The sequence below is a fragment of the Neoarius graeffei genome, chromosome 18 (assembly GCF_027579695.1).
Source record: "Neoarius graeffei isolate fNeoGra1 chromosome 18, fNeoGra1.pri, whole genome shotgun sequence".
NCBI lineage: Eukaryota > Metazoa > Chordata > Actinopteri > Siluriformes > Ariidae > Neoarius > Neoarius graeffei.
Window position 1 is genome coordinate 30939528 of NC_083586.1, and position 72089 is coordinate 31011616.

At 41.9% G+C, this 72089-nt stretch overlaps 3 protein-coding genes across 4 annotated transcripts in view; 1 reads left to right on the forward strand and 2 right to left on the reverse strand.

The window, feature by feature from the left end:
* Positions 1 to 259: 259 nt before the first annotated feature.
* f7 (coagulation factor VII) lies at positions 260 to 19441 on the reverse strand. Its single transcript, XM_060898276.1, has 8 exons — positions 19381 to 19441; positions 19057 to 19220; positions 18358 to 18382; positions 18150 to 18263; positions 17690 to 17833; positions 17444 to 17568; positions 927 to 1047; positions 260 to 852 (listed from the first exon to the last, which is right to left on the reverse strand). Exons 1-8 carry the CDS (start codon positions 19439 to 19441, stop codon positions 260 to 262), a joined length of 1347 nt encoding a protein of 448 aa, XP_060754259.1.
* An 847-nt stretch (positions 19442 to 20288) lies between these two features.
* On the reverse strand, positions 20289 to 26294 carry f7l (coagulation factor VII, like). Its single transcript, XM_060899485.1, has 8 exons — positions 26213 to 26294; positions 22133 to 22326; positions 21891 to 21915; positions 21680 to 21793; positions 21452 to 21598; positions 21233 to 21324; positions 20979 to 21099; positions 20289 to 20836 (listed from the first exon to the last, which is right to left on the reverse strand). Exons 1-8 carry the CDS (start codon positions 26292 to 26294, stop codon positions 20289 to 20291), a joined length of 1323 nt encoding a protein of 440 aa, XP_060755468.1.
* A 22650-nt stretch (positions 26295 to 48944) lies between these two features.
* Positions 48945 to 72089, forward strand: part of setdb2 (SET domain bifurcated histone lysine methyltransferase 2) — a 30571-nt gene continuing 7426 nt past the window's right edge. Inside the window, exons 1-8 of one of the 2 annotated variants that reach the window (XM_060898678.1) lie at positions 48945 to 49043; positions 49327 to 49400; positions 54332 to 54445; positions 58168 to 58263; positions 62620 to 62716; positions 62853 to 63641; positions 69972 to 70141; positions 70235 to 70476. In XM_060898678.1, coding sequence (XP_060754661.1) covers positions 49382 to 49400; positions 54332 to 54445; positions 58168 to 58263; positions 62620 to 62716; positions 62853 to 63641; positions 69972 to 70141; positions 70235 to 70476 — 1527 coding nt within the window. In that variant the 5' untranslated portion in view covers positions 48945 to 49043; positions 49327 to 49381. Of the gene's footprint in view, positions 49044 to 49326; positions 49401 to 54331; positions 54446 to 58167; positions 58264 to 61725; positions 62420 to 62619; positions 62717 to 62852; positions 63642 to 69971; positions 70142 to 70234; positions 70477 to 72089 lie in introns of those variants that run through there. The other variant, XM_060898679.1, reaches the window with a different exon arrangement.

A 72089-nucleotide genomic window follows, 5' to 3' on the forward strand; every position in this document is an offset into this window, starting at 1 on the left:
TGTGAGTGACCTACTTTGCACATCTGTTCATGTTTAACTCCACTCTGTCAATCTCATTGTAAACAAAAATAAATCAAGGGCATGTGGCGCAAGATGTGTCAGGCACCAAGCATCACTAGATAATGTAAGAATTCATGTTTTCTAGGTGTGCCTTGCTTATAGTTGATCTTGCCAAGCTACCATCTGAACATTTACTGTAATAAGTTTTTATTATAACAGTAAGATTCATGAATTAACATTGACAACAACACACATTTGGTTAGACAGTCTTTTCCACTGACCCCGCTACCACGCTTCCATTTGCTGACTTGAGAGCTGATGTGTGTTTGTGGATCCAATCCACGTAATTGGACACACGTGTGTATATGCCGTACTGACCCGGGCGGGCGCATCCTTTGCCCCAGCTCACAATGCCCAGGAGAAATGTGGTGTTCCCGAAAGAGGTGACGAGAGGTCCACCGCTGTCCCCTTTACACGAGTCCTCCTTGCCCTTGAAGTAGCCAGCACAGAACATGTTCAAGGTTAGCGAGACATTGCTTTCCTTCTTACAGTTTTCAGTGTAGATACGGGGCACATTGAGCCTCCGGAGATATCGTGATGTCGGACCATTCTCAGAGCGTTGTCCCCATCCACTCACGGTGTGTAAGCGGACTCTCCACAGCTCTTGTTCTGCCATTAATTTTTGAGGGAGGCACACAGGTACTGCGTACGTATTGTAGACGATAGGACGGCGGAGACGGAGGAGGGCAATGTCATTATCTGTTGTTGATACGTCGTATTTGGGGTGCATAATCATCTCCTCCACTTCTATAACTTGTTCCGAACCTTCGATCATGTCAAGGTCATGTTCACCTGGATTAAAAAAAGGCTGTTAATCAGTCCCTTGACTACAGATGCACATACATGCCGTCATGCACAAAACTCACCTGCAACTATCTTGAGAAACTTGATTTCAAGATTTTCTAAACAATGAGAGGCTGTGAGGATCCATGTAGGCTTATAGATCACACCACCACAGAAGCCCTTTTCACCATACTTTAGCAAGACCTGATGAAGACACTTGTTTCAAAATCAGTGTGACTTTAATCTCTTCTGTTCTGTTCAGTCTTAACAACTAATGTTTCATGGACCCTAATAATGGACTTGGCATCCCATTCGGGTGGCTTCCCATGTTTTCGGAACAGGCTCTGGATTCACAATGCTAAACATGAATGAATGATCACAATATATTACGTAAACAGACACATGAAACGGACCTAGTTAAAAAGTGGTATTTACGTATGTACAGTACTGTGCAAAAGTCTTAGGCACATGTAAAGAAATACTGAAGACCAAAAATGGCTTAAAAATAATGAAATGAAATTTTTCAACATAAAAAAACACTATAAACAATAAGAAGTAAGCCATAATAAATGAAACAAAGTCAATATTTGGTGTGAGACGACCCTTTGCTTTAAAAAAAAATAGTAGTCTCAGGTACAATGAGTGCAGTTTTATAAGGAAATGAGCTGTAGGTTTTACTGAGTATCTTGTAGATCCAGCCACTTTGTCACACTTGTGTCTTCATTTTGCAGCAAAACTCAGTGGCCTTCATTATGTTTTCTTTTTTAATCTGAAAAGTGCTCTCTTATGTAATATGCTGCTCAGATACAAACATTATGTGCTGGCAAACGAATGTTTGGAACTCTAAAATGTTTTTGTACTGACTCAGTAATGTAGACGTGATAAAATAGAAATGTATAACAAAGTTTGTATGAAAAAAATAGGGTGCCTCAGACTTTTGCACAGTACTGTATGTCAATTTGGGTGCAAGAGCATTAAATACAGATGTGAACAGGGTTAACTGTGTCTCAGACGCTCTTTGTAATCCATAATTGGTTGATAAACTACTTTGGAGGTAGTCAGGGATGCATATGCCTACAGAACATTTGTATTGTGAACAGTAATTCAGAGAATGATCATTCATGTGATTTTTTTTTTTTTTTTTAGTGTTGTGCTTTTATTTCTAGCAAAAGAATAAAACAGCACAAAAGATAAGTTTTACCAGGCAGGTGACAAGTAAAGGAAAAACTGATATAAATTGTCTTAGTAAGGTGTTGCAAATGCTCCTAGACATACAGTTGTGATCAGAAGTTTACATACAGTGACATGAATATCATCTTGGATATGAATGTCATGGCAATATTTGAGCTTTCAGTAATTTCTTTGAACTGTTCTTTTTTGTGGCAGAATATACAGCATACATCTTTAATAAAAAAAAACCACTCGAATTTGGTGCACAAGTTTTAATTTTCTTTGGGTTTTCTGAAATCAACACAGGGTCAAAATTATACATACACGGTAAAAAATTTACATACACGCACTTAGATTATTAATTCAGAGGTCCTGAAACTTCCAAAATGTCTCTTATCTTGCCACAGTCGAGGTCTCTTAACTCCCTGTTAGTAATCATGATTGACTACAGCTGGTAGCTTCTCTGTGCCTTCATAAAAAGGGTTTGTTTACAGCACTCATTGGACTGACCAACACACAATACAATGAGAGAGTCCAAGGGGCTCAGTGCAGATCTGAGAAAGAGGATCGCAGATGTACACAACTCCAGAATGTCTCTTGGAGCCATTTCTAAACAACTGCAAATTCCAAGATCAGTTCAGACAATTGTATCCAAAGTTATTGTGAGGTGTAGGTCACTTTGCCAAGCCACTTTGCTTCAAGAAAACCCAAACTGTCACCCTCAGCTGAAAGGAAATTGGTTTGGATGGTCAGGAACAACCTGGGAACCACCATGGCACAGCCCTGCCATGAACTGGAAGCTGATGGATCACATATGGCCCTTTTCCACTACCCTTTTTCAGCTCACTTCAGCTCGCTTCAGCTCACTTCAGCCCGACACGGCTCGCGTTTCGACTACCAAAAACCAGCACGACTCAGCTCGCTTCAGCCCTGCTTAGCCCCTAAAACTCGCACCGTTTTGGAGTGGGGCTGAAGCGAGCCAAAGCAAGCCGAGTGAGGCTGGGGGCGTGAGCAGACACTCCCCTGTGCACTGATTGGTGAGGAGGAGTGTCCTCACATGCCCACACACGCCCCGCGAGCGCGCTGGGATCTGTAAACACCGCAAACCCGGAAGAAGAATTACAAATTACGAGAATTTCTGAAGCCTTATGCGCCTCGCCTCATCTATACGCTCTTGCCAGTATCTGTCCGCGTTGTCGGTGACAACAAGCCACAGCACCAAGACCAGCAACACTAACGACTCCATGTCCTCCATGTTTATTGTTTACTATCCGGGTCGTGAGACTACCGCTTAAAAGCTCACTGATGTCACTGTTTGCGCTGCTTAACGACATCACCTGACGTCCACCCACTTTCGCTAACTCCACCCAATGTGTCCACCCACTTCCAGCCAGCACGGTTCAGCACAGTTGTAGTCGAAATGCAACTCCAACAGCCCCGCTCAGCCCGACTCAGCACGGCACGGCTCAGCCCGACTCAGCCGCGTTTGTAGTGGAAAAGCGGCAATACTTGCCAACCCTCCCGATTTCGGCGGGAGGCTCCCGATTTTAGCCTCCGTCTCCCGCCTCCCGATCGTATTTTGTTAAAAACCGGATAATCTCCCGGTATGGGAAATTCCCTACCGCCAAGTTAAAAATACTCCCGATCATGGCCGTAGCCAGCTATGAGGCCACCGAGGTCCGGACCTCGGTCATTTTTAAGAGCTGAAAATACATTTGTAGGCTAAATAGTCAACTGGATAAAAAAAAGAATAACATTAAAACGTCTCCGTAAAAAGTGCATTGTTAATTAGGTTAAACGTTGATTCTGTCTTCTGTGTCTGTTTTGTGCGTGCAGCTCTGAGACCAAGAACACAAAACCGAATGAGTGCGTGACTTGGGGGAGGAACGCAGTGCAGTAGACACGGGTTTTTCATGGTAACCATCAGCACACTTTCATGAAGCTGTTAAATTTACATTTTTGAAGCAGCGCAGTTTTGTCCTCATTGCTTGGGCCAGATCAAACCATTAAACAAGCTTAAATTATTCTTACTCTTGCCACATACATGATTTTCTTTTCAAAACTCATGATATTCAGTTCAAACACCATTAAAAGTAATTTCAGGAATAGATCTCTTGTGTGACATGTAATTCACCCCTCTCATTTAAATATGTCGAAAATTTTTCGGCGTGCGCTTTGCACATCACGGACCTCGGTGATTTTAAAATGCTGCTACGGCCCTGAATGTCCATTATATTCTGATTTAAGGTATCTTTACCTTAAAATGTGTAACTGGCTGGTTGAACATTTGCTTATCCATGGAAATTCATTCTCCCATGCAACCTGGTATTTGCATTCATATTTTTGCCGTTTGGTATTTAGTTTAGTGGCCATGATGAATGACTGCTTGTAAAAAATGTCGGACAGCCTGGGTGAATCCTATATTACAGAAGTGACTGTCGTTCTGTTTGTTGATTGGTTAAAAATCAGTTGACGTCAACAGTGTTTCTCATACAATTCTGATTGGACATAATCGGGAGTGTTTTTAACTTGGTGGTAGGGATTTCCCAAAACCGGGAGATTATCCAGTTTTTAACAAATACGATCGGGAGGTGGGAGATGGAGGCTAAAATTGGGAGCCTCCCGCCGAAATCGGGAGGGTTGGCAAGTATGCATATGTTATTTCATTGTTTTGAGGTCTTCATTATTGTTCTACACTGTAGAAAATAGTCAAAATACAAAAAAACCTGAATAGGGGTGTCCAAACTTTTGACTGGTACTGTATTTTGAATATATGGCACCATAGAGTGGGACCAAAAGTCTGAGACCACTGAAACTGGGATTTTTCACTAGAAGATTAAAACAAAGAAAGGAAATGATCAATATTCAGGAGTCTCCACTATTTTAAAATCACTTTTTTAAATGTAAGCAAATATGTGATTATTTAGAGTGTTAACTTCTTTATACAAAAGGTGACATTTTCCTTCAGTCTTATCCCTCCCATTGAAGCACAGGTTATTCTTCTACAATGTAAAAAAAAATAGTCTAGTCAAACTACAGAAAAACCAATGATTGAGTAGGAGTATCCAGGCTCTTCACTGGTACTGTATTCTATCCATATTCATTGGATATGAGCAATTGCACACTCTGATTGGCTACTGTACTACTAGGCTATTAGCTCATATACCATGAGTAGAGGAAAACAAAATCAGTTGGTGTTGAAAAAAAAATCATGTATGTGGCAAGAGTAAGAATAATTTAAGCTTGTTTAATGGTTTGATCTGGCCCAAGCAATGAGGACAAAACTGTGCTGCTTTGAAAATGTAAATTTAACAGCTTCATGAAAGTGCGCTGATGGTTACCATGAAAAACCCATGTCTCCTGCACTGCGTTCCTCCCCCGAGTCACGCACTCATTCGGTTTTGTGTTCTTGGTCTCAGAGCCGTGCTCACAAAAGAGACACAGAAGACAGAATCAACATTTAACATAATTAACAATGCACTTTTTACGGAGACGTTTTAATGTTATTCTTTATTTTTTTATCCAGTTGACTATTTAGCCTACAAATGTATTTTCAGCTCTTAAAAATGACCGAGGTCCGGACCTCGGTGGCCTCATAGCTGGCTACGGCCATGGTGACATTTGAGTGTGAAATTAAACTAGTCTTCCATACCATTTCAGAAACAAAAACTGTACTAAAGTGTTTAGTGAAATTTTGCATGACAGAGAATTTGTTTGGTGAGTGTATTTGAATAGTGTGGTAGTGTCTTAGTGCTATTTTGAATTTATGTTTGAAAGTTTTAAGTGAAAGTTTACAAGTGAATTATCTGGAAAGTGACTGATTTTGATAGAGTTTTGAGGTTTTAAGTGAAAGATTACTAGTGAGTGTATTTTGGTAGTACTAAAATTTTGCATTCAAGTGAATTTCTTTGTGGAGTATATTTTGATAGTATGGTAGTATTTATAGTGCCATTTTTAAATTTTGTTTGAAAACTTTCAGTCAAAGTTTGCAAATGAGCAAATTCCTTTGATGCATTCCGATAGGATTTGGATAGGATTTCTCGTGCTTTTTAAAAATTCTGTTGGAAAGTGTTTAGTGAGAGAGATGCATTTTAGTAGTACTAAGACAGTGCAGTATTTGAGTTGTTACTATTTTGGTTAAATCTTATTAAAATTTAATTTATATATGATTATATTTCTCTGTATTTTTACATGAGCTTACAGAAGGAAAACACATTTGATGCAATCCAATAATACTTTCATTCACTGTGACTATTTATTTAAAGGCCTGGTCCCACTGGCCGATGGACACAAAACGTATGCAAAAAGGACACAGCGGACGAGCAAAATTTTGGGGGTGGCTCTATCCGTTTTCATCCGCTCCAGAAATGGACAAAATTGGCGAAAATTTGCGAAAACAGAACGGAAAAGAACGGACGTGGGTAGTATATAGCGGGGATGTTAAACGCATGTTCATAGGAAGCCTAGCAGATGAAAGCGGATGGAAGTGGATGACAGCTCCGAAGGGGTTACCGGTGATAACTGAGAAGCGGACGCATAGCAGAAAGAGTGGATGCATAGCGGATGAAGGGGATGCATCACGTACGCCTAACGGAAACAAAGGGGATGTTGCGCGGATGTATATCGGATGCAGACCGTTCACTGCGCATGCGGGGGGTATGAATTGCGTCTGCTCCGTGGATATAAAGGGATGCAGCACGCACGCCGTCAGCATAAAGCGGAAAGACGTGCTGGCGGCTACATCGATACATCTACTACATCTCGTTTTAGAAGAAGACTACATTGATACATCTCTACTACATCTTGTATCAACACCATGGTGCGTCAGTCAGGCAAGAAAAGGAAGTCCGTGCCTTCTCGTTCAAACCCTGAACTAGGTGTCCTTCTACATACTCTAGACATACTCCAGACATGCTAAATATACGAGATACATCCCAGATATAAACGCTTTGTCTGTTTTGAATACTTTATATACGAGATGCATACGCTTACATCCTTTCTATTTCCGTGCTACTAACGATGAATAGACGTTTCATGTACCTTATCTTTCCTCCCTCTTTCCGTTTTCAGCTGCAGTGGATGTGAGTTGCGAGGATGCCCAGAGGATGCAGAGAGGATACAGCAGACGTTTAATGGATGATAACGGACATAGAACGTTTGTTGCTCGTATATGTCGCGGATTTACATCGTACACGGCGGAAAGTTCATCCGTTCTAAAAGTTTTGTGCAGCTCAAAACTTTTTGCGCGGATGAAATCACAGTGGACGGATGCTCGATGGATAGAGCGTATGAAGCACGTATGCAATGAGTACACAACGGATGCATAGCGTTTTCCAACGGATGGCAAAGATTTTTTTACGTTTTACATCCTCTTTGCATCCATAAGTGCAGTGGGACCGGGCCTTTAAGAAATGATAAACATTCTTCTAAAGCATCACTTGTGTTATTTTCTGTGTATGTATACAATATTCAGGCATGAGATTTTTCAGCTCAAAATCTGATTTAAGACTTCCCTTTCATTGTTATTATATTAAAATCCAAGACAAGAGTACTATTAAAGATTTTTCACTCTGAGCTCTCTCATGCCTGATGCATGAATCCCATAACCTAGAGTAATTGATAGAACAATATGAACAATTCAAAAACTCTTTAATTGTATACATTTCAAATGGTTTGCAATTAATTGGGATCCACTGTTTTTATCATTTCAACCACACATCATATCCTCGTCCAATTGAAAATGTTGTTCACGCACTTTTCTCCCCCATGAGAATTTTGAAAAGTTGGCAAGTATGGGATCACTGTCTACAGTTCAGATCACCATAGATTAAGAGGCCGCTATCCAAGAAATAACCCCCTGCTCCAAAATTGACACCGTCAAGTTTAACTAAAGTTTGAAGCTGACCACATGGACAAAGAAAAAGCCTTCTGGAGGATAGCTGTATGGTCAGATGAGACAAAGATTGAGTTGTTTGGCCACAGTGACCACCATGTATAGAGGGACACTGTACCAGCTGGTGGTGGTAGGATCATCATGCTCTGGGGCTGTTTCGCTGCCAGTGGAACTGGCACAAAGTAGATGGAATAATGAAGGAGGACTACCTCAGAATTCTTCAGCATAAACCATCAGAAACTTGAACATGACTTGGGACTTACAACAGAACAATGAACCCAAACACACATCAGAGCTGGTTGTAGAGGATAAAGCAGGCTAACTGTCAGAATGCAGGCACTTATGGATGTATGTGCAGAAGAGAGTGGGATGCAAACAGTCAACAAAGCCAAGACGAGAGACTGAAATCAAGGTCGGTAAACTAGCGTGGGTCAGGCGATTGGTGAACAATGTAATAGAGGAAAGACAAAGAGTGAAAACATGAGGATAAACAAAAGTCAGAAATACTGTACAAAAGGCAATCAGAAATATACAAGGCTTGGTATGAATTGAGGGAGCAGAACAATACTTTGCACTGGAGTAATGTGAATGAGTGACTTAAATAGGGAGAGAGGTAATTAGGAAGATACATGATAGCTGTGATTAGTAATCGGGAGACAGAGGGCACTGTGATTCTTGGAGCTTGTAGTTCAGGGTGTCCATGTTTGTAGTCAAAGCATTCTTAGCAGGTTTACTGACAGAACCTCCCCAAGGAGCTCCCTCTGGGAGCTACACTCTTTCTGGGATGCCCTCTACCTCTGGATGCTGGTTTGTCAGGATGTAGGGCATGGAACTCCTGCTTGAGGAGTGGGTCTAGAGTGTCCTTAGTGAGAACCCAGCTTTGTTCCTCGGTTCCATAACCTTCCCAATCTACCACGCACTCAACTTGCCCTCTTCTTCTTCTAGAGTTGAGGGTCTTATTTACCTGGTAGATGGGTTCACCCTCTATGTCAAGAGCTGGGTGCTCCTGGACAGGTGCATTCTCAGCAAGGGGGCCTGGAATGGCAGGTTTCAGTTTAGAGATGTGGAATGTAGGGGATAACCTGCTGCAAGGGGGGAGTTCTAGACAGTACGAGACTTTGTTGATGTGACAAAGTACCTTGAATGGTCCGATATATCATGGCTGAAGTTTTTTTTTTACAGGTATTGGGTTCTCTTAGGTTTCTTGTGGCTATCCATACTCTGTCACCTGGGGAAAAATCTAGATTGTTTGCTCTATGTTTGTCAGCATATTCTTTATACTCTGCATTGATTGTTTCGAGCCGATGATGTACCTCCTCCCATATCGTCTAGCTGCATGAAAACCACTCATCTACGGCTTGTACTTGGCTTGGCGTGTCATCCCAAGGGAACAGGGGTGGTTGGTAGCAGAGGATGCACTGAAATGGTGTTAGTTGAGTTGTAGAGTGTCGAAGAGAGTTCAGTGCATACTTGACCCATGGAAGGAAGTGTGCCTACTCCCCCTGGTTACGCATACAGAAGGGATACCACTGGGATGCTATGGGGATACCAGGTAATGGAATAAGCTTAAGAGCTTTGGAAAAGCAGTCGATGGTTACCATTATGGTGGTATTGCCTTGTGAGGAAGGGAGGTCAGTGATGAAATCAATAGTGATGTGGGACCAGGGTCTTTGAGGCACAGGGAGAGGGCAAAGCTTACCCGCTGGAAGGGTTCTAGGAACCTTAGCTTGGGCACAGACAAAGCATGAGGCGATGTACTGATTAATTTCAGTAAGCATGTTTTCCCACCAGTACTTGTTTCTCAACATATGAGTTTGCTGACTGCCAGGGTGTCCCATAGCAGGGGAAGCATGAGCCCAAGTGATGAGTCTGCCTCTAAAATGTTTCAGCACATATAGTAGACCAGGTGGAAGATTCCTGGGGAGAGTCTGAGGTTGGGAGTTCCTTATTTCTTTGTCTAGGTCCCAGGTGATGGACTGTAGGAAGCATTGGGGTGGGAGAATGGGATGGGTGACAGAATCTTGGTGTGACGGAGCAAAGACTTGAGATAGGGCATCAGCTTTGGTGTTCTTGGAGCCTGGATGGAATGAAATGTTGAAGTCAAAGCATGTGAAGAAGAGAGCCCATCTGGCCTGACGAGGGTTTAACCTCTTAGCTTTCCGGAGATATTCCAAGTTCTTGTGGTCCATGAGGATGACAAAAAGGTGTGTGACTCCCTCTAACCAGTGTCACCACTCCTCAAGGGCTAGCTTTATGGTGAGCAGTTCTCTGTTCCCCATGTCGTAGTTTCTTTCAGCAGAAGAGAGAGTTTCCTTGAAAAGAAAGCTACTGGAAGGAGTTTCTATTTCTCCCCAAAACATTGTGACAGTACTGCCCCTACTCCCATATCAGAAGCATCTGCCTCTAGGGTGAAAGGTTTTGATGGGTCAGGATGCTGTAATACTGGAGCGGAGGTGAAGGCATGTTTCAGACGGTTAAAGGCTTCTTCTGCCGCGGGGTTCCACTTGAGGCACTTGGGCCCCTTCTTTAATACAGCTGTCAAGGGAGTGGCGATCATGCTGAAACCCCTAATAAAATGGTGATAGAAGTTCGCAAAGCCCAAGAAACGTTGAAGGTCCTTAATGGATGTGGGTGTGGGCCAAGAAGTGATCGCAGAGACCTTGGATGAGTCCATGCTAACCCCACTGATAATGTATCCTAAGAAGGAGATATGTTTCTGATGGAACTCACACTTATCTGCTTTGACATGGAGGTGGTTCTGAAGCAGGCATTGGAGAACCGGCCTTACGTGATCCTTGTGACTTCCTTCATCTGGGGAGTGGATGAGAATGTCATCGATGTAGGCGATGGTATACTTGCCTAGCATGTCCCGTAGCACATCATTAATCAGACATTGGAACACACTAGGCGCTGAAGAAAGGCCATACGGCATTACCCAGTACTCAAAATGGCTGGCGGTAGTGCTGAAGGTGGTTTTCCACTCGTCGCCCTTTTTAATCCTGATTAAGTTGTAGGCACTGCGTAAGTCAAGTTTAGAGAAGATCTTAGCTGATCTGAGTTGCTTCAGGGCTGCAGGAACAAGAGGAAGTGGATATGGGTACTTGACTGACACCTGATTAAGTCCCCTATAATCAATACATGGTCTAAGACCACCACCTTGTTTCTCCATGAAGAAGAAGCCCGCAGAGGCTGGAGATTTGGAAGGATGGCTGTAACCCTGCTTGAGGGCTTCTTGAAGGTATTCTTCCATAGCTGCGTGCTCTTTTTGGGAGAGGGGGTACATATGCCCCCGGGGTGGTGACGTGCCCAACAGTAGATCTATCGCACAGTCATAGGGCCAATAAGGTGGCAGCCCACTAGCCTTTCCCTTGCTGAATACCTCCTTGAGGTCCAAATAACACTCAATGACATTGTCTAGAGAGTCTGGCTGCGGGCTGTCCACAGAGGTGGACAAGATGTTGACTTGTGGACGAGAGATGCAACTTTGAAAGCAGGCAGGTGACCATTGGAGAATTTCCTTTTTCGGCCACGAAATCAAGGGGTCATGAAGTTGGAGCCAAGGATAGCCAAGAATGATGTTGTGACTTACAGTAGTGGTGACGTAAAGTGAGATGAACTCTGAGTGCAGTGCACCTGCTTGAATGTGAATGGGGGGGTTGTACACATGGTGACAAAACCCTCTCCTATAGGTCCTCCGTTGATGGTTTGAATGCTGAGTGCACTTTGAAGAGAGGTTGTTGGAAGGTCAAACCTCTGAGCGACTGAGCTGCTGATAAAGTTGCCTTCTGCCCCTGAATCGATAAAAGCAGAAAGGATGTGTGTGGAATTTTCCAACTTTAAAAACACTGGAACCTTGAATGATTTGGAACTGAATTTTCTTACTGGACTCACATTGCGTGCTGGAGCATGGACGGAACAATAGTTGAGCTGGTGTTCGGAACTCCCGCAGTAAACACAAACCCTCCTTCTTCCTCCTTAGACGCTCAGTGCATGTTAATCGGGTGCATGACACTTCCATGGATGCACTGTCCTCAGAAGTTAGGACCAGTTTAACACTCTCCTGAATGGACGGTTGGTGAGCCAACAGATGATCTAGACCAGGGCTTTTCAAAGTGTGGGGCGCGCCCCCCCAGGGGGCGCCAGAGTTCTTCAGGGGGGGCGCAACGTGAGAGACAAAATGGATCGATTTTTAGTACCTAAAGCTACAGGGAGTGAGGAGACGGCCAAGCAAAAAAACAGAGCCTCCAGGATGTTGCGATTTGCAACTTCAGCGCAAATTCAACCAATCCCCACGAATTCAGGGCGGTGTTGCAATTATATCCAATCACCGCAACTTTCCCGCAAATTTGACCAATCGTTGGCGTCGTCTTGAGGTGACATCGACAAACTACCTTCCGCCTTACTTCTGGATGTCTATGTTCAAGAGAAGCAGCATGCGCGCAGTGTTGCCAGATTGGCGGTTTCAAGTGCATTTTGGCGGGTTATGAATATATTTTGGACTGGAAAACGTCAGCAGTATCTGGCAACATTGCATGATGTGCGAGTCAGTGTTTATGTAGGCTTAAATTCTGTTACTGAAAGTGTGTTATGTTTACAGTGAAGGACTGTGTGCACTTTTTTTTTTAACTTAATACAAGAAATTAATGGATGCCAACATTTTTGCCAAAATGGTATTTTATTTTCCATTGTTTAGGCAGCTTCAGCATCATACTGTGAGATTCTGTTCAAATTGTTTTTTTTCTTCTATGAAGCCTGAGCCATTTATTTTATTAGTTTATAATTATTGTTTAATTTAGTATTCAGGAGAGACTGCCTGCACATGGTACTAGTATTAATAGTTTTTTTTTCTTACATGAAAGCTGAGGCATTTATATTATATTTTAAGGTAACTTCATGTTGTGCTGTGAGGTTCTATGCACTTTAATTTTTGAACCAACAGGTGCATTTGGATAAGTAAAGCCTATTTTTCTGCATTTTTGCAGTCCTGGTAATCTTTTATATTGGTAAAGTTGTTTATAGGACCATTTCTCAGTGTCTTTGTTTTTTTAATCAATAGTTTTTCAGTAATAACTTAATATTTAACATATCACTCAATTTTAATCACAAAAAGAGAAAATTGCAACAATTTCTCTCAACTTTCACTTCCTCCCGCAATGTAATCGCAACAAAAACCTAAACACCGCAACTTTCATCGCAATTTTTTTTGAAACCCCCGCAACATCAGACATTTTAGCTCGCAACAATCACAAAAAAGGCCCGTGGAATCCTGGGGGACTGGAAAAAGAAGGAAGTATGACCACGATTATTTAAAGTTTGGATTTTCATGGACTGGATCTGAAGATGCTCCACTACCACAGTGTGTTGTCTGCCAAGAGGTGCTAGCTAACGATGCTATGAGATGTTTAAAATGTGTAAAACAAGATGTTTTAAAAAGCACAGATGTTTAAAATGTGAAAAAGAAAAAAATAATGTGTACAACAACCATTTTTTTAAAAAATACGAATGGAACATTAAGTATAGCAACAACAAAAATTGTAAGGGGGGCGCTGTTGTTTATTTGCTCTCCGAGGGGGGGCTGACTCTCCCACACTTTGAAAACCCCTGATCTAGACGAATGGCTAGGTCGATGAGAGAGTCCAGAGTGCATTGTTCATCTCTGCAGGTGAGCTTGCTTAGAATCTCGGGGCGCAGACCTTGGTGAAAAACTGCCTTAAGAGCAGGATCATTCCACCCACTAGCTGCTGCTAGTGTTCTGAAATCTAGGGCGTACTCAACCACGCTTCTGGAGCCTTGTGAAATGATGAGTAAACTTTCACCTACTTCAATTCCTTCTGGTTCATGATTGAACACTCTTGAACTGAGAGAGGAAATGCCCATAGGACTTAGTCTGTTCACTGCTCTGGTTCCAAACTGCACTGGCCCATCGGAGTGCTTTGCCAGTGAGGAAAGAAAGGAACTTAGCGATCTTGTGTTCTTCAGACAGGTTAGGCATACTAGCGAAATACATGGAACATTTGAAGTAAGAAACCTTTTGCAAGCGAGCGTGTCTCCAGCGAACCTCTCTGGAACAGTAGGTTGCAGCGCCAAGCTTGTGGAAGACTCGGGACATGTTAGGAGGGCCTGCGACATCACAGTAGCTAGTTGCACCATACAAGTGTTGAGGTCTGCTAGCATCTGTTGATGTACTCCCAGTAGTCACCCTTGGACGTTAAGAGCTGTCTGCTTCGCCTCTTCCGCTACATCCATAGTGGTGAAGTATCCTGTCAGAATGCAGGCACTTACGGATGTATGTGCAGAAAAGAGCAGGATGCAAACAGTCAACAAAGCCAAGAAGAGAGACTGAAACCAAGGTCAGTAAACTAGCATGGGTCAGGCAATCGGCGAACAATGTAATAGAGGAAAGACAAAGAGTGAAAACATGAGAGGATAAGCAAAAGTCAGAAATACAAAAAGCAATCAGAAAGATACAAGGCTTGGTATGAACTGAGGGATCAGAACGATACTTTGCACTGGAGTAGTGTGAGTGAATGGCTTAAATAGGGAGAGAGGTAATTAGGAAGATACATGACAGCTATGATTAGTAATCGGGAGACAGAGGACACTGTGAGTCTTGGGGCTTGTAGTTCAGGGTGTCCATGTTTGTAGTCAAAGCGGTCTCAGCAGGTTTACTGACACTAACATTATGCTTAAAGCAAGTCCTGACTTCAACCCTATTGAAAATATATGGACCGTGCTTATAAGTCGAGTCCATGCCAAGAAAAAAAAACTAATTTAATTGAACTCTACCAATTCTACCATGAAGAGTCATGAAATATCCAACCAAAATTCTGCCAGAAGCTTCTTATCTCGTTATCTCTAGCCGCTTTATCCTGTTCTACAGGGTCACAGGCAAGCTGGAACCTATCCCAGCTGACTACGGGCGAAAGGCGGGGTACACCCTGGACAAGTCGCCAGGTCATCACAGGGCTGACACATAGACACAAGCAACCATTCACACTCACACCTACGGTCAATTTAGAGTCACCAGTTAACCTAACCTGCATGTCTTTGGACTGTGGGGGAAACCGGAGCACCCGGAGGAAACCCACGCGGACACGGGGAGAACATGCAAACTCCGCACAGAAAGGCCCTCGCCGGCCACAGGGCTCAAACCCGCACCTTCTTGCTGTGAGGCGACAGTGCTAACCACTACACCACCGTGCCACCTGCCAGAAGCTTGGTTGTGGTAAACAAAAATGTTTGGTCAAGGTGAATCTTGCAAAGAGACAGTTTACCCAAATATTAGGTGTGCTGTATGTATATTTTTGACCCTGTATGTTTAATTTTGACCCTGTGTTGATTTCAGAAAACCCAAAGAAAATTAAAACTTGTGCACCAAATTCGAGTGTTTTTTTTTTTTTAATTAAAGATGTATGCTGTGCATTCTGCCACAGAAAAAGAACAGTTCAAAGAAATTACTGAAAGCCCACATATTGCCATGACATTCATATCCAAGATGACATTCATGTCACTGTATGTAAACTTCTGACCACAACTGTATAGACATTTCAGGATCTGTACTGGAAGGACAAAAATTATTCTTCCAAAATATCTTCTCTCAGTGGGTGTTATAACAATGGTCAAGGTCAAAGTCCTTCCCATGCCAGGACCTGGTCTTCCCAGGCAGTCTCCCATCCCAGTACTAACTAGGTCCTTAAGGTGCATTGGGCGGTGCCAATCTCTGTTTATATAGTCCTCGGCCTCTCACATAGCTAGGGTTACAGTGGAGAACTAAGTCCTCCAGTGACTGCGAGAGTTTGACTCCCGACTCACATCTGTATTGCAGTGTGCCTCACCAGATGGCAATCAGTACCATTTTTACAATGGTCTTTGGTATGACCCGACCATGCGTAGAACTCATGATCTCCTGGTCAAGAGGTGGACATGCTAACCACTAGGCCAACTTGCAGTTATGACGATGATGGTGGAGAATATTGTCTAACGTGGGTCTAAATTCTCCCAATGATTTTCAAATAGGTTGAGATCTGGTGACTGCAAAGGCTATAGAGTGTGAAATAAAAAAATATATAATTTTCATGCTCATCAAACCATTCAATGACCCTTCATAACCCAGAAGAGACTAGTATCAACAGGATAGAAATGTTTCATCATTGCACAATGGTGATCAATCAGAATAACTTTGTATTGATTTGTACTTTTCACTCTAAGAGGAAGTTGGACCCTTACCATGCCAGCAGAATACGCAACACTGGAATTACCATAACATGCCAGATACCTTGAAAGTAAAGCCTGCTATGTCATTGGGTAAATCCCAAACGGTATACTAGTGCCTTCTAGTTCACTTAAGAGCGAAATGATTTCATTTCAACTTGTTCAGTATTATTCAGTATTAAATATTCCCCATCTTGTGCCTATTAACTCCTCCTTTCACAGATAGAGTTATGTAATGAAAAAACAACAGATGCTCTTGGCCAGGATACAGATAGCCATGGGTTTGGATGCTGTACACTTGTCTGGAAGCATCTGCACCCTTTATGTGTGTAACCCACTTATAGTAGATACACTGAATGACTAGGTTCAGAAAGAGCTCAACAGCTGAACAATGAACAACACCAACCACGAAGTAAATTGCAAAAGTAAACTCTTTTAGTGAGTACTGTATAACAAAAGTTTACAACATTTATATAAACAATGATATGAAAAATAACAAAGGAAATAAAATGGCGCCTTTAAAATAATGAGTCTTTTTTTTCCTTAGTACCGGTACTGTGTTGTTTGTGTTCCTTCCAAATGTTCCTCTAATAGGGTGATTAGAGTCACGTGCTAACTCTTTTGGGTGTGTAGCAATCCTGCCAACCGGGTTGGCCCTACCACCATTTGGAGTTAGTGACGAAGAATCAATCCAGCTTCTTTAGGATCTTTGGGAGACTCACCATCTATGAATCACAGAATGATCCCGAATCACTCCATCCAGGGCTCTGGATCCTCTCCAACAGACTGGATGTTCCTATGGAGACTAGGGGTCTCCAAAAGATCTGACCGATGCGTTTGGTTCCAGTGCTGAGCGCCGTCAGGGACTCTCAGCTCTTACAAGATGAAAGACGGTTCATGTGTGTAACCGCTTGAGCACAGTGCTAACGCTTCTGCTCAGCGGATTGCTGCCTTCTCGCTGTTGCGGCCGGAGTCAAAAGGAAGTGGAAAAGTACTGCGTACGAACTAGCCTCCTACACAATAGGCTGAACGTGCACGCTAATTGGTTGCTAACAGGCTACCTGCCTTTCGTCTGGTTAGATGCGGTGAACCTGAGTGCTGCCTTCGAGTGCAGTCGGAACACGTTGCTTTCAAGTGCAACACATTAAAGATATTTGAACACATGAAACAACTAATAAAACAACAATTTCCTTTTCAGGTTAAGCTTATGGTTTAGTTAACCAGGTTTTACATCTGGGTTACATGTGTAAGGGGTTTTCCTTAACTTGTCACTTACATTATCTCTATATACACATGTATATGTTCTACATTAACAATTCAACTTACCTGCCATGGACAGTGTCCTCGAGGACATTCTGTCCCTCCTACTATTCGAGCCCTTTGGTCATGCTCTACATTTTTCCTGGTGATGTTGGCATTGAGAAGTGGCACTTTACCACAAGGAAATGTCTCTGAAGGAAAGCAATAAAATAAAATAAAATTAAATCAGGGTCAAAAAAGCTGTAGAGTGAAATGCTCAGGTTAATCAAAATGGAAAGATCTTCATAATTTGCACATTTTTAGTATTTATACCATGTGTCAGACAGCTTTGCCTGTCCGTCCCAAGGAAGTACCCGTCGGCACAGGAACAGTTACGTCTCTCTGGTCCCTCCTCACAAAAATGTTCACATTCTCCATTATTACTGAAGCAAGAGTCAGGAGTAGTATTTTGAACCACTAGAGGAAAGTTTAATATTTTTTTTTAAAGAAAGTGCAAGAGATTAATGGGTAATAAAGGCTTTCTAAGCTCAAACCTCATTGATTTAATCTCAAATGCATTCCCATAAATTAAAACGGATACAGCCTTTTGAACAATAAAAATTACACTTGAAATCTTACTGTAGAAGAATATTGTGAAAAACAGGTTCGTGTGAAATATATGGCCTAACTCTTCTTCACAATTATTTGTTGCACAGCAGGCTGGCAAATCTATTTTTGTCATTGTTTTAAAAATAATAATACATATTAAAGCTTGGTAAGTTGATGATTGTACCATGTTCGCAGTTACGCCCATGAAAACCTGCCAGACACAGGCATGAATAGGATTCTTTTTTCTGTGTGCAGGTACCATTGTTCTTGCATGGGTTTGACTGACAGAAGTTTTTTACTGAAAAATAACAAACCAAACAAATGAACTCAAAATCAAATTACAGAATAGACTAATTTTAAAGTAATGTAATTCTTGTGATTGAACATCTTACCATTGTAGTTGCTCCAGAATTCATTCTGTGGTGACAGGAAGTAATTATTGAACAAATTATAAATACCAGCTGCATGTGTATTTACCATGAATGTTCAGAATGTACAGTACGATTACAGTGTCACAGTAACATTTGGTTCAAAAGACAGTGGACATAAAATATGATAATGGATTTTTTTAAACGTTTTTATTATCTCATCTCATTATCTCTAGCCACTTTATACTGTTCTACAGGGTCGCAGGCAAGCTGGAGCCTATCCCAGCTGACTACGGGCGAAAGGCGGGGTACACCCTGGACAAGTCGCCAGGTCATCACAGGGCTGACACATAGACACAGACAACCATTCACACTCACATTCACACCTACGGTCAATTTAGAGTCACCAGTTAACCTAACCTGCATGTCTTTGGACTGTGGGGGAAACCGGAGCACCCGGAGGAAACCCACGCGGACACGGGGAGAACATGCAAACTCCACACAGAAAGGCCCTCGCCAGCCACGGGGCTCGAACCCGGACCTTCTTGCTGTGAGGCGACAGCGCCAACCACTACACCACCGTGCCGCCCCGTTTTTATTATATAAGATGTAAATAGCTCAGAATGACAAGAAATTTTGCTGGATTTCAAACGAAGTACTATAAGCCATTTGAAAAACTGCCACATCCTGCTAAGTCATTTCATGTATGTTTATAATACCGACCGTTACTTCTGTGTGTTCAAACACCTCTCTGGCCTCCTCGTAAGAACATTTCTCCTCGATGCACTCCCTCTCCAGATCACCCACCTTCAGCTCTTCAAACCAATTTGAGTTTGCCCGCTTTATACGAGTGAGGACTCCATGAGCCACCTTCCTCTTTATAAACACTACAACACAAAGAACCCATGTATATACAGTAAATGACCACAAGCACACTGACCTACATGCATTTATGAATACAAAGAAGGTCTCACTTAGATCTAGATACAAACCAGATACATTTTTCTAATCTGTATATACATAATTTTATCATTATCCATATTTTACCTGAAGCAGGGTGGCAACAACATAAGTTCATTACCAGAGGGAGCAGAAATAAGAGTCGCATTTTGGATAATGGCTGACGTCCTGTAGGACTTTCCATTCCCTACATTTGAAGAGTCCAAAGTCTGGAAACTGTCCACCTAAAAGCCTGCCTCCAATAGTAAAATGTTGAAGCTCAAGAGAAGGATTGATCAAGCTGACCACAATGTAAATACAAAAGTCCATTGTGTCTAATTGCAGCACTCATTTTATTAGTAGTTGTACATATAGAATGGTACAATAATTCATATTTTATATATATATGGAAATAAAACGTTTTATGTGATTCTAAGTATCAGTGCAATTTGTATTCAACTTTACAACATCAAATCGTTTGATGTGAAGTTTTAATATATTACTTTTTAGTGTAATATGTAACAGTTATTCCATGAAATCGAGTCATACATGAGCTGATGGCCAACAAGATTGAGTGGAATAACTGTTTTATTCCATCCACATTCACTTGATTTTGCATTTTTATTTTTATTTTTTGCAAATTCGATACATAAAAACTTCATACAAAACGTCTGACAAAATCATTTCCGCTTAGAATGTAAACAAACTGGTGAAATGACAGAAGTAATTTGTGAAAAATGCTATTATTATTATTATTATTATTTTTTTGAAAACTAAAAAAGATACGTTTTTACCATCAAATACTTTTATTCCAAATTTTGTTGCTTTTTTTGTTGTTGTATTTTTTGGGGGCTTTATTTCATCCTCGGTTGGTTCAGCAACACGTGCTGCCGTTTTGTTTTTCTCTACTCACGGTATATGAGCTGATAGCCTAGTAGTAGATTAGCCAATCAGAGTGTGCAATTGCTCATATCCAGTGACTGTGGATAGAATAATTTTGAATATCTTTCCTCAATTTATTCTGTAGCCATTGTGTTCATAATCCACTCCACAAATACTAATACTCGAGTGTAGACACCGTACAGGTTTGAGCGGGCACAGCCTATTCCCCAGCTCACTATGCCCGTCAAAAACCATGTGTTGTTGTAAAGGGTGACCAGTGGACCACCACTGTCCCCTTGACAGGCGTCACGTCCTCCTTTCTGAAAACCAGCACACAGCATGTTGTTGGTCAGATTCAGACCTGAGTGGGCTCGACACTTCTCAAGAGGCACCCGGGGCACTTCTAGCCGCTGGAGAATTTGTGGCTGAGCTCCATGCTGGGAAAGCCGGCCCCATCCGCTCACGACGGAGGTACGCACTGTCCCCAGTGTGCGAGCAAATGTGCCTTGTGCTGGAGGAAGGCAGATGGGCACAACGTAGGGGCCTAGTGATATGTTCCTGTCCAGATGTAAAAGTGCTATGTCAGCATCCTTGGATGTGTGGTTGTAGAGAGGATGGATTAATATCTTGGACACCCTTCTATTCTGTTCTGTGCCTTCATTTATAGAACGGATGTGTTCACCTGAAGGAAATAGGAAACCAGGAATGCCAAAGGGAAGTAAGAGCAAAGGCCAATGTGAGTCTCTGGTATATTGAGTTCAGGCTCAGGAAAGAAGACTAAATCTATGGAGGAATGGTTAATTTATTTTCTTGACATTTCTTACCTACTGTCACTACTAGATGGGATGGCTGTAAGTTCCAGACACAGTGAGCTGCTGTGAGAATCCACTTGTTGTTGAGAATAACTGCTCCACATATATATGCATGCCCAGACTTAAGTAATGCCTTACGTAAAATCATAAAAGAGCAAATAATGACAATACTCAAAGTATGTACTTCAAAGAACTCAAGATCTCATTCAAGAGAAGTATCGTGTTATAATTTATTCAAAATCAAACTGCTTTTTCTCTTCTTCTACCTGCCAAGGACACTGTCCTTTCGGGCACACTTGTCCTTTGACAATCCTTGGGCCTATAAGTGTCGCCACTGGTTTACCACAAGGAAAAGGTACTAAGGAAAAAAAATAATCTGGTTATTTTTAAAATGCCACTGAAGAACATTCAGATTTTCCATGTAGAATATTTTATCTGAGGGGACTTCTACATCATATCCCCATTTTGATATTGCTAAAACCTACCTTGGGGGACACAGCTTCTGTTGTCAGCCGCCAGGCTGTAGCCAGTAGCACAGTGACACTGATGGACAGAATCTTCAGTCTCTGTACAAAAGTGCTCACATCCTCCATTCTTATAGAGACAGCCATAAACAGTTTGCGGAAGTATTTCTGTCAGGACACCAATGGTACTGTTAAGAGTTTTGTTGTAAAGTACCTAGCCTTCAGTACAGATGTAATTGCTTGCATTACCTTTGTCGCAATTCCGTCCCTGGAATTTAGGTGGACATATACAGGCATAAATGTTGTCATGGCTGATACAAGTGGCCCCGTTTGCACATGGGTCAGGTTGACATTGGTCCACTACTGCAGAAATAACCACAGTAACAAAGACATTTCAAGTGAAACCAAACAGAAACGGGTAGATTTCATTTTATTTATTTTCTCCAACAGGTAATGTTACCTGTGTACGTCTTCCAGAACTTCTCCTGAAAAACAGAAAATTTTATTAAAAAAAAAAAAACAGCAAATGTATTTCTTAGTTTCACTGGTCTTAATGTGGCTATGCTACACATGACATGACATGACATGGTCTCTTAAACTCCTTAAATTGGTCTGGAAAGCTAACAGCTGCAATAACAAAGGCTGAGCTTGTCAAGCTTAGCAACATTTTTCAGCAGGGTTGCTTATATAAGCCTAGCCCACCAAGTGTTCAGGCAGAGAAAAAATCTCCTTGGCCTCTTCGTATGAGCATTTCTCCTCTATACACTCCCTCTCCAGATTTCCTAGTTTCAGCTCCTCCAGGAATGAGTTGGCGCGTCGATAGCGATGCAGAAGCATCTGGTTGGCTTCAGACCTACTCAGGAACACTGGTGCGGACAGGACATGGGGGGGAGAGACTTTGGTTCAGTTAATTGCTGGATGAAATACTTTCACCTTGAGGTTGATGAGGTTTAACAGAGGTTTTGTCCAGAAACGAGGCAAAAACCCATTCTACAAAAGTTTGCTTCAGTCTTATTTGTTGCATTTAACTGATTGGCTAATTGTGCTTTCAGAACGGGAAATCTTGGTGTTGGTTCAATGAGCATGAAAAACATTTTAATTTATTTTAAACATCAAGAGACAAAAGTGTGATTAAGGCAAGGCACATATAAATGATCTGTATATGCATTTCACACCAGCAGCCTATATATGTAAGTAATTATTTTATTAAATATATTTGTCATAACGGGGCGGCACGGTGGTGTGGTGGTTAGCGCTGTCGCCTCACAGCAAGAAGGTCCGGGTTCGAGCCGTGTGGCCGGTGAGGGCCTTTCTGTGTGGAGTTTGCATGTTCTCCCCGTGTCCGCGTGGGTTTCCTCCGGGTGCTCCAGTTTTCCCCACAATCCAAAGACATGCAGGTTAGGTTAACTGGTGGCTCTAAATTGACCGTAGGTGTGAATGTGAGTGTGAATGGTTGTCTGTGTCTATGTGTCAGCCCTGTGATGACCTGGCGACTTGTCCAGGGTGTACCCCGCCTTTCGCCCGTAGTCAGCTGGGATAGGCTCCAGCTTGCCTGCGACCCTGTAGAAGGATAAAGCGGCTAGAGATAATGAGATGAGATGAGATGAGATATTTGTCATAACTTTTCTAGTATCTCTACATTTACTGGTTGTTTGTACAGTGGTGCTTGAAAGTTTGTGAACCCTTTAGAATTTTCTATATTTCTGCATAAATATGACCTAAAACATCATGAGATTTTCACACAAGTCCTAAAAGTAGATAAAGAGAACCCAGTTAAACAAATGAGATGAAAATATTATACTTGGTCATTTATTTATTGAGGAAAATGATCCAATATTATATATCTGTGAGTGGCAAAAGTATGTGAACCTCTAGGATTAGCAGTTAATTTGAAGGTGAAATTAGAGTCAGGTATTTTCAATCAATGGGATGACAATCAGGTGTGAGTGGGCGCCCTGTTTTATTTAAAGAACAGGGATCTATCAAAGTCTGATCTTCACAACACATGTTTGTGGAAGTGTATTATGGCACGAACAAAGGAGATTTCTGAGGACCTCAGAAAAAGCATTGTTGATGCTCATCAGGCTGGAAAAGGTTACAAAACCATCTCTAAAGAGTTTGGACTCCACCAATCCACAGTCAGACAGATTGTGTACAAATGGAGGAAATTCAAGACCATTGTTACCCCTCCTCATGAGTGGTTGACCAGCAAAGATCACTCCAAGAGCAAGGTGTGTAATAGTCTGCGAGGTCATGAAGGACCCCAGGGTAACTTCTAAGCAACTGAAGGCCTCTCTCACATTGGCTAATGTTAATATTCATGAGTCCACCATCAGGAGAACACTGAACAACAATGGTGTGCATGGAAGGGTTGCAAGGAGAAAGCCACTGCTCTCCAAAAAAACATTGCTGCTTGTCTGCAGTTTGCTAAAGATCACGTGGACAAGCCAGAAGGCTATTGGAAAAATGTTTTGTGGACGGATGAGACCAAAATAGAAATTTTTGATTTAAATGAGAAGCGTTATGTTTGGAGAACGGAAAACACTGCATTCCAGCATAAGAACCTTATCCCATCTGTGAAACATGGTGATTGGTAATACTATGGTTTGGGCCTGTTTTGTTGCATCTGGGCCAGGACAGCTTGCCATCATTGATGGAACAATGAATTCTGAATTATACCACCAAATTCTAAAGGAAAACGTCAGGACATCTGTCCATGAACTGAATCTCAAGAGAAGGTGGTTCATGCAGCAAGACAACAACCCTAAGCACACAAGTTGTTCTACCAAAGAATGGTTAAAGAAGAATAAAGTTAATGTTTTGGAATGGCCAAGTCAAAGTCCTGACCTTAATCCCATCAAAATGTTGTAGAAGGACCTGAAGCGAGCAGTTCATGTGAGGAACCCCACCAACATCCCAGAGTTGAAGCTGTTCTGTACGGAGGAATGGGCTAAAATTCCTCCAAGCCGGTGTGTAGGACTGATCAACAGTTACCGGAAATGTTTAGTTGCAGTTATTGCTGCACAACGGGGTCACACCAGATACCGAAAGCAAAAGTTCACATACTTTTGCCACTCACAGATATGTAATATTGGATGATTTTCCTCAATAAATAAACGACCAAGTATAATATTTTTGTCTCATTTGTTTAACTGGGTTCTCTTTATCTACTTTTAGGACTTGTGTGAAAATCTCATGATGTTTTAGGTCATATTTATACAGAAATATAGAAAATTCTAAAGGGTTCACAAACTTTCAAGCACCACTGTAATTGACAACAATGCACATTTAAAACATTTTTGAACATTTCTGACAATAAGTAAGCATTACTATAATAGATATAGATACAGCCCCCTCCAAAGGTATTGGAACAGCAAGACCGAGTATGCTTTTTTTCTTCTTTAGGCTATACACTGAAGACATTTGGGTTTGAGATTAATAATAATAATATGAGACAACAGATCAGAATTCCAGCTTTCATTTCCTGATATTTACATCTGTGTTAAACATCTTAGAACATGTCATCTTTTGTTAGAACCCATACATTTTCAAGTGTTCAGACATATTGGAACATGTGACAGGTATCACAATCAATCTTTTGAAGAAGACTTCGAGAACAGAAATATAAAGGCCATGCCACAAGATGCAAACCACTTATTAGCATGAAGAATTGGAAGACCAGATTGGAATTAGTAAAGAAATGAGTCAGAGATGAGTCACAAAGGTTGCTGAACCAAGATTACCCTCTACTAAAGTGATGGAAAGGCCAAAGTGTGAAGAAAGAAAGGATCTACTCATGATCCATGACTTGGGGAAGCCATGGCCTAATGATTAGAGAAGCAGCTTTGGGACCAAAAGGTTGCTAGATCAATTCCCTGGACTGGCAGGAATGGCTAAAGTGGTGCTTGAGCAAGGCACCTAACCCCCAGGCTGCTCTGGGTTCGTTGTATGTTGCTCTGGATAAGTGCATCAGCTAAATGGTGTAAATGTAATCCAAAACATACAAGTTCAAGCATGGTGAGGGTAGTGTCTTGCATGGCTACTATTGGTATGGTCTCACTAATATTTATCAATAATAGAACTCATGATGGTATCAGCAGAATGAATTCATAGATCTACAGAAACATTCTGTCTACCAATTTACAGAGAAATGCATCCAACCTAATTTGGAGGAACTTCATCATGCAGCAAGACACTGCCAGCACAACTAAGGACTTCATCAGGGGAAAAAGTGGAAGTTTCAGACTGGACCTTAACCCAACTGAGCAACATTTCACCTCCTGAAGACAAGAGTGAAGGGTGAAACCCCCCAAAACACACAAGAAGTGAAAGAAGCTGTGGTACAAGCCTGGAAAAGCATCACAAAGGAAGAATACAATGGATGCAGATACTGCAAGCAAGGAATATGGAACCAAATATTAAGTCTCATTTACTTCGTTACCATTCCAATACTTTTGCTCACCCCAAAATTTGCCTGGTCTGCCACCAAAGGTACAATGCAAGTTGTTTAAGACATCTAGATGTAAATATCAGGAAAGAAAAGCTGAAATTCTGATCCATCATCTCATATTCATCGTTTGACTTCAAACCCCAATGACTTCAATGTATACAAAAAACAAAAGAATTGGTCTTGTTGTTCCAATACTTTTAGAGAAGACTGTATATCAGTAAGAGATCAGAACAATAGCATTTTTAAGGAAGCACAGACCAAATATGATCTTAACTTGCGTACTCCTCCTACCTTTCTCCAGAGAAGTAACAACCTGACAAGTGACACCTTACCTGCTGGAACCCCAAAGCAGGCTTGGATACACAACAGTGAGATGAAGAGAAAGAGATTCATTCTACATGAACTCGACTCCATTTCAGGTCTAACAGTTTTGATCAAAGTCCAGCCTGTAAACTCGGTATGCAATGGGGTCCAAAAAACAAAAAAAGGATTTGACTTTAAGATGAAATGAAAAACCTTTTGACTCGGCAGTAGGTGGAGCCATTGAGAGCTGGTGTGAAACAATGGTATAACCCAACAGGCTGTGGTTCTTCACGCTGGTAAACCTGGATCACTTGGATTTAAGGTAGAGTTATAAGGATAACATGTAATACTGGTTGATACGTTAATAATATTTTCATATATTTAAATGTATGAAACATTAGTCATCATGCACTTGAGATTCAACCTTATTTTTTGAATGTACCCACATAATGTATTTAAATCAAGTTCCCAAGTCAGTGCCAGCTTGTACTTCATCGTTGGCTGTGAAAATTTGAAGGAAACTACATTTGCAAACTTTAATTGTCCTGTTTTATTTGACATCACACTTCTGTTGACTTCTCTCAAGCAACAGTCCAATGTTATGATGTACAGCAAAACACCATCTCATCTCATTATCTCTAGCCACTTTATCCTGTTCTACAGGGTCGCAGGCAAGCTGGAGCCTATCCCAGCTGACTACAGGCGAAAGGCGGGGTACACTCAGGACAAGTCGCCAGGTCATCACAGGGCTGACACATAGACACAGACAACCATTCACACTCACATTCACACCTACGGTCAATTTAGAGCCACCAGTTAACCTAACCTGCATGTCTTTGGATTGTGGGGGAAACCGGAGCACCCAGAGGAAACCCACGCGGACACGAGGAGAACATGCAAGCTCCGCACAGAAAGGCCCTCGCTGGCCACGGGGCTCGAACCTGGACCTTCTTGCTGTGAGGCGACAGCACTAACCACTACACCACCGTGCCGCCCAGTAAAACACCAATATTTAATTAATAAATACAGTATGGTTCAAAACTCTGGGCACTAATGCTAAAATGCTAATATTTTGCATTCTTTTCTATGTTCATACAACATTTTTGGTTACATATGTCAATAACTTAACTGAAAAGTAATTTTCATTCATTTGATTTTGAACTCATTTCAGAATTTATTTGGTATTTACATATATAGAGGATATTACATGGTTGCATGAAGCTATGAAGTGTATCTTCAAGTGGTGTTTATATTCACAAGAGAGCAAAGCGAACAAGTGAAAATGTTTTCAACACGAGAAGATAAACTTCATATCTTCACGCAACTGTGTAATGATCTTTATATTATGTAGATATTAAGTTCGCTATTTTGACAACACACATCTAGTCAGCGGGAAAACACTGGGAGTGATGTCATCTGAGTGAAATATGTTACTCAGATCCGCGATATATTTCGTATGAAAAATGTGTTTTTCAACATGAGAAGATAAACTTCATATATTCAAGCCAATGTGTAATTTTCTTTTTATTATATAGACACATTCACAAACAAAAATTACCCAAATTTATCAAAACAATTTTCGATTTCCTCGTGAGTGACATATAGAGATTTATGTCACGGTTTTGGTTTTCCATGTCCCAGATGGAGCTCGTATGAAAAATATGAGTGGTGTATTTCCCAGTAAAACACTCTGTCTATATAATATAATGTAATATTTGGTATCTTGTTCCCTTTTTGCTTTAATGCAGGCTTGTAGTACTCGAGTCCGACTCATACCCTAATTTTAAGGACTCATGACTTGACTTGGACTTGAGCACTGATGACTCGGACTCATACGTTAACTGCATTTGGACTCGTAAATTGGAGATGAAGACTCGAATTTTTTTCTTTATTTTTTTGTAACATGCCATAATAATTTGCCATAAGATATTTATACACTACCGTTCAAAAGTTTGGGGTCACCCAGACAATTTTGTGTTTTCCATGAAGTCACACTTTTATTTACCACCATAAGTTGTAAAATGAATAGAAAATACAGTCAAGACATTTTTCTGGCCATTGTGAGCATTTAATCGACCCCACAAATGTGATGCTCCAGAAACTCAATCTGCTCAAAGGAAGGTCAGTTTTATAGCTTCTCTAAAGAGCTCAACTGTTTTCAGCTGTGCTAACATGATTGTACAAGGGTTTTCTAATCCTCCATTAGCCTTCTGAGGCAATGAGCAAACACATTGTACCATTAGAACACTGGAGTGAGAGTTGCTGGAAATGGGCCTCTATACACCTATGGAGATATTGCACCAAAAACCACACATTTGCAGCTAGAATAGTCATTTACCACATTAGCAATGTATAGAGTGGATTTCTGATTAGTTTAAAGTGATCTTCATTGAAATGAACAGTGCTTTTCTTTCAAAAATAAGGAAATTTCAAAGTGACCCCAAACTTTTGAACGGTAGTGTATCTACATTAATTTTTGTACTAATTTCGTGCAAGAGTGTCACACCTGCGCGCCTTGGTGCGTGCATCAGATAGACTCTTGGGGCCTCTCCGGACAGCATGCACACTGTAAACAGTTTCACATAAAGGCAGCAACAGCCACTCTCAAATGGTGCGGTTGGAGTCTTGCTCTTGGACTTGACTCAGATCAATAGTGGACTTGACTCGGCCTCAAATCGAAATTTTCTTTAATGACTTGGACTTGAACACTGGGGAATGGGCGGCACGGTGGTGTAGTGGTTAGCGCTGTCGCCTCACAGCAAGAAGGTCCTGGGTTCGAGCCCCGGGGCCGGCGAGGGCCTTTCTGTGTGGAGTTTGCATGTTCTCCCCGTGTCCGCGTGGGTTTCTTCCGGGTGCTCCGGTTTCCCCCACAGTCCAAAGACATGCAGGTTAGGTTAACTGGTGACTCTAAATTGAGCGTAGGTGTGAATGTGAGTGTGAATGGTTGTCTGTGTCTATGTGTCAGCCCTGTGATGACCTGGTGACTTGTCCAGGGTGTACCCCGCCTTTCGCCCGTAGTCAGCTGGGATAGGCTCCAGCTTGCCTGCGACCCTGTAGAAGGATAAAGGGGCTAGAGATAATGAGATGAGATGAGACTTGAACACTGGGGACTTTAAACTGGACTCGGACTCAAGGTTTAGTGACTCAACTACAACACTGCTTTAACGACAGCGTGCACTAGAGCTGGCAAGTTTATATAAAATATGACGATCCAATATTGTTAGATCAACTTCATCAGCATGTCGTCTGAATCTATGCTTCAATGGGAAGGATAAGGCGGAAGGCAAATGTCACCTTTTGTCTCAATAATCATATATTTGCTTACATTAAAAAAGTGATTTAAAAATAGTGCAGACTCATGAATATCAATAATTTCCTTTCTTTGTTTTAACCTTCCAGTTTTGGCGGGAAAACAATCCAAGATTTTCAAAGTGGTCTCAGACTTTTGGACCCCACTGTACATTGCCATATGTTCAAAATATAGTACCAGTCAAAAGTTTGGACACCTGTATTCATTCATAAGGTTTTTCTGTATTCTGATTACAGCCCTGATTCCAAAAAAGTTGGGACAAAGTACAAATTGTAAATAAAAATGGAATGCAATAATTTAGAAATCTTAAAAACTGACATTGTATTCACAATAGAACATAAACAACAAATCAAATGTCGAAAGTGAGACATTTTGAAATTTCATGCCAAATATTGGCTCATTTGAAATTTCATGACAGCAACACATCTCAAAAAAGTTGGGACAGGGGCAATAAGAGTCTGGAAAAGTTAAAGGTACAAAAAAGGAACAGCTGGAGGACCAAATTGCAACTCATTAGGTCAATTGGCAATAGGTCATTAACATGACTGGGTATAAAAAGAGCATCTTGGAGTGGCAGCGGCTCTCAGAAGTAAAGATGAGAAGAGGATCACCAATCCCCCTAATTCTGCGCCGACAAATAGTGGAGCAATATCAGAAAGGAGTTCGACAGTGTAAAATTGCAAAGAGTTTGAACATATCATCATCTACAGTGCATAATATCATCAAAAGATTCAGAGAATCTGGAAGAATCTCTGTGCGTAAGGGTCAAGGCCGGAAAACCATACTGGGTGCCCGTGATCTTCGGGCCCTTAGACGGCACTGCATCACATACAGGCATGCTTCTGTATTGGAAATCACAAAATGGGCTCAGGAATATTTCCAGAGAACATTATCTGTGAACACAATTCACTGTGCCATCCGCCGCTGCCAGCTTAAACTCTATAGTTCAAAGAAGAAGCCGTATCTAAACACGATCCAGAAGCGCAGACGTCTTCTCTGGGCCAAGGCTCATTTAAAATGGACTGTGGCAAAGTGGAAAACTGTTCTGTGGTCAGACGAATCAAAATTTGAAGTTCTTTATGGAAATCAGGGACGCCGTGTCATTCGGACTAAAGAGGAGAAGGACGACCCAAGTTGTTATGAGCGCTCAGTTCAGAAGCCTGCATCTCTGATGGTATGGGGTTGCATTAGTACGTGTGGCATGGGCAGCTTACACATCTGGAAAGACACCATCAATGCTGAAAGGTATATCCAGGTTCTAGAGCAACATATGCTCCCATCCAGATGACGTCTCTTTCAGGGAAGACCTTGCATTTTCCAACATGACAATGCCAAACCACATACTGCATCAATTACAGCATCATGGCTGCGTAGAAGAAGGGTCCGGGTACTGAACTGGCCAGCCTGCAGTCCAGATCTTTCACCCATAGAAAACATTTGGCGCATCATAAAACGGAAGATACGACAAAAAAGACCTAAGCTGGGGGTGTCGTGGCTCAGGTGGATAAGGCGCCGTACCATAAATCCGGGGACCTGGGTTCGATTCCGACCCGAGGTCATTTCCCGATCCCTCCCCGTCTTTCTCTCTCACTCATTTCCTGTCTCTACACTGTCCTATCCAATAAAGGTGAAAAAAGCCCAAAATAATCTTTAAAAAAAAAGGCCTAAGACAGTTGAACAACTAGAATCCTACATTAGACAAGAATGGGTTAACATTCCTATCCCTAAACTTGAGCAACTTGTCTCCTCAGTCCCCAGACGTTTACAGACTGTTGTAAAGAGAAAAGGGGATGTCTCACAGTGGGAAACATGGCCTCGTCCCAACTTTTTTGAGATGTGTTGTTGTCATGAAATTTAAAATCACCTAATTTTTCTCTTTAAATGATACATTTTCTCAGTTTAAATATTTGATATGTCATCTATGTTCTATTCTGAATAAAATATGGAATTTTTAAACTTCCACATCATTGCATTCCGTTTTTATTTACAATTTGTACTTTGTCCCAACTTTTTTGGAATCGGGGTTGTATTTTTTACATTATAGAACAATACTGAAGGCATCAAAACTATAAAATAACATCTGGAACATGTATAGAATTATGTGGTAAAGAAAAAAAGTGTTTAAAAAAATTTAATATGTTTCATACTTACTTCTTCAAAGTAGCCAGCATTTACCTTGATAGTGCTTTGCACACTTGGCATTATCTTTACCAGCTTCATGAGGTCGTCACCTGGAATGCTTTACAGTTAACAGCGGTGCCTTGTCACAAGTTAATTAGCGGACAAGTTTCTTTCCTTCTTAATGCAGATGAGCTCAAACATTAAATAATAAATAATAATAAAAGTACAAGGGTACTTCAAAAAGTTCTCGGCCTCACCTGGAAACAAGGGGCGTAACTCCCATTTTGGGGCATAACTGTATCCAATAAAGCCTTATATCATGGTCCACAAAAACTCAAAACAAAGAAACAATCAAAGAAAAAAAGCAGAGGAAAATTTCGAACTGGTGTGTTGTTGCTCCAGGACAATGCACCCATCCACACAGAACAAGTGGCAGTGGCAGAAACAGCCAAATGTGGCTTTGAACTGTTACCCCATACACCATATTCACCTGACCTGACACCGTCTGACTTCTGTTTCCCAAACTGAAATCCCATTTGCATGGTTGCCATTTTCAGAGTGATAATGAACTCATCCATGCTGTTGAGGAGGATCTTGAGGCTCAAGATTTGAACTTGTTCCATGAAGGGATTGTGAAGCTTGAACATCGGTGGACCAAGTGCATTGAAGTTAAAGGAGACTATGTAGAAAAATAATGCAAGAATAATCTTTCTCCTGTGACATTTTCTGGGTGAGGCCGAGAACTTTTTGAAGTATCCTTGTACAGTAAATAGCCCTATTCCACAACTGTAGTAATCCATATTATGTCAAGAACCGCTCAACTAAGGAAAGAGAAACAACATCCATCATTACTTTAAAACATGACGTGTCTTTTAATTAATAAAAATAAAGAAACCTCATTGAATTAGAAAGTGTGTCCAAACTTTTAACTGGTACTGTATATGTTCTTATATCTATTGTAATGTGTTGAATATTTATGCTCCTTCAGTCAGCAGAAATGTGACTCAATTAAAATATGCACTGCAGTATACAGTGCTCAGCATAAATGAGTGCACCCCCTTTGAAAAGTAACATTTTAAACAATATCTCAATGAACACAAACAATTTCCAAAGTGTTGACAAGACAAAGTTTAATATAACATCTGTTTAACTTATAACGGGAAAAAGTAAGGTTAATAATATAACTTAGATTACACATTTTTCAGTTTTACTCAAATTAGGGTGGTGCAAAAATGAGTACACCCCACAACAAAAACTACTTCATCTAGTACTTTGTATGGCTTCCATGATTTTTAATGACAGCACCAAGTCTTCTAGGCATGGAATGAACAAGTTGGCGACATTTTGCAACATCAATCTTTTTCCATTCTTCAACAATGACCTCTTTTAGTGACTGGATGCTGGATGGAGAGTGATGCTCAACTTGTCTCTTCAGAATTCCCCAAAGAAAATAATTTCTTTACACCACAAAGCTGAAGGCTACAAGAAGATCAGCAAAGCTTTACTTATCAGTCAGAATACTGTAGCAAAAGTGGTACAAAAATTTAAGAAAGATCTCACAACCATCTCACAGAGACGTCCAGGTCGTCCACGGAAGTTAACACCTCAACAGGAGCATCTTCTGATGAGAAGGGCTGAAGAAAATCGGCATGCAAGTTCACTGCAGTTATCTAAAGAAGTAGAAAGCCAAACTGGGGTGACTATTTCCCATGACACAATACGGCGTACACTGCAGAGGAATGGCATGCATGGATGACGTCCATGAAAGAAGCCTCTCCTAAAGCCCAGGCACAAAAAAGCCTGCCTAGAGTTTGCCAGGGCCCATGCTGACAAAGATGAAGACTACTGGGACTCTGACGACAAAGATGAGGAGTATAGGAGCCTGATGAGGGACTTTGCTGTGTGGTGCAACAGGAACCATCTGCAGCTCAACACCTCGAAGACCAAGGAGCTGGTCATTGACTTTGGGAGGTCCAGACCAAGGTCATGACCAGTTCTGATCGAGGGAGTCGAGGTGGAGGCTGTAGATTCCTACAAGTACCTCGGGCTGTGGCTGGACAGCAAGCTGGACTGGACTTGCAACACCAATCACTTATACAGGAAGGGACAGAGCAGGCTATACTTCCTTAGGAGGCTGCGGTCCTTTAACATCTGCAGGAAACTCCTGTGGATGTTCTATCAGTCTGTGGTTGCCAGTGTCCTGTTTTACACTGTGGTGTGCTGGGGGGGCAGCACATCCAAGAAGGACACATCCAGGCTGGACAAACTGATCAGGCAGGCCGGTTCTGTGGTCGGCATGAAGCTGGACTCTCTGGTGACGGTGGCATCGAAAAGGTCTATGGTCAAACTATTGAACATCATGGACGATGCCAGTCACCCTCTGCACACCGTCATCAGCAACCAGAGGAGCCTGTTCAGTGACAGAATGCTCCTTCCCAAGTGCAGGATGAACAGACTCAAAAACTCCTTTGTCCCTCACACCATCAGACTGTACAACTCCTCTCTGGGGGTGAGGAGGGGGAATAGGAGGACAGAGGACGGGAAGGAGCAGTAGCCTAGCCTAACAATAAGCAATACCGGACAATGTGCAATATAATGTGCAATATCTCTCCTGCTGCCCCCTCTTTTTTCCTTTCCCCCCTCTCCCTCTTTCTCTCTTCCCCATATCTTATTCTTTTTATATTTGTATATGTAAATACTTAATTTATTTTAATTTATCTAGAAGTTTTCTCTATTTCTTTTCTCTGTTTATCTGTAATGATGCTGCTGGAATCTTGATTTCCCTGAGGGAACCCTTCCAAAGGGATCAATAACATTTTATCTAATCTAATCTAATCTAATCTAATCTAATCTAATCTAATCTAATCTAATCTAATCTAATCTAATCTAATCTAATCTACAACCCCAATTCCAAAAAAGTTGGGACAAAGTACAAATTGTAAATAAAAACAGAATGCAATGATGTGGAAGGTTCAAAATTCCATATTTTATTCAGAATAGAACATAGATGACATATCAAATGTTTAAACTGAGAAAATGTATCATTTAAAGAGAAAAATTAGGTGATTTTAAATTTCATGACAACAACACATCTCAAAAAAGTTGGGACAAGGCCATGTTTACCACTGTGAGACATCCCCTTTTCTCTTTACAACAGTCTGTAAACGTCTGGGGACTGAGGAGACAAGTTGCTCAAGTTTAGGGATAGAAATGATAACCCATTCTTGTCTAATGTAGGATTCTAGTTGCTCAACTGTCTTAGGTCTTTTTTGTCGTATCTTCCATTTTATGATGCGCCAAATGTTTTCTATGGGTGAAAGATCTGGACTGCAGGCTGGCCAGTTCAGTACCCGGACCCTTCTTCTACGCAGCCATGATGCTGTAATTGATGCAGTATGTGGTTTGGCATTGTCATGTTGGAAAATGCAAGGTCTTCCCTGAAAGAGACGTCGTCTGGATGGGAGCATATGTTGCTCTAGAACCTGGATATACCTTTCAGCATTGATGGTGTCTTTCCAGATGTGTAAGCTGCCCATGCCACACGCACTAATGCAACCCCAAACCATCAGAGATGCAGGCTTCTGAACTGAGCGCTGATAACAACTTGGGTCGTCCTTCTCCTCTTTAGTCCGAATGACACGGCGTCCCTGATTTCCATAAAGAACTTCAAATTTTGATTCGTCTGACCACAGAACAGTTTTCCACTTTGCCACAGTCCATTTTAAATGAGCCTTGGCCCAGAGAAGACGTCTGCGCTTCTGGATCGTGTTTAGATACGGCTTCTTCTTTGAACTATAGAGTTTTAGCTGGCAACAGCGGATGGCACGGTGAACTGTGTTCACAGATAATGTTCTCTGGAAATATTCCTGAGCCCATTTTGTGATTTCCAATACAGAAGCATGCCTGTATGTGATGCAGTGCCGTCTAAGGGCCCGAAGATCACGGGCACCCAGTACGGTTTTCCGGCCTTGACCCTTACGCACAGAGATTCTTCCAGATTCTCTGAATCTTTTGATGATATTATGCACTGTAGATGATGATATGTTCAAACTCTTTGCAATTTTACACTGTTGAACTCCTTTCTGATATTGCTCCACTATTTGTCGGTGCAGAATTAGGGGGATTGGTGATCCTCTTCCCATCTTTACTTCTGAGAGCCGCTGCCACTCCAAGATGCTCTTTTTATACCCAGTCATGTTAATGACCTATTGCCAATTGACCTAATGAGTTGCAATTTGGTCCTCCAGCTGTTCCTTTTTTGTACCTTTAACTTTTCCAGCCTCTTATTGCCCTTGTCCCAACTTTTTTGAGATGTGTTGCTGTCATGAAATTTCAAATGAGCCAGTATTTGGGATGACATTTCAAAATGTCTCACTTTCGACATTTGATATGTTGTCTATGTTCTATTGTGAATACAATATCAGTTTTTGAGATTTGTAAATTATTGCATTCCGTTTTTATTTACAATTTGTACTTTGTCCCAACTTTTTTGGAATTGGGGTTGTAATACTCTGGAGTGATGAGACCAAGATAAATGTTTTTGGAACTGATGGCTTCAAAACTGTATAGCGTCGCAAAGGTGAGGAATACAAAGAAAACTGCATGGTGCCTACAGTGAAACATGGTGGTGGCAGTGTCCTCATGTGGGGCTGCATGAGTGCTGCTGGTGTCGGGGAGCTGCATTTCATTGATGGCATCATGAATTCACAGATGTATTGCTCTATACTGAAAGAGAAGATGCTACCATCACGCTATGCCCTTGGTCATCGTGCACTTTTCCAACATGACTAAACACACATCTAAGGCCACTGTTGGATTTCTGAAGAAGAACAGGGTGAAAGTGATTCAGTGGCCAAGTCTGTCTCCTGATCTGAACCCAATCGAACACCTACGGGGAATTCTGAAGAGACAAGTTGAGCATCACTCTCCATCCAGCATGCAGTCACTAAAAGAGGTCGTTGTTGAAGAATGGAAAAAGATTGATGTTGCAAAATGTCGCCAACTTGTTCATTCCATGCCTAGAAGACTTGGTGCTGTCATTAAAAATCATGGAGGCCATACAAAGCACTAGATGGAGTAGTTTTTGTTGTGGGGTGTATTCATTTTTGCACCACCCTAATTTGAGTAAAACTGAAAAATGTGTAATCCAAGTTATATTATTAACCTTAGTTTCACGTTATAAGTTAAACAGATGTTATATTAAACTTTGTCTTGTCAACATTTTGGAAATTGTTTGTGTTCATTGAGATATTGTTTAAAATGTTACTTTTCAAAGGGGGTGCACTCATTTACGCTGAGCACTGTATAACAGCCTGAATGTAATGCATGCTTTAAGTACTATGTATTTGGAAGTCATGCCAACAGCAGTATATCCTGCAACAAGCACTGAATGAGTAACGAGAGCAAAATCTCATCTCATCTCATTATCTGTAGCCGCTTTATCCTGTTCTACAGGGTCGCAGGCAAGCTGGAGCCTATCCCAGCTGACTACGGGCGAAAGGCGGGGTACACCCTGGACAGGTCGCCAGGTCAATATGAACAGCATATTTCTTCATCTCATCTCATCTCATTATCTCTAGCCGCTTTATCCTTCTACAGGGTCGCAGGCAAGCTGGAGCCTATCCCAGCTGACTACGGGCGAAAGGCGGGGTACACCCTGGACAGGTCGCCAGGTCAATATGAACAGCATATTTCTTCATGTTCACAGCATTTCCAGTAAATAGGAACACAAGCACTCTTGCACACAAGAAGGCTTGAGTATAGCCAACATTCATGACTATGCATCTTCCAGTCAGGCTATTAGATTATTCATTAATCAAATGTAGACATGTTTATGTAGTGCACATAGAACAGGTTCATATACAATATTTATATAAACCAAGTTACTGTGAAAGGAAAGTACCACACTGGAGGTTGAAAACCACATATCTTTGTGGCCACAGTTTCCTGCATAATCAGTATGAAGGTGAATCAGAACATAAGAGCGCATGCGCAGACACATTAAACACATGAACTGAAGACATAAAAAAAACAGACAAAAGTGTGTATGTGTGGAAGAAAGAACGTGGCCTTCGACATTTCCAGAATATTAAGAATTTACTCCTGTCAGTCGTCTTTCTATTTCTGCAGAAAGACTTCGTTAACATACAGCATGCATCATGTTAGACTTCATGCATATAAAGTAAAGATATGACAAGCCCACTGACGTCTGTGGGCTTGACGGCAAACCGAAAGACACAAACACACTCATTTCATCATGTGTCTGGACAGAATTCCCCTGTTCACATTACTGTGAGAGGTCTGGGCCTTATAGAACAGAAAAGAGCATCTACAGGACACAAATAATGATTATTATGATTATTAAGATTATTTGTGTTGAAATGTAAATAATTGCTTATTTTATTTAAAATAAATTACAGAAGGAAATAGACAGAAACCTGTTCTTTCTTCATTGCAACATTAGAACTGATTTGTGCAAGCTTTGCTGCTTTCTTGCATTTTTCTTTTGTAGTTGTAGTCTTAAAACCACAAGAGAGGATCGCTCGTCTTCCCAAGCGCTCATCACACATACGAGGTCATGGTAGAAGAACACAGAAAATCAAAGAGCTAAACAGATTCCTTACTACTTTGTCTTTATGCGATTTTCTGTTATTTTGTCTTGATACAGTGGTGCTTGAAAGTTTGTGAACGCTTTAGAATTTTCTATATTTCTGCATAAATATGACCTAAAACATCATCAGATTTTCCCACAAGTCCTAAAAGTAGATAAAGAGAACCCAGTTAAACAAATGAGACAAAAATATTATACTTGGTCATTTATTTATTGAGGAAAATGATCCAGTATTACATATCTGTGAGTGGCAAAAGTATGTGAACCTTTGCTTTCAGTATCTGGTGTGAGCCCCTTGTGCAGCAATAACTGCAACTAAACGTTCCCGGTAACTGTTGCTCAGTCCTGCACACTGGCTTGGAGGAATTTTAGCCCATTCCTCCATACAGAACAACTTCAGCTCTGGGATGTTGGTGGGTTTCCTCACATGAACTGCTCGCTTCAGGTCCTTCCACAACATTTTGATTGGATTAAGGTCAGGACTTTGACTTGGCCATTCCAAAACATTAACTTTATTCTTCTTTAATTATTCTTTGGTAGAATGACTTGTGTGCTTAGGGTCATTGTCTTGCTGCATGACCCACCTTCTCTTGAGATTCAGTTCATGGACAGATGTCCTGACATTTTCCTTTAGAATTCGTTGGTATAATTCAGAATTCATTGTTCCATCAATGATGGCAAGCCGTCCTGGCCCAGATGCAGCAAAACAGGCCCAAACCATGATACTACCACCACCATGTTTCACAGATGGGATAAGGTTCTTATCACACCTGGAATGCACTGTTTTCCTTTCTCCAAACATAACGCTTCTCATTTAAACCAAAAAGTTCTATTTTGCTCTCATCCGTCCACAAAACAGTTTTCTAATAGCCTTCTGGCTTGTCCACGTGATTTTTAGCAAACTGCAGATGAGCAGCAATGTTCTTTTTGGAGAGCAGTGGCTTTCTCCTTGCAACCCTGCCATGCACACCATTGTTGTTCAGTGTTCTCCTGATGGTGGACTCATGAACATTAACATTAGTCAATGTGAGAGAGGCCTTCAGTTGCTTAGGAATTACCCTGGGGTCCTTTGTGACCTTGCCAACTATTACATGCCATGCTCTTGGAGTGATCTTTGTTGGTCGACCACTCCTGGGGAGGGTAACAATGGTCTTGAATTTCCTCCGTTTGTACACAATCTGTCTGACTGTGGATTGGTGGAGTCCAAACTCTTTAGAGATGGTTTTGTAACCTTTTCCAGCCTGATGAGCATCAACAACGCTTTTTCTGGGGTCCTCAGAAATCTCCTTTGTTCGTGCCATGATACACTTCCACAAACATGTGTTGTGAAGATCAGACTTTGATAGATCCCTGTTCTTTAAATAAAACAGGGTGCCCACTCACACCTGATTGTCATCCCATTGACTGAAAACACCTGACTCTAATTTCACCTTCAAATTAACTGCTAATCCTAGAGGTTCACATACTTTTGCCACTCACAGATCTGTAATATTGGATCATTTTCCTCAATAAATAAATGACCAAGTATAATATTTTTGTCTCATTTGTTTAACTGGGTTCTCTTTATCTACTTTTAGGACTTGTGTGAAAATCTGATGATGTTTTAGGTCATATTTATGCAGAAATATAGAAAATTCTAAAGGATTCACAAACTTTCAAGAACCACTATATGTTTCATCATATAAAAGACAAACCAGCACACAGGTATAATAATATGCAGGAAATACAAAGGTATAATTAGAATATCTTTTATTGCTATTGAAATGTTTGAAGACCTATTAAACTATAATAATAATAATAATAATAATAATAATAATAATAAATCAGAGTATTGGGATTCCAAAAGTGATTTTTGATCATATAGTTAGTAATAGCAAGAGTTCACAAAATTACAACATATAAGTTTCATATAAAAATATCTTTACAACATCGCCATCATAAGAAGAACAGAGAGGCTGGTGATGGAATGACTGTCTATAGCAGTCTGTTAACAGAACTTAACTTGTCTTGTGGACATTCAACAACAGCAAATGTACAGTATTGTGCAAAAGTCTTAGGCGCATGTAAAGAAATGCTGTAGACTAAAAATGTCTGAAAAAAAATAATGAAATGAAATGTCTCATCTCATCTCATTATCTCTAGCCGCTTTATCCTGTTCTACAGGGTCGCAGGCAAGCTGGAGCCTATCCCAGCTGACTACGGGTGAAAGGCGGGGTACACCCTGGACAAGTTGCCAGGTCATCACAGGGCTGACATAGACACAGACAACCATTCACACTCACACCTACGGTCAATTTAGAGTCACCAGTTAACCTAACCTGCATGTCTTTGGACTGTGGGGGAAACCGGAGCACCCGGAGGAAACCCACGCGGACACGGGGAGAACATGCAAACTCCGCACAGAATGGCCCTCGCCGGCCACGGGGCTTGAACCTGGACCTTCTTGCTGTGAGGCGACAGCGCTAACCACTACACCACTGTGCCACCCCGAAATGAAATGTTTCAACATTAAAAAAATACTATAACCAACAATCAATAAGCCATAATAAATGAAACAAAGTCAATATTTCGTGTGAGATGACCCTTTGCTTTAAAAAACCCCCAAAACAAACAAACAAACAAACAAACAAACAGTAGTCTCAGGTACAATGAGTGCAGTTTTATGCGGAAACGAGCTGTAGGTTTTACTGAGCATCTTACAGAACCAGCCCCAGTTCTTCTGGACACTTTGACTGTCACACTCGCTTCTTCATTTTGCACCAAAACCCAGCAGCCTTCATTATGTTTTCTTTTTTAATCTGAAAAGTGCCCTCTTATGTAATATGCTGTTCAAATAAAATAATAAAATAAATTTCTGTAATATTTAATTTTGTGCAGGAAAAAACACAAATGTTTGGAACTCTAAAATGTTTTTGTACTGACTCGATAATGTAGAAGTCATAAAATAGAAATCTATAACAAAATTTATATGAAAAAAATAGGGTGCCTAAGACTTTTGCACAGTACTGTACATCAACATCATAATATAAGAGTAAGAAAAAGCAACTTTGAGGCACGATGTTCTAGGAAAATATACACCATCGCACCACTCAGACATTGATTACACTGGGGAACACAATTTTTGTTGAGTTAGGTCTGACAGCTGTTTTTAACTAATTTTTGGGTGCGGAATCCAAAACTGATCTCAGTTTTTCTCTATCACGTCAAGTTTTGAACTATAGGATCCCTGTTTCCTTAAAAATATGAAAAATATTGTACTTAACAAATATGTGCTTGTTTTATAAAAATTTACAAATATTGACATACAATGAAATATGAAAGAAACAGGTATGACTGCAATGTTTATTTAACACTATTATGTTTTTACAAAGGATATGGCTACTGTAATTATAATTGTGTGCAAGAAGAAGAAGAAACCTTTATTTGTCACATGCACACTTCAAGCACAGTGAAATTCACCCTCTGCATTTAACCCACGCACACACTCAGAGCAGTGGGCAGCCACACCAGAGCGCCCAGGGAGCAGTCAGGGGTCGGGTACCTTGCTCAAGCGCACCTCAGCCCAAGGCCGCCCCATGTCAACCTAACTGCATGTCTTTGTATTGTAGGGGAAACCGGAGCACCCAGAGGAAACCCACGCAGACACAGGGAGAACATGCAAACTCCACACAGAAAGGCCCTTGCCAGCCGCTGGGTTCGAACCCGGAACCTTCTTGCTGTGAAGCAACCGTGCTAACCACTACACCACCGTGCCGCCCATGCAAGTAGTTAAGGTAAAAATTTACATTTATAGCTCTTTCTGGAGTGTTCAACTTGAGGACTATCACGTTTGATGCTCCAATAATAGTCAGCCATCATATGTACATCCCATCTACCCTGATAACGTTCTTCCATAACCTTCAAATAGTCTTACTACAGCTAATCAGTGGAATTTTGCTTATCTGGAGGGTAAGCTGTGGAGAAAAAACTTGACGTGCTCGAAAAAAACTGACTGCAATTTTGGAATTAGCATGCCAATTTTAGTTCTAATCAGCATAAAAATCTAACTCAACAGAAATTTTTTTTTCAAATTGTTCCCCAGTGTTATTTTCCTGCAATAGTGTGAACAGTCATGCTTTATTCCTTACTTGAAAAAAGAAGTCACATCACTCATGGATGCTGCTTCAATTTATTTTCCACCATGTAGCTTTAGTGAAGTGTATTATAAAATACTTTTTCACATACACACGCACACAAACCCTGAAAAGTATTCAGCTGATTTTTTTTTTTACCATAACATTCCCTGTGTTATTGTTGAGATGATGTGATGACAAGCTCTGACTTTCCATGAAGTGTGTCACAAGTGAGTGCACATGCAATATGACACGGATCAGGTTGCGATGCTGCTGCCTGATCTGTAGCACACGTGTCAATGCTAACATTTTATGGCTCAGGATACAAATAGGATGCAAACCCTGTGTGTACTTTTATCATAACATAAAAATCATAATGGTGGTACAGTGGTGTAGTGGTTAGCACTGTCGCCTCACAGCAAGAAGGTTCTGGGTTCAAGCCCAGTGGCCGACAGGCCTTTCTGTGTGGAGTTTGCATGTTCTCCCCGTGTTTGTGTGGGTTTCCTCCGGGTGCTCCAGTTTCCCCCACAGTCCAAAGACATGCAGGTTAGGCTAATTGGTGGCTCTAAATTGGCCGTAGGTGTGAATGTGAGTGTGAATGGTTGTTTGTCTCTATGTGTCAGCCCTGTGATGACCTGGCGACTTGTCCAGGGTGTAACCCACTTCTCACCCATAGCCAAGCTGGGATAGGCTCCAGCTTGCCCACGACCCTGCACAGGATAAGTGGTTACAGATAATGGATGGATGGAATTCTTATCTAGCCCTTAATTAATATGGCATATTATTTACAAATTAATATTATCTGAAGTCAGAGGACTGCAGTGTTTTTGTTGTTACATGCAATTACAAAATCATAAAAACTACCAACTAAGCTGTCTATTTTTCATAAATAATTTGTTTTAGTCCTGATCTACACCTTAACATTAAACCCACCTGCCTATTATTGTATACGTACGTCCACCTTGCGCCACCAAAACAGCTCTGACCCCTCAAGACATGGACTTCACAAAAACCTTGAAGGTGTACTGTGGTATCTGGCACCAAGATGTTAGCAGCAGGTCCTTTAAGTCCTGAAAGTTTTGAGGTGGGCTTCCATGGATTGGACTTGTTTGTTCAGTACATCCCACAGAAGCTCGATTGGATTGCGATCTGGGGAGTTTGGAGGCCAAGTCAAGACCTTGAGCTCTTTGTCATGTTCCTCAAACCATTCCTGAACAATTTTTGCAGTGTGGCAGGGAGCACTATCCTGCTGAAAGAGGCCACTGCCATTACGGAATATAGTTGCTGTGAATTTTTCAGAAGTATGTGCTAGAGTAACTCTTCTGTGGGATTGGACCAGACGGGTTAGCCTTTGCTTCCCATGAGCATCAATGAGCCTTGGGTACCCATGACCCTATCTCCAACTCAGGTTGTCCTTCCTTGGACCACTTTTGGTAGGTACTACCCATTGCATACCAGGAAAACCCAACAAGACCGGCTGTGTTGGAGATGCTCAGGCCCAGTCATTTAGTCATTACAATTTGGCCCTTGTCAAAGTCACTCAGATCCTTACACTTGCCCATTTTTCCTGCTTCCAACACATCAACTTCAAAAACTGACTGTTCACTTGCTGCCTAATATATCCCACCCCTTGACAGGTGCCAGTGGAACAAGATAATCATTGTTTTTCACGTCACCTCTCAGTGGTTTTAATGTTATGGCTGATTGGTGTACAAGTATAATCATAATTTCAGGTGGGAAAAACAAGATATTTGATATAACAAATTTATACTCTGAAATTGGTTTAATAACAAAACCGTATTAGTTTCTCACCTGTTTAGTGCAAGAGACTGACTACATTATATGTCTAAAGGTTTGTAAACACCTAAGCATCACCCATTGAACATCCTATTCCAGATTTAGCCTCCGTTGCTGTTATAATAACCTCCAGTCTTCTGGCATGACTAGATTTCAGAGTGTGGCTGTGGGGATTTGTGTTCATTCAACCACAAGAGCTTTAGTGAGCTAAGGCACTGATGTTGGGTGAAGAGGTCCGTGGTGCGGTCAGTGCTCCAGTTCTTCCACTCTAACCTCACTTTGGAGCTCACTTTGTTGCACAGGGGACTTGTCAACAGCCTCTTAGTTCCAGTGAAGTGGGAAAAAAAGCATTGTATACAATTGTGTGTGTCCACTTTTGTGGCAACATTTTGGGAAAAGACCACATCTGGGTATGATGGTCAGGTGTCCATAAGCTCTTGGCCATATCATGTACATTTTTAAACCAATAATACATTTCAGTTACATTACAGGCATTTAGCAGACGCTCTTATCCAGAGTGACATACAACATATCCAGAGCAGCTGGGGTTAGGTGCCTTGCTCAAGGGCACTTCAGCCATTCCTGCTGGTCCAGGCAATTGAACCAGTGACCTTTTGGTACCAAAGCTGCTTCTTTAACTATTAAGCCATGGCTTCTCATGGCTTTAGTAAAAGATCATTTGTTCATGTTATGTCTCATTGGAGCCTCAAACAAACAGACAAACAAACAAACATTATTCCTTTTGCTTTGCTCTCCAACATAAATCTCTTATCAGAAACAGAGTTCGGGTGTTTTATAACTTTGCGTGAAACAGATTCAAAGGGCATTTCAACTAGTTTTCTTTGGGTACCTGCACATATTGGCGTGGAGGGAAATGAACAGGTGGACAAGCTGGCTAAGCAAACACTAAATAATATAAATATAGAATTGCAAATCCCAATCAGTAAGGCAGAGGCTAAGATTTACATCAAGTCCTACGCAAAGTCAGTCTGGCAGGAGTATTGGGAATGCAGTGAAACAGGAAGACATCTATACTACATTGCAAAACAGGTGAATACTGGAAGGAGTCGGAGAGAAGACATCATGATCACCCGATTAAGAAGAAACCTTTATTTTGTCACATGCACACTTCAAGCACAGTGAAATTCATCCTCTGCATTTAACCCATCTGAAGCAGTGAACACACGCGCACACAGAGCAGTGGACAGCCACACCAGAGCACCCGGGGAGCAGTCAGGGGTTCGGTACCTTGCTCAAGGGCACCTCAGCCCAAGGCCACCCCACGTCAACCTAACTGCATGTCTTTGGATTGTGGGGGAAACTGGAGCACCCGGAGGAAACCCATGCAGACACGGGGAGAACATGCAAACTCCACACAGAAAGGCCCTCGCTGGCCGCTGGGTTAGAACCCGGAACCTTCTTGCTGTGAGGCGACCGTGCTAACCACTACACCACCGTGCTGCCCAAGAATTGGACATACAGGACTTAACTATTCTCTTAACAAAATAGGCAAACACCCAACAACCGGAAATTGTGAATACTGTAGCCATCCGGAATCAGTACAGCATGTAATACTTCACTGTAAGAAATATGAACGCGAAAGAAATGAGCTTTATAGATCTCTCAGAATGGTTAATAGGGTGCATCAGTTGCCCTCACTTTCATAAAATCTGATGCATTTTTGTTTGGGTGTTCCTTTTCACCAATAAAGACATCCTGTAAAATTTTTTGACCATATTCAAAAGTCTAATGGTGGCACCATGAGGTTCATTTTTTGCCAAAAAACACTTATTTTATGTTTTCGCGTAAGGTTTGAATCACAATGTTGGACTCCATTTATTGATTTCTTGTGACCCAGAGATCATGTTAAGAACCTTTGCAAGGGATCGAGAAGCATTAATGTGATTCATAATACATTTGTATTGTTTAAAAGTAATTGAACAATGATTCAATGAACAGCTAAAACTCAAACTGTGCTTGATAATATATTTAGAATATGTACTAAAAATGTGTATCTAAGATATTTGGTATACTCTATAAGGTGCCATAATGTTTCATGAAAAGTGATCGAAATTTTGTCATAAAAGTCATAAAATAGCAGCTTTTCCCATAACTTTGAGCTCCTGGTGCCACCATTAAACTTTTGAATTTTGTCAAAATATTTCACCCAGTGTGTTTTCTTACCAAAAGGAACATAAAAACAAAAATGCATCATGATTGGAGGAACTTTTCATTTTTAGGGGGCAACTGATGCACCCTATTGGTTAATCATCACAATTTCACTTTACCTGGTTTATTAGGGAGAGCATCAAGTCAGATGTATTGTTCATCTCATCTCATTATCTGTAGCCGCTTTATCCTGTTCTACAGGGTCGCAGGCAAGCTGGAGCCTATCCCAGCTGACTACGGGCGAAAGGCGGGGTACACCCTGGACAAGTCGCCAGGTCATCACAGGGCTGACACATAGACACAGACAACCATTCACACTCACATTCACACCTACGGTCAATTTAGAGTCACCAGTTAACCTAACCTGCATGTCTTTGGACTGTGGGGGCAACCGGAGCACCCGGAGGAAACCCACGCGGACACGGGGAGAACATGCAAACTCCACACAGAAAGGCCCTCGCCGGGCATGGGGCTCAAACCCGGACCTTCTTGCTGTGAGGCGACAGCGCTAACCACTACACCACCGTGCCGCCCTAAAAGAATATAAGGGATTTTTTTTCTCTTTCTCTCCCTTATATCCCCGCTTTATCCTGTTCTACAGGGTCGCAGGCAAGCTGGAGCCTATCCCAGCTGACTACGGGCGAAAGGCGGGGTACACCCTGGACAAGTCGCAGGCAATGTTTCATGAAAAGTGATCGAAATTTTGTCATAAAAGTCATAAAATAGCAGCTTTTCCCATAACTTTGAGCTCCTGGTGCCACCATTAAACTTTTGAATTTTGTCAAAATATTTCACCCAGTGTGTTTTCTTACCAAAAGGAACATAAAAACAAAAATGCATCATGATTGGAGGAACTTTTCATTTTTAGGGGGCAACTGATGCACCCTATTGGTTAATCATCACAATTTCACTTTACCAATTTCACTTTATTTTGGCACAAACTTCACGTGTGGGTGGGCTGTCCAGGAATGCATTCCCATTGGCTAACTTGTGTTTGACTCCAGCCCAGTCGGAATCAATTTTGTGCCAAAATGTTCATACAATACTTTTGAAATATCAAACAAAAACGACAAATCAAAATACAAAAAAACAAAAAAAAGTCAATTTTTTTAGACTGGCAAACAAATTATTCGTGTAATCGTGCAAAATATCAGTCTATTACTCTTCAGAAACCTTTTATTTTTGTTCCTCGTCTTTCTCAGTTTTGTTTGGCGTAATTTATTTTGGTTGCGATTCCAGCTTTCTCGTTTGCGCTCCCTGACGTTTTGCTTGCAGTTTTGGCACAAACTTCACGTGTGGGTGGGCTGTCCAGGAATGCATTCCCATTGGCTAACTTGTGTTTGACTGACAGCTACGCTCAGCCATTCCCTATTCGGATTTTGGCGGACTGTTTGACGAGTGACCGATCCATTGACGGTAAACAAGGATCGAGTGGACTTCAGTGGCTACTATGATATTGAATTTACACTTTGTTGAATTAATTCAATATCATAGTCGCCACTGAAGTCCACTCGATCCTTGTTTACCGTCAATGGATCGGTCACTCGTCAAACAGTCCGCCAAAATCCGAGTAGGAAATGGCCGCAACAGCCTCCGGGGGAATGGCTGAGCGTAGCTGTCAGTCAAACCCAAGTTAGCCAATGGGAATGCATTCCTGGACAGCCCACCCACACGTGAAGTTTGTGCCAAAACTGCAAGCAAAAAGTCAGGGAGCACAAACGAAAAAGCTGGAATTGCAACCAAAATAAATTACGTCAAGCAAAACTGAGAAAGACGCGGAACAAAAATAAAAGGTTTCTGAAGAGTAATAGACTGATATTTTGCACGATTACACGAATAATTTGTTTGCCAGTCTAAAAAAATTGACTTTTTTTTGTTTTTTTGCATTTTGATTTGTCGTTTTTGTTTGATATTTCAAAAGTATTGTATGAACATTTTGGCACGAAATTGATTCCATAGTAATGCACCTTTAATTTGGTTTGCCAACCGCCATAAAACCTTAAAGGAACAGTCCACCGTACTTCCATAATGAAATATGCTCTTATCTGAATTGAGACGAGCTGCTCCGTACCTCTCCGAGCTTTGCGCAACCTCCCAGTCAGTCAGACGCAGTCAGACACGCTGTCACTCCTGTTAGCAATGTACTAACACCTTCTGTGCGCTTCGGCAGCGCATTGATATCTGAGCTCCGTATCAATGCGCTGCCGAAGCGCGCAGAAGGTGTTAGTACGCCTGTCATTATAGTGCGGACTTTCCATAGCATAGAAAATCGCTACGTTTCAATTTGTGTAACTGAACTTGTTTCATATCACTGGTCATATAAACCTATGTAAACAGGAAAAACGCGGAAGAGTTTGGTCGCATCTAACTACAGCCCCAAAAAATACCATTGGCCATGCTGAGCCTAGCTACATTGCTAACAGGAGTGACAGCGCGTCTGACTGACTGGGAGGTCGCGCAAAGCTCGGACAGGTACGGAGCAGCTCGTCTCAATTCAGATAAGAGCATATTTCATTATGGAAGTACAGTGGACTGTTCCTTTAAAGAAGAAGAATGAGGAGGAGGAGGAGTTCGGGTGTTTCAAATTCAGACCCAGCCTGATCCATTGCTCGGTACTCAGTGTCACTGTATTGGTGCTCGGTTGCTTTGGTCTGACAGCACACTGAGACTAGAATGAAAATAGCAGCATTGTGGGAGGTTTTCGCCTGAAAGTGTTTCGGTTTGCTGCAGAAAATTAAAACGTTAATATAAAATATATATATTTTTTATTCTCAGTATTTGGAGATACAGCAAACTGTCGTTTTGAAATGTTTTCATAGTGTTTTAAAGGCATCACACAGACCAATGCACTATCCGCTGTTTAAACTGTTGATGCTAGTTAGCATCGCCTACTGGTGTTAATTACAGTTTAATTTAATTAAATTTAATTTGTTAAACTGTTAATTTGATATTTAACTGTTTTTGATAGTTAGTTCACCGCCTAAGGAGCGTGAAGCAGTAGTTTGCTCTTGTGTTTCCGTTTAGCTGAGGAGCTAAAGGCTGAAGGATCAGGATTTCCTTGGCAACGCTGCGTCTCACAATGGAGCTGTCGGTTATTGGTAAAGTCCCTTTTTCACTCCTTTCATTAGTGTGAGCTGTCTGATTGATGATAGTTTAGTTCGAACATGTAAACAAACAACGAGTAAATAAACAGAAAACAAGAAACCAAAACAGCATTTGCAACAAGAACACGTAAAAAGACACTAAATTAGAAAATAAACCATAAATATTGTAGGTAATAATAATATAATATCAAAACAAGGACACATTAAAACCCTTTGATGCAAAACATGGATCAAAAGTGACCCGGCTGAGTTTTATCTTCTATATCTTTGCAATAAATTAATTCCATCATTCAGTATTCAAGGTATTCTTCAATTAACTTGTTTTTGATCATCATACATCCTCATCTCATCTCATTATCTGTAGCCGCTTTATCCTGCTCTACAGGGTCGCAGGCAAGCTGGAGCCTATCCCAGCTGACTGCGGGCGAAAGGCGGGGTACACCCTGGACAAGTCGCCAGGTCATCACAGGGCTGACACATAGACACAGACAACCATTCACACTCACATTCACACCTACGCTCAATTTAGAGTCACCAGTTAACCTAACCTGCATGTCTTTGGACTGTGGGGGAAACCGGAGCACCCGGAGGAAACCGACGCGGACACGGGGAGAACATGCAAACTCCGCACAGAAAGGCCCTCGCCGGCCATGGGGCTCGAACCCGGACCTTCTTGCTGTGAGGCGACAGCGCTAACCACTACACCACCGTGCAGCCCTGTATGGCTGAGTGTTTCTATGATATACTTTTGAAATAAATTCATTTTGTCATTTACTTTTCCAAATATGCAGTAAATATCTTGTTTTTGTTTAGCACAAATCATCATTTTTATTTTTCCTTTCTTAAGTTATGAACAAGCACAGCTTTTGTAATTCTACATCAAGTTTACACACATGGGTCAGAACCGACCCGCATGCATTTACTCCAGCGTTTGGTGGGAACTGTGAATTGTGCTTGTGTCAGACATTTCACAGCTCAGCACAGCGCCCTTTGCCCATCTAATACATGCAAGTAATGTTTTTCAATTGTTCTAACGTTACCTTAGAAAAAAATTGATTATGTTTAGGTTACCTTGAGAGTGAGTTGTAACTTTCTGACAAGTAATCTAGTAATTACTATTAGCTACCGAGCTGTTGACATATTCTACTTTTAGTTAGCTAATTTTATTGTAGTTGGCTTAGCTAACTACATAGTTAATAAATAAATAAATAACTGGCCCCATTCACTGCTAAAGTAATTACTTGAAACAAATTATTATAGTATTAAGACATTTAATTTTAAATCAAACTTGGATGACCCATGTGTAGTAATATAAAAAGTATTTTTGTTCATAAAGTAGGAAAGAAAAAATTAAATTAATGATTTGTGGTAATTAAAGACAAGATATTTAAAGAATACTTGGAATATTCAATCATAAAATAAATTGATTTCAAAAGATAGAGCAAAGAAAAACTCAGTCAGCATGAAATAACCTGGAAAATGAATGCGGGTCATTTTTGACCCATGTTGTGCATTAGAAGGGGTGTGCATATGTTTTGCATCAAAGGGTTAAGCAGTTTTGCGTTTACATATCCGAAAAGGAGTGGGCTCCTATCTGTCTGTCTGTCCATCTGTGTGTCTTGTGTTTCTGTCCATCCATCCGTCTGTCTGTCTGTCCATCCGTCTAACCACTGTTCTATCTATCTGTCTGTTCGTCCATCTATGTCTTGTGTTTCTGTCCATCCATTCGTGTATCCATCCAACCACTGTTCTGTATGTCTATCTGTTCGTCCATTTATGTGTCTTGTTTGTCTGTCCATCCATCCATCCAGGGTTTTTTATACATAGACCATTGTGTGGCGCAGCGCCACACAATCAGACTCGCGATTTTGAAAAAAAAAAAGTTCCGTTCATTCATAGTGCTCTTTCTTCTCGTTCTCTCACACACACACACACACACACACACACACACACACAGAGAGACAGAGAGGTGTGTACACAGGCCTGCCAGTGCGCATATACCCGGACTGCAAGTAGGCCTGTTAGGCTAATTAAAAATAACGCAGCCTTCCCGATTCACCTTCTGACTCCTTATTTTAAAAGGTAGCCTACGTCGTGCTCGTGATGAGCTTTATCATAGCCTTCTTGGCTTACAGGAAACGGACATCCCTGAGTCAGGCTATAAACCAATTTTGATGCATGCAGTAGCAGCTTGACGCGAGGAACCGGCCTTATTGCTTTATCCCGTTTATCCCGCTTCAGCATTCATGCAAGTTATTAATAATGGCTTGACATTCACAATAAATAAGGATTTCCCACTAGCCTAAATAAAATGTTATACTCGCGGGGATGCCTAGTTGATGATGCCTATTTTATTATTATTTTGTTGTTACATTATGCTATTTATTTCATTTTAGTATTGGTTGAGGTAAGTGTTGAGTTCAATATTTAAAATAAAAACCTCCAGCTTGTTTTTTGCAATTTATGCCTTGAATGTCAACTAAAGAATGATTGAAAGATTGCCACCAAAAAGGCAAAAAACTAAGGTAAAAACTAAACTTTAACTTCAATTTTGGTGAGTAATTTTCATAAATTTAAAAGACAGGTTTTCCACCAACATCAAGCCCAGCAAACTAGTGGCCTGCCCTGTAATGTAAAGTTGGGTCGAGGAATGAAACTAGGCAGGGTTCTGGTAAAAATTGTTTTAGCGGTCTTCTCTTAAAGAACTTAAAAGAATTTAGATTGAACTGAATAATCTCAAATGCTTCTTGTAGCTTTAAAATAGTCCCAGCAGGTGACTCTGAAGAAAAATACTGTGTATTTGAACACCGCCCGCTGTAAACACTTTGCATACACCCCAATGACTGACTCCACCGACCGCCACGACACCACCGCGCACGATTCCCTCATCGGTACAGTGGAGCACCACAAATTGCTACCTGGTCTGTGGGAAACACTGCCATCTGTGTTTGTCTGTCCATCCATCCATCCATCCATCCATCATCCATCTGTGTATATCTATCTATCTATCTATCTATCTATCTATCTATCTATCTATCTGTTCGTCCATCTATCTATCTGTTCGTCCATCCATCTGTCGTGTTTGTCTGTCCATCCATCCGTGTATCTCTGTCTATCAATCCAACCACTGTTCTATCCATCTCTGTCTATATATATATATATATATATATATATATATATATATATATATATATATATATATCTCCTATGTCTCTGTCTGTCCATCCATCTGTCTGTCCATCCATCCATCTATCGAGATACAAGTTACATGTTATATTCTATCAGTGCTTCGTAAAGTACAACCCTGATTCCAAAACAGTCGGGATGCTGTGTAAACTGTAAATATAAACAGAATGCGATAAATTTGCAAATCACAGAAACTCTATATTTAATTGAAAATAGTACAAAGACAACATATCAAATGTTGAGATATATAATATATTTAAAAATATATGCTCATTTTGAATTTGATATCAGCAACACATTTCAAAAATAGTTGGGACAGGGGCATGTTTACCACTGTGTTGCGTCACCTCTACTTTTAACAACACTCTGTAAACGTTTGGGAACTGAGGAGACCAATTGTTGTAGTTTTACAAGAGAAATGTTGTCCCGTTCTTGCCTGATATACACTTTCAGTTGCTCAGCAGTTTGGGGTCTCCTTTGTCATATTTTGTGCTTCATAATGCGCCAAATGTTTTAAATGGAAGGCAGGTCTGGACTGCAGGCAGGCCAGTTTAGCACCCAGACTCTTTTACTACAGAGCCATGCAGTTTTAATACGTATGTACAGAAAGCAGTTTGGCATTGTCTTACTGAAAGAAGGAAGGCCTTCCCTGAAAAAGATTTGGTCTGAATGGCAACATATTGCTCTGAAACATGTTTATATCATTCAGCATTAATGATGCCTTCCCAAATGTACAAGCTACCCATGTCATGTGCACTAATGCACCCTCATACCATCACAGTTGCTGGCTTTTGAACTGTGCACCGATGACAAACTGGATGGTCCCTCTCCTCTTTAGCCTGGAGGACGTGGTGTCCATGATTTCTAAAAAGAATTTCTACTTTTGATTCATCAGACCTCGGGACAATTTTCCACTTCGCCTCAGTCCATCGTAAAAGAGCTCGGGCCCAGAGAAGGTGGCAGTGTTTCTGGATATTGTTTATATCTGGTTTTAACTTGCATTTGCGGATGCAGTAATGAACTGTTTTCACAGACGATGGTTTTCTGAAGTGTTCCTGAGCCCATACAGTGATTTCCACTACAGACACGTGTCTGCTTTTAATGCAGCGTCGCCTGAGGGCCTGAAGATCACAGGCAGCCAATGTCAGTTCTCAGCCTTGTCTCTTGCATACAGAGATTTCTCCAGATTCTTTAAATCTTTTAATGATATTATGTACCATAGATGATGTGATCCCCAATTTTTTTGCAATATTACATTGAGGAATGTTATTCTTAAATTGCTGCACTGTTTGCCCACACAGTCTTTCACAGAGCGGTGAACCCCTCCCCATCTTTACTTCTGAGAGACTCCGCCTCTCTGGGATGCTCTTTTTATACCCAATCATGTTGCTGACCTGTTGCCAATTAACCAAATTTAGTTGGGTTTTTTTTTTAAATAGCATCACGCAACATTTTCAGTCTTTTGTTGCCCCGTCCCAACTTTTCTGAAACGTGTTGCTGACATCAAATTCAAAATGAGCATATATTTTTCAAAAAAACAATAAAATTTCTCAGTTTCAACATTTGATATGTTATCTTTGTACTATTTTCAACGAAATATAGGGTTTCCAAGATTTGCAAATCTTCACATTCTGGTTTTTGTTTGTTTGTTTTAATTTACGTTTTACACAGTGTCCCAGATTTATGGAATCGGGGTTGTAACTAAACACTGGTAAAATTGACCGTGAATTGTTTTACAGAGAGAGCGAAGACTTTTTGGTCTCAGGTGGATGTGGACTTGGCTTTTGAGGAGTTATTGGGATTCCTGCTGTGTCTGAGAGAAGCTATCAAAAGCAAAACGGCCTCGGATAAAGGTGAACACCACACACACCAGCTACAGTACTCATTCGTGTTAGAATATTTTTATCACTACATTAACAGTGCCGCTGTCTGTAGAGCATTTATACGTCATCTATAGCAGTGCTTCTCACCTGAATTTGCCTGGAATGCTTTAGTTACACAAAATGAGCAGTGCTGTGTGTTGAGTTTATAAGCAACAGCCAACACTAAAGAGTGCTTAGGGTCATTCATTCATTCATTCATTCACTCACTCACTCACTGAAGTCTGAAGTATACTTCCGCAGACACGGTTCACACGGAGTCCGCATGATGCAAATTTCATCATGAGAACAGAGTGCATTAGCTGTGTCTGAAACTCCGTACTGGTGTACTACACACTGCATGCTGCCCAGTATACACTGTACTGCCCGCTACTCCCCACCCTAGTATACAGTGGTGTATGCAGGTATGACAACATCCATGTAGTATTCTACAGACGAGTACATCCGTGTCCTCATGAACACAGCATTACATGCAAAGTTCACGCCTTTGAAATCACTCTGTTGCATCATGGGATGCTGTGGCTCTGGCTGTATTCACCAGATTAGTAAATAATCTGGTTAACTGTTGATTAACTGCACATTATTTTTTATTTTTCATGTGACCTGCTACTTTTCCACCAAGTTCCATATACAAGTAGTATCCAGTACGGACTTCCAGACACAGCCATTGACTGCACATGTGAAACTGAGCATGCAGTAATGAGACGATCCAGTAAGTGGGAGTAGCTGCAGGTGGTGACTGGTAGACAAAGCACAAAATACACAAGAAGAACGGTTTAAAACCACTGGCACGTGCGTGCACGCACACACCAGCTCCTTTTCTTCCTCTTGTCTCGTTGTTGTTCATCATCAGCATTAAACACCCAGCTCCTCTTCTCTCAAGGTCACCATAGTGCAAACTGGCGCATGTGCCTTTTGTGTTTTGTGTCCAATTTTCAGACCATACCCTTTGCCGCTTCTGGTAGGTCAGGTGGGGGTATTACAATGAAGCCATAGTGGACATGCATTCAGCTTGTGTGCTGATGTGTCCACAACCACAGAAAATTGTGTACACTTAGGAGAGACCAAAGTGCAGGTCCATGTCCACTTTGCAGTGTCCACGAAAGTATATTTCGGCCCTCACTGACTGACTCAATGACCAGCTGACTGACTCGCTCACTCACTGACTGACTGACAGACTTTGTCAGTGACTGGCCTGCTCACTCACTCGCTGACTGACTTGCTTGCTAACCAACTGGCTTGCTCGCTGACTGACTCGCTCGCTCACTCGCTGACTGACTCACTTGTTGACTGACTGACCGACTGGCTCGCTTGCTCACTCGCTGACTGACTTACTCGCTGACTGACTGACAGACTCTCACTGACTGACCGACTGGCTCACTCGTTGACTGGCTTGCTCGCTGACCAACTGGCTTGCTCGCTGACTGACTCACTTGCTCACTCGCTGACTGACTCACTTGTTGACTGACTGACCGACTGGCTCGCTTGCTCACTCGCTGACCGACTTGTTTGCTGACTGACTCGCTTCATCACTCGCTGACTGACTCACTTGTTGACTGACTGACCGACTGGCTCGCTTGCTCACTCGCTGACCGACTTACTCGCTGACTGACTGACAGACTCTCACTGATTGACCGACTGGCTCACTCGTTGACTGGCTTGCTCGCTGACCAACTGGCTTGCTCGCTGACTGACTCGCTTGCTCACTTGCTGACTGACTGACAGACTGTCACTGACTGACCGACTGGCTCACTCGTTGACTGGCTTGCTTGCTGACTGACTCACTTGCTCACTCGCTGACTGACTCACTTGTTGACTGACTGACCGACTGGCTTGCTTGCTCACTCGCTGACCGACTTACTCGCTGACTGACTGACAGACTCTCAGTGACTGACCGACTGGCTCACTCGTTGACTGGCTTGCTCGCTGACTGATTGGCTTGCTTGCTGACTGACTCACTTGCTTGCTCACTTGCTGACTGACTGACTAACTCACTCACTCGTTGACTGACTAACCAACTGGCTCGCTTGCTCACTCTTTGACTGACTGACTTGCTTGCTGACCAACTGACTTGCTCACTCGCTGACTGACTGACAGATTTTCTAAGTGACTGACTTGCTGACCGACTGACTGGCTCACTCGCTGACCGACTGACTGGCTCACTCGCTGACCGACTTGCTTGCTGACTGACTCACTCGCTTGCTCACTCGCTGACTGACTCACTTGTTGACTGACTGACCGACTGGCTTGCTTGCTCACTCGCTGACCGACTTACTCGCTGACTGACTGACTGACAGACTGTCAGTGACTGACCGACTGGCTCACTTGTTGACTGGCTTGCTCGCTGACCGACTGGCTTGCTCGCTGACTGACTCGCTTGCTGACTGACTCGCTTGCTCACTCGCTGACTGACTGACTAACTCACTCACTCGTTGACTGACTAACCAACTGGCTCGCTTGCTCACTCTTTGACTGACTGACTTGCTTGCTGACCAACTGACTTGCTCACTCGCTGACTGACTGACAGATTTTCTAAGTGACTGACTTGCTGACCGACTGACTGGCTCACTCGCTGACCGACTGACTGGCTCACTCGCTGACCGACTTGCTTGCTGACTGACTCACTCGCTTGCTCACTTGCTGACTGACTCACTTGTTGACTGACTGACCGACTGGCTCGCTTGCTCACTCGCTGACCGACTTACTCGCTCACTCACTGACTGACTGACAGACTGTCAGTGACTGACCGACTGGCTTGCTCGCTGACCAACTGGCTTGCTCGCTGACTGACTCAGTTGCTTGCTCACTCGCTGACTGACTGACTAACTCACTCACTCGTTGACTGACTAACCAACTGGCTCGCTTGCTCACTCTTTGACTGACTTGCTTGCTGACCAACTGACTCGCTCACTCGCTGACTGACTGACAGACAGATTTTCTAAGTGACTGACTCGCTGACCGACCGACTGGCTCACTCGCTGACCGACTTGCTTGCTGACTGACTCACTCGCTTGCTCACTTGCTGACCTGCTCACTCGCTGACCGACTCACTCGTTGACTGGCTGGCTTGCTCATTCACTCGTTGATCGGCTGGCTCATTTGCTCACTCGCTGACCGAAAGGCTGGCTCGCTCATTCACTCGTTGACCAACTTGCTCGCTTGCTGACTGACCAACTGGCTCGCTGACCGGCCGACCCACTGACTCACTCGCTGACCGACCAACTGACTGACTCACTCTCACTGACCAACTGGCTCATTCACTGACTGTTTGTTTGTCAGCACTTTATCCTGTTTATGTTCCATTCAAGGGAAACTGTAATGCTAAAACATACAGAGACCTCATATACAATTGTGTGCTTCCACTTTGTGATGACAGTTTGGGGAAGATATGAGTGTAATGGTCAGGTATCCAGAAACCTTTGGCCATATAATGTCTAAATAAATTTGTGTGACGGTAGTTGTCACAATGTTGGCATTTTGTGATTAATTGAAATCTCTTGCACTTAAATTAAGCTATATTGTGACTTAAAGAAAACTGTGTATTGGACAAGGGTTGCATCAGGGATTGTGAAGTTTAAAATAGTATTTCAGTCATCATCCATAACATTACAGTGAATGTATCCCTAACAGTCGTTACATTCCTGCATCGTCCTGTTCTTGTTTGAATGTTTTGCTACTTGTGTGCTGTTTCTCAGGCTACATTCAGGGCATGAACATTATCATGGAGTCAGAGGTGTCGCTGACTGCAGCTCTGAGGACTGATTCCTTTGAGGAGGTGCTGATTGGTGAAGGTAGTATCCTCCTGAATTACATAAATATTCTCACAGTTCCCCAAGCATCCTTATGTCATCTTGATCTTCAGAAACAATTTTTCTCATTCTGTGTTGGAGAGTTTTGATAAACGGTTCTGACTAATCATGCTTAGGACTTTTTTTTTTTTTTTTCTTTAAATTATGAGCGCAAATAATGGAGAAAATTCCTTTTTCTCTTCCTTTTACATTTTTCTTCCTTAACTTCCATTCTTCAAACTCAGTCCACTGAGAATTGGGCTTGGTGTAACATTTTATCTTTAAAAGATCTGATAAGCTTTCACACGGACACTCAATTTTCTGCGCGTGTGTGTTTTAAAAATTATAATCATGATTTTGGTTCCTTGGTTAGGTTAACATATAGTTGAGTTCGGAAGTTTACGTGAATGTCATGATAATATTGGGCTTTCGGTGATGTCTTTGAACTGTTCTTTCTTTGTGACAGAATAATTGTACAACGTACATCTTTAATAGAAAAGAAAAAGTTTCACCTTGACCAGATGCTTTTGGTAGCCATCAGCAAGCTTCTGGCAGAATTCTGGTTGGATATCTGACCACTTTTCTTGGCAGACTTGGTGGTGTTCAATTAAATTTGTGTGTTTCATGGCATGGGCCTGACTTTTAAGCACAGTGTACATATCTTCAATAGGGTCGAGCTCAGGGCTTATTTTAAGCTTAATGTTCGCCTGCTTTCTCCTCCACAACCAGCTGTGATGTGTGTTTGAGGGTCACTGTCCTGCTGGAACACCCAGCTGTGTCCAAGTTTCAACCGTCTAGCTGATGGTTTGAGGTTATGCTGAAGAATTCTGAGGTAGTCCTCGTCCTTCATTATTCACTTTGTCCAAAGCACCAGTTCTACTGGCAGCAAAACAGCCCCAGAGCATGATGCTACCACCACCATGCTTAACAGTTACTAGAGTGTTCCTCTGTACCTTTGGTCATTGTGGCCAAACGACTCAATCTTTGTCTCATCTGACCATAAAACTTAACTCCAGAAGGCTTTTTGTCTGTCCATGTGGTCAGCTGCAAACTTTAGTCGAGATTGAAGGTGTTGATTTTTGGAACAGGGGCTTCTTTCTTGGATGGCAGCTTATTAGTCCATGGCGATGTAAAACTTGCTTGACTGTAGACAGTGACACTGGTGTTCCAGCAGCTTCCTGTGCCTTGGTGGTTCCTGTATTGTTCTGAACCAAGTTCCTCTCAGCTGAGAGTGACAGTTTGGGTCTTCTTCCAATAAAGTGGCTACACCTCCCAAGAACTTGTACTTGCATGCAGTTGTTTAGAAATGGCTCCAAAAGACATTCCTGATCCTCTTCCTCAGATCTGCACCGAGTTCCTTGGACTTTCCCATTGTACTGCGTGTTGGTCAGTTCAATGACTGCTCTCAAACAAACTCTTTTTATGTTTGCACAGAGAAGCTACCAGCTGTAATCAATTATGATCATGACAGGAAGTTAAGAGTCTTGGCCATGGCAAATTAAAAGACATTTTGGAACTTTCAGCGCCACTAAGTGGGTGGGTGTGTGTGTGTGTGTGTATTTTTGACATTGTATATATAATTCTGATCCTGTGTTGATTTTCAGAGAACTCAAAATAGATTAAAACTTTTGCACCAAACTCTTGTTTTATTTTCTATTAAAGATGTATGTTCTACAATCATTCTGCCACAGAAAAAGACCAGTTCACAGAACTCAATGAAAGCTTAATATTTCCATGACTTTCATGTCCATGAGGATATTCATGTCCCTCAATGTAAACTTCTGACTGTACTGTAATTAACTGTAGCATTGGTAAGTTTAGCTATTGACCTTGGTACTGTATATTAAATCATGAGCTTCATATTCATACATTTTGCTCTGTTGAATGCGTGTGTGTTTTTACATACAGTGGGGCAAAAAAGTATTTAGTCAGCCACCAATTGTGCAAGTTCTCCCACTTAAAAAGACGAGAGAGGCCTGTAATTTTCATCATAGGTACACTTCAACTATGAGAGATAGAATGGGGGGAAAGAATCCAGGAAATCACATTGTAGGATCTTTAATGAATTAATTGGTAAACTCCTCGGTAAAATAAGTATTTGGTCACCTACAAACAAGCAAGATTTCTGGCTCTCACAGACCTGTAACTTCTTCTTTAAGAGGCTCCTCTGTCCTCCACTCGTTACCTGTATTAATGGCACCTGTTTGAACTCATCAGTATAAAAGACACCTGTCCACAACCTCAAACAGTCACACTCCAAACTCCGCTATGGCCAAGACCAAAGAGCTGTCAAAGGACACCAGAAACAAAATTGTAGACCTGCACCAGGCTGGGAAGACTGAATCTGCAATAGGTAAGCAGCTTGGTGTGAAGAAATCAACTGTGGGAGCAATTATTAGAAAATGGAAGACATACAAGACCACTGATAATCTCCCTCGATCTGGGGCTCCACGCAAGATCTCACCCCGTGGGGTCAAAATGATCACAAGAACGGTGAGCAAAAATCCCAGAACCACACGGGGGGACCTAGTGAATGACCTGCAGAGAGCTGGGACCAAAGTAACAAAGGCTACCATCAGTAACACACTACGCCGCCAGGGACTCAAATCCTGCAGTGCCAGACGTGTCCCCCTGCTTAAGCCAGTACATGTCCAGTCCCGTCTGAAGTTTGCTAGAGAGCATTTGGATGATCCAGAAGAGGATTGGGAGAATGTCATATGGTCAGATGAAACCAAAATAGAACTTTTTGGTAAAAACTCAACTTGTCGTGTTTGGAGGAGAAAGAATGCCGAGTTGCATCCAAAGAACACCATACCTACTGTGAAGCATGGGGGTGGAAACATCATGCTTTGGGGCTGTTTTTCTGCAAAGGGACCAGGACGACTGAGCCGTGTAAAGGAAAGAATGAATGGGGCCGTGTATCGTGAGATTTTGAGTGAAAACCTCCTTCCGTCAGCAAGGGCATTGAAGATGAAACGTGGCTGGGTCTTTGGGCATAACAATGATCCCAAACACACCGCCCGGGCAACGAAGGAGTGGCTTCGTAAGAAGCATTTCAAGGTCCTGGAGTGGCCTAGCCAGTCTCCAGATCTCAACCCCATAGAAAATCTTTGGAGGGAGTTGAAAGTCCGTGTTGCCCAGCGACAACCCCAAAACATCACTGCTCTAGAGGAGATCTGCATGGAGGAATGGGCCAAAATACCAGCAACAGTGTGTGAAAACCTTGTGAAGACTTACAGAAAACGTTTGACCTCTGTCATTGCCAACAAAGGGTATATAACAAAGTATTGAGATGAACTTTTGTTATTGACCAAATACTTATTTTCCACCATAATTTGCAAATAAATTCTTTTAAAAATCAGATAATGTGATTTTCTGGATTTTTTTTTTTCTCATTCTGTCTCTCATAGTTGAAGTATACCTATGATGAAAATTACAGGCCTCTCTCATCTTTTTAAATGGGAGAACTTGCACAATTGGTGACTGACTAAATACTTTTTTGCCCCGCTGTACATACTACATATGTTAATCTTTAACATTTTATTAATTTCATCATACATGTGCCACACTGTCCACCCTTAATATTAATACATTTTCACATTTAAGAAATACTCACCAGCCACTTTAATAGGAACTTGTTTTTGATTCTAAGATCCCTGTTCTTGGCTGCAGGATGCTGAGATGCTTTTCTGCTCACCATGGTAATAAAGAGTTGCTATGAGTAATTATATCCTTCCTGGCAGCTCAAACCAATCTGTCCATTTTCCTCTGACCTCTCATCAACAAGGCGTTTGTTTCCACCCACAGAACTGGCACTCACTTGCCTCAATGTTTTTTTGTTTTTTGCACCATTCTGTGTAAACTCTACAGACTGCTGTGTGAAAACCCCAGGAGATCAGCAGTTTCTGAAAGACTCAAGCCAGTCCATCTGGCTCAAACCAACACCTACGCCACAGTGAAAGTCACACTTTGAGATCACAATTTTTCCCGTTCTGATGTTTGAACATTAGCTGAAGCTCTTGATTTGTATCTGCATGATTTGATGTACTGTGCTGCTGCCAAGGGATCGGCTGATTAGAGAACTGCATCAAACAGCAGGTGGATGGGAGTTCCTAATAAATTGGCCGGTGAATGTATAAACTTGGTTATCGATATGAAGGTAATTTTTTTTTTTCTGATTTAAAATTATTAATATTGATGGAAGTAAGTATTATCATGATCAAGTTTGGTCATTCTCATGCAGCGCCTCTGCTAATCAAGATTTTAATTCTGAGACTAAATGTCTTTCTGAATAAATGGGTACATTAACATGGCTGCGTTCTAATGTCACTTTTACTACACGACCATATTTTCTTACAGACATACTGACGGTGTCTGTATCAGACTCACACTGCACTATTTTGAAAATGAAGGATGTACCTGTGCCAGAAGACTCCTTACATGACGATGTGTCAAGGTTGATTTTTTTTTTTTTTCCCCCCTTGCATTATCCTGTTTTGTCTTTTGCTTTCTCAGACAGTTTCCTCCGTTTGAACACACTGCTTCTTTGTGTGTGTGTGTGTGTGTGTGTGTATTTATTTATCTTTTTAAAGGAACCTGGAATTCAGTTCAGACAACAGTCAGATGTCTTCATCAGGCAGAAACGATGCTATTTTATCTCGGATGTTGGATACATATGACTATATGACTCTGCTGTCACCAACAAATCTTTTATCTGATGACCAGTTGGCCCCTGTGTCGCCTGTCCAGCTTTCGTATCAGCAGCACGACTGTAGCCCCGCCTGTCTCCCTCACCTCCCGTCGCACTCGGACCACTTTCTCGGCCACAACCCCTTGCGAGTGCCTCTCCTCTGTCACTTCCAGCGGCAGTGTGCCAAGCCACTCATGCTTTCAGCACAGGAAGAATTGGACTTGGACGTGCTCTACAAAGCCCCGTGTGGGCGGGGCTTGCGCTGCATGGATGACGTGTATCAGTTCTTACAGCAGACTAAAAGCCTTGGGGTCCTGCAGCAGACCAACTTCAGCTTCAATCCACAGGTACTGCCAGAGCGGCAGGCCCAGCCAAGACCACTTGCCCCTGCTTCACCTCTTCCCACAACCAGTATTTTTGAGAGGGACATAAGCCGTGGGATGGAAGCTGTCCCGGTTACTCTCTGTAATGACTTGGATGGTGTACGGCCGAAAGAGTTCCGCTATCGTAAGGATCGCTGGCCCCACGGCTGCTTCTTAAGCAAGGCGCCATTTTTCCTGACCTGCTGTGACTGCACGGATGGATGCACGGACACTTCCAGCTGTTTGTGTCTTCAGCTGTCTTTAAAGGCCGGTGCAAAGCCAGACCAGCTTTACAGCCACCACCGACTAAATGAGCCTGTGTCCACGGGGTAAGAACATAAACAGCTCATGTTTTAGAAAATGAACAATACCTTGCTGATTTTATTTTAGTTTACTGTGAACAAAAGTAGCCAAAAAAAAAAAACCACACCCAACCACTAATGGAGTTTCCATTCACCTATTTTTATGTGAAAGGAAACACAGGAACTCTGCCTTTGCGTGCTGCAGCGGTATGTTTAATCTTCAACTAAGCAGAGATCACTTAGATTTGTCACTTTCAGATGACGGTTAAAACAGCATTGTACTCTTTCATTCAACTGCCAGGTTGTAGCTAATTTAACAGCATCACCGTGTGATCAACTCTCAGCATCCCACTTGGCATTTTGAGAAATAAAGACCTGTTTAACGTGCAGTAAAATGCATTTCCATGTAAGCTATACCAAATAGAGCTTCGTGGCATTGTACTAGAGGAAATACTGAAGGAAAATGGCGCTATAAAGAAAATTCTCACAAAGCAGAGAGAGAGAGAGAAAGAAAGTAACAAGGGCAAGCACAAGTCATATTGACTGTAATGACTATTTACAAGACAAGCTCACTTTCCTTCAGGGCTTTATAAACTCAGACCCGATGTTGCTGCAGGAATGAGCATTACTTTAAAGGTGGTTCATTTTTGTCACGCCCACCTTCTACAGTGAAAGAGGTTTCCAAAGACGTTTCCATCTCAGTTATCTGTAGATTGCACATGCAAGTGCGTTCTTCTTTACTTTGTTGTATTTTCAAAGCGTTTAAAGACCGTGAGGTATCGGGCAGCTCTGCTGTGACTTTTTAAACTAATTTAATTGGCCACTTGTGTAACACTTATAGTCGTCGGCGGCTGTCCATCACTAGCGATGATGACTGCTTCATTAGGATGCGCAGATGGGCCACGCGTAATTCTCCTCTCCTAACGAAGCACCTTGCACAGTAAGGTAAGACAAACGATGTTGTGCCCCCATCGTGTTGTCTGTCTGGACCTCCAGACCTGATGCCAAGTGGTGCACAAAAGTACCACAGACCTGACGGGTATGGAAGTTACCCCGCAGTGACAACTGACTTGCCACATGATGCCATCCACTGGCCATTTGATTGGCTCTTCAGCATGCCGTCTGGTGGTGTGCCATTGACCCTGTTGGGTTCATCTGCCACATTGCACCGAAAAACACCCTGCTCAGGCCTCAACGTTAACTTTTGACACCTCAAATGTTTGCCCCCCCCGAATTTCCTCATCTCATCTCATTATCTCTAGCCGCTTTATCCTTCTACAGGGTCGCAGGCAAGCTGGAGCCTATCCCAGCTGACTACGGGCGAAAGGCGGGGTACACCCTGGACAAGTCGCCAGGTCATCACAGGGCTGACACACAGACACAGACAACCATTCACACTCACATTCACACCTACGCTCAATTTAGAGTCACCAGTTAACCTAACCTGCATGTCTTTGGACTGTGGGGGAAACCGGAGCACCCGGAGGAAACCCACGCGGACACGGGGAGAACATGCAAACTCCGCACAGAAAGGCCCTCGCCGGCCACGGGGCTCGAACCCAGGACCTTCTTGCTGTGAGGCGACAGCGCTAACCACTACACCACCGTGCCGCCCCCCCCCCGAATTTCCTTTTGTCGTAAAATTTTGCGGTATTTCGGAAAGTTTTCAAGTACACGGTTCAAGGCAACACTGATGCGTTTTCTAAGGGTGCAATTCAGTTATTTAGACAAAAGTACGTTTTTTAAAAAAACATTTTATTTTTAAAAACATATTTATTTCTACAACAGAAGACAAAACAAGCCCTGAAAACATAAATCAGTACCATATATGTAAGATTTGCGTATGGTACTAATACGTAATACGTCTTTTTAAATAGAGTTATATTTATCTATGGGATAATTCACTATGTAAATGATCTGTATTTACTGTAGAGGGTGTGGTTTACTATTTGAGACACAAAAGCATGTCTTTCCATTTTACTGAATGTACTCACCACTAGCTTTTTTCTTTTCTTTCTTTGTTTATTTATTTATTTTTACATACAGTGCTCAGCGTAAATGAGTGCACCCCATTTGAAAAGTAGCATTTTAAACAATATCTCAATGAACACAATTTCCAAAATGTTGACAAGACAAAGTTTAACATAACATCTGTTTAACTTATAACGGGAAAGTAAGGTTAATAATATAACTTAGATTACACATTTTTCAGTTTTACTCAAATTAGGGTGGTGCAAAAATGAGTACATCCCACAACAAAAACTACTCCATCTAGTGCTTTGTATGGCCTCCATGATTTTTAATGACAGCACCAAGTCTTCTAGGCATGGAATGAACAAGTTGGCGACATTTTGCAACGTCAATCTTTTTCCATTCTTCAACAATGACCTCTTTTAGTGACTGGATGCTGGATGGAGAGCGATGCTCAACTTGTCTCTTCAGAATTCCCCATAGGTGTTCGATTGGGTTCAGATCAGGAGACATGCTCGGCCACTGAATCACTTTCACCCTGTTCTTCTTCAGAAATCCAACAGTGGCCTTAGATGTGTGTTTAATCATGTTGGACAAGTGCACGGCGACCAAGGACATGGAGTGATGGTAGCATCTTCTCTTTCAGTATAGAGCAATACATCTGTGAATTCATGATGCCATCAATGAAATGCAGCTCCCCTACACCAGCAGCACTCATGCAGCCCCACATAAGGACACTGCCACCACCATGTTTCACTGTAGGCACCATGCATTTTTCTTTGTATTCCTCACCTTTGCAACGCCATACATACTAGGCGGGCTTTTTTGTGCCTGGGCTTTAGGAGAGGCTTCTTTCGTGGACGGCATCCATGCATGCCATTCCTCTGCAGTGTACGCCGTATTGTGTCACGGGAAATAGTCACCCCAGTTTGGCTTTCTGCTTCTTTAGATAACTGCAGTGAACTTGTATGCCGATTTTCTTCAACCCTTCTCATCAGAAGATGCTCCTGTCGAGGTGTTAACTTCCGTGGATGACCTGGACGTCTCTGTGAGATGGTTGCAGTTCCAGCTTTCTTAAATTTTTGTACCACTTTTGCTACAGTATTCTGACTGATAAGTAAAGCTTTGCTGATCTTCTTGTAGCCTTCACCTTTGTGGTGTAAAGAAATTATTTTCTTTGGGGAATTCTGAAGAGACAAGTTGAGCATCGCTCTCCATCCAGCATCCAGTCACTAAAAGAGGTCGTTGTTGAAGAATGGAAAAAGATTGATGTTGCAAAAATGTCGCCAACTTGTTCATTCCATGCCTAGAAGACTTGGTGCTGTCATTAAAAATCATGGAGGCCATACAAAGTACTAGATGGAGTAGTTTTTGTTGTGGGGTGTACTCATTTTTGCACCACCCTAATTTGAGTAAAACTGAAAAATGTGTAATCCAAGTTATATTATTAACCTTACTTTCACGTTATAAGTTAAACAGATGTTATATTAAACTTTGTCTTGTCAACATTTTGGAAATTGTTTGTGTTCATTGAGATATTGTTTAAAATGTTACTTTTCAAAGTGGGTGGACTTATTTACGCTGAGCACGGTATATATGTGGACGTCCTGATGTCAACCCGGGAAAACGTAAAGGGCACCAGCGACCACTCATAGTGATGAAAAGCACAAATGCTCATGCGTACCTGAAGCGAGCCAATCAGAATCACCGTTACAAATCGGGAAGGAAAAAAAAACAAAATGGCGGTCACGGGAGGTGAGGATGCTGGTTAAATACGTCGTTTTTTTGTAATGTACTCACTTGAAAATCATTTTTATGCTTAAAGAAGCCAACCATAGGTACGCCCGAACGGGCCTAACTTGCTAAAATATATCTACCCAAGCATCTTGGTCGGGCATTCGGGCAACGCCTGGTGTTGAGGCTTGCTGCTGCCAGCACCTTATTGGTGATGTACTATGTAACCCATAGCTGGAACCCAGGCAGGTGCTACCACTCTGGGTCAGAGCGGACCTGGGAGCAACGGTGATTAAGGGGTAACTCCACTTTCCCCAATACTCAAGTCCTCCCAGACCTGAGACTCACCACCGGTTGCAGTTTGAAGTCCAAACCCAGGACTAAAGCACATATAGTACAAAGATTTACATTGGTTTTAAGTTTATTGAGTCTGAGTTTGTCAATAATGCAACAGTTGGCTGACATTAGAAGTCCACTGATATGCCTCTTAGCCTCCTATTGCTACTAATACGTACACTACCGTTCAAAAGTTTGGGGTCACCGAAACAATTTTGTGTTTTCCATGAAAAGTCACACTTTTATTTCCCACCATAAGTTGTAAAACGAATAGAAAATCTAGTCAAGACATTTTTCTGGCCATTTTGAGCATTTAATCGACCCCGCAAATGTGATGCTCCAGAAACTCAATCTGCTCAAAGGAAGGTCAGTTTTATAGCTTCTCTAAAGAGCTCAACTGTTTTCAGCTGTGCTAACATGATTGTACAAGGGTTTTCTAATCATCCATTAGCCTTCTGAGGCAATGAGCAAACACATTGTACCATTAGAACACTGGAGTGAGAGTTGCTGGAAATGGGCCTCTATACACCTATGGAGATATTGCACCAAAAACCACACATTTGCAGCTAGAATAGTCATTTACCACATTAGCAATGGATAGAGTGTATTTCTGATTAGTTTAAAGTGATCTTCATTGAAAAGAACAGTGCTTTTCTTTCAGAAATAAGGACATTTCAAAGTGACCCCAAACTTTTGAACGGTAGTGTATTAGCAACTGTACTAATAACTTGGTGAGGAGTGACGAAATGGCAGGTAGAACAACATGAAATTGGCAATGTTACACCACTGTTGACTTAACGTACAAGTTTTAAAACCCAGTGGTCCCCTGAAGTGCTTTCCTTTTTACATTACGCGTTTCGGGAATATTGCTTTGGAGAGAACAAAGAAGGAAGGGGCTGTATTTTTGTTTTTCAACAGCCATCTCCTTCTGATTATACCTTTTTAAGAAAACCTGACTGGATGGGACGGAAAATCTGGTCAAGTCTGTCCACAAAACTGAAACCGTTCTATTAAATAGTGTAATGAATAATGTGATAGTCTAGTACACTACCCTAGACGCACTATATACAGGATGGCATAATGTATTGACGTGTTGTATATTTAAATAATATTGGCTGGCTGGTATATCAGATATATTCCCTTCATATCATGCCAGCTGAATGGAATATATCTGACAGACCATGAAAAAAAAGCCAGCCAATGTTATTACATACACATTCTTGTCAGGTGTTCAACACGTCTTTCTCGTTCAAAATTCTCTCAAAATCTTCCGTATTTAATGAAGCAAACCCGGCAGCCATGTTTTTTTTTTTGTTTTTTTTTTTTTTGTTTTACAAATTCTCAGTTACTCGCTAGCGCGGAAGTTTTACCTCTCCGACGTGTGATGTAATGTTGTCTTGACAACCATGCAACATCGTGAACCATATTCAACGCTCATTCTCCGTTGGGTAGAGTGACGTAATACACGTAGGATAAGCGATATGCTAACGATATTGCATGCTATCAAACCTGTTAGAAGGGAATAGAATATGTTTTTATTCCAATGAAAAAGTGTCCTGTATCTGTAATAATTAATTTGATATCCTTCATCAAAAAATTCCTGTGCAGGAATTGGCCAAGGATGGCTCACGTGACGTAAAATAGTTCCACCATTGATTAAGCAGTGTATCTCATGACGTCAAAAATGGAAAGAAAAAAGAAAAGGATATGGTGCGAGTCAGTTGTGGTACTGTATATCCTGGATATACCATGAACTGATGTCACAGATTCAAGCGATACGGCCGACTCGAGTCACAGCTGTGGGTCTGCGAGCATTTCTGTGTGTAGAGCTACATATCAGGATCATGCCGAGCGAGGCAGGCGATAGCATGGTACATTGTACATGCGCAAGTCGAAGGTCACTCTGATGTAAAGAACAAACATGGCTGCCTCCAGTGAGTTTATGCCGAGATTCAATCTTAACACTTTTTTAGTTTGGAATTTTTTTTTTTTAAAAGATTTTTCACCTTTATTGGATAGGATAGTATAGAGACAGGAAATGAGTGGGAGAGAGAGACAGGGCGGGATCGGGAAATGACCTCGGGCCGGAATCGAACCCGGGTCCCCGGATTTATGGTATGGCGCCTTATCCACCTGAGCCACGATTAACATTAACATTTGATTAACATTAGTATTTGGTTTATTGATTTATATAATATTTTTCCCATATAAATTGCAGTAGTTGAAGTAGTTACAGTAGAATTAGAGTAGTTGACGGACACCTGACGAAACCAGACCAACTTTGCTTTGTATAATGTCCATATAACGTCTTCACAGGCTGTATGAATGTGGTCCATGGTGTGGGTGCCAGAAAAGCAGTTGTCAGAATCGTGTGGTTCAGCACGGACTCCGTGTCCGCCTGCAGGTGTTTCGCACCAATGACAAGGGATGGGGCGTGCGCTGCCGTGACGACCTCGACAAGGGCACCTTTGTCTGTACTTGCGCAGGTAAATGATCACGTAGCTTTGAGATGTGTGCGTATTTTTCCTGTATGACCTTTGAATATTGGAAAGCAAATGTATTTTCGTGTCACATCCTAGGTGTGGTCTTCAGACTCGAGCAGAACTTAGAGGAGCCCGTTCTCTCTAAAATCCAGAAGGAGGAGCAGCTGTCGGACGACGAGGTGGAGGTGGTGGAGGAGTGGACGCTTCCTTCAGGGCAGAAGAAAACAGTCACTGAGACACTGGACACCTCTCCACCTCTTTATGTTCCTGTCATTCAGAGGCCTGCAGACCAGCCATCTGCACCGCTGGATGGGCAGAGGGAACAGCTGGAACACTTGGTTAGTTATCATGTCTCATACTTTTGATATAAAAGAAAAGGGAATTGTAATTTTGTATTACATAACAGTTAGGTGCAGTTAATTAATCTGATTGATTGGACAAGCAGCGTTGTGGGAGTGTATGTATCACTCTGCTTGTCTGTGTTTGCTACGCAACGTTCTAGCAATTACATTGAAACAGTTACTACACTTAAAGCGAATGTAATGCCTCTAACGCTACGTTCACACTGCAAGGCTTAATGCTCAATTCCGATTTTTTTGTGAAATCTGATTTTTTTTTTGTGAGGTCGTTCACATTAACAAATATATGCGACTTGTATGTGATCCTCAGTATGAACGAAAAGCGACCTAAAAGTGTTCCGCATGCGCATTGCAGGATACGACGACGTCACACGCAGTGAGCATAGCCAGTGTTTACGGAAGTAAAACCGCCCGGTTGCGGTATGACCCATCCAATCTAGCTTGAATAGCTGCACCCCCCCCCAAATGGAAATCAGCTCCCTAACCTCTGCGTCCTTCCATTGAGAAGATTCAGAACCTTCACAGCCCGAAGCGTCCCTCGCATTGATGTCATGCGCAGGGGCGCAGATACGTTTTTTGAACTGGGAGGGACAAAAAACTGGGGGGGGGGACAAAGCTGCCAGCAAACCAACCCCAACCCCGATATGCCTGTCAAACTTGTTGTTAGTAACCATAGCAACCAAGCTCGAGCTCGCAACCTGTGCAGTCTACGCAGCTCAACCAACCGAATATCAGTCTTTGTTTTGTTTTATGTGAGTTGTTGCAACTATGTATACACTGCTGTGCACCTCAATAAACCGAATGGTAATTAGTCTTTTGATTTTTCCGTGAGGTTTGCCTTATGCAAAGAAAGACAGCATAGACGTTTTTTCCTCCCTATAAGTGGGGGAGACCGAACGAGGTGAATTTAAATCTGGGTGGGACGAGTCCCACCCTCTATCTGCGCCCGTGGTCATGCGCCATGTTGTTGTAACTTTTTTTTGAGAGACCCGCCGCCTACTTCAGCGCAGAATAGTGACGTTTGTGGCTTGTTAATGACGTGTAAGTCGGATGAATGCGACCTGGCGGTTCAGACTGAAGTCGCATATGAAAAGAGCGGATAGGAATCGGAATTAGGACCACATATCCAAACGGCCTGGGTCGGATTTGAAAAAATCGGATCTGTGTCGTTCATATTGTCAATAAAAGATCGGATACAGGTCACATATGGGCGAAAAGATCGGATTTGAGTCACTTCAGCCTGCAGTGTGAACGTAGCCTAAACCCCACTTTTTTCCATGTACAAAGCAACAATCATGATGTTGATTGACCATGTGTTTTTGAACCATGATTGATCCGGAAGATCCCGAAAGGGTTTGTGATGTCGCATGTGTAACAATCCGGGTATCAGTTTCATTCCCGTGCGCAGCAGTGGTTAGACCAGTCTCGATATAGAATCACGTTTTGGAGAGAATTCTGATATCGATTGGGATTCTTATATGTCAGATGAAGCGGCAGATGATTATCAAGGGTATTCTAGAGTAAACGGTTATTTTTTTGAGCCCCCAAGACGAGAAACAGATGCCGGTTCACTCAGTTCACGACAGTCCCGC

What these genes read in the sequence shown, in the direction of transcription:
- f7 (XM_060898276.1), bottom strand. Translation starts at nt 19,441, where the DNA reads ATGCGACTCTTATTTCTGCTCCCTCTGGTAATGAACTTATGTTGTTGC. An exon ending in TGGGCGTAACTGCGAACATG is followed by an intron (nt 17,834 to 18,149) that starts GTACAATCATCA and finishes ACTTTCCTCTAG; the next exon opens with TGGTTCAAAATACTACTCCT. An exon ending in GCAAAGCTGTCTGACACATG is followed by an intron (nt 17,569 to 17,689) that starts GTATAAATACTA and finishes GCTTTCCTTCAG; the next exon opens with AGACATTTCCTTGTGGTAAA.
- f7l (XM_060899485.1), bottom strand. Translation starts at nt 26,294, where the DNA reads ATGGAGTCGAGTTCATGTAGAATGAATCTCTTTCTCTTCATCTCACTG. An exon ending in TTTCTCTGCCTGAACACTTG is followed by an intron (nt 21,916 to 22,132) that starts GTGGGCTAGGCT and finishes TCTGTTTTTCAG; the next exon opens with GAGAAGTTCTGGAAGACGTA. An exon ending in CCATCTAGTAGTGACAGTAG is followed by an intron (nt 20,837 to 20,978) that starts GTAAGAAATGTC and finishes TATTTCCTTCAG; the next exon opens with GTGAACACATCCGTTCTATA.